This window comes from Salvelinus alpinus, chromosome 23 (assembly GCF_045679555.1).
Source record: "Salvelinus alpinus chromosome 23, SLU_Salpinus.1, whole genome shotgun sequence".
Classification (NCBI taxonomy): Eukaryota; Metazoa; Chordata; class Actinopteri; order Salmoniformes; family Salmonidae; genus Salvelinus; species Salvelinus alpinus.
Genome location: NC_092108.1, coordinates 48,140,095 through 48,201,132, shown reverse-complemented (window position 1 = coordinate 48,201,132; position 61,038 = coordinate 48,140,095). Strand labels below are relative to the sequence as shown.

At 41.7% G+C, this 61,038-nt stretch overlaps 3 protein-coding genes across 3 annotated transcripts; 1 reads left to right on the top strand and 2 right to left on the bottom strand.

Moving 5' to 3' along the window:
- Positions 1 to 10,771: 10,771 nt before the first annotated feature.
- epdr1 (ependymin related 1) lies at positions 10,772 to 17,107 on the bottom strand. Its single transcript, XM_071362602.1, has 3 exons — positions 16,702 to 17,107; positions 15,789 to 15,997; positions 10,772 to 11,868 (listed from the first exon to the last, which is right to left on the bottom strand). Exons 1-3 carry the CDS (start codon positions 17,001 to 17,003, stop codon positions 11,678 to 11,680), a joined length of 702 nt encoding a protein of 233 aa, XP_071218703.1. The 5' UTR covers positions 17,004 to 17,107; the 3' UTR covers positions 10,772 to 11,677.
- Positions 17,108 to 24,210: 7,103 nt separating this feature from the next.
- Positions 24,211 to 31,603, top strand: nol7 (nucleolar protein 7). The gene is made up of 8 exons (XM_071362600.1): positions 24,211 to 24,483; positions 26,388 to 26,448; positions 28,235 to 28,290; positions 28,392 to 28,417; positions 28,538 to 28,646; positions 29,057 to 29,178; positions 30,493 to 30,570; positions 30,798 to 31,603. The coding sequence occupies exons 1-8, from the start codon at positions 24,296 to 24,298 to the stop codon at positions 30,869 to 30,871; spliced, it is 714 nt and encodes a 237-aa protein (XP_071218701.1). The 5' UTR covers positions 24,211 to 24,295; the 3' UTR covers positions 30,872 to 31,603.
- Positions 31,604 to 35,198: 3,595 nt separating this feature from the next.
- Positions 35,199 to 59,517, bottom strand: ranbp9 (RAN binding protein 9). Its single transcript, XM_071362599.1, has 14 exons — positions 58,965 to 59,517; positions 53,408 to 53,519; positions 52,855 to 52,907; positions 51,137 to 51,304; positions 50,583 to 50,605; positions 42,123 to 42,307; positions 41,753 to 41,865; positions 41,330 to 41,438; positions 40,885 to 41,039; positions 39,345 to 39,501; positions 38,640 to 38,761; positions 38,131 to 38,282; positions 36,893 to 37,004; positions 35,199 to 36,284 (listed from the first exon to the last, which is right to left on the bottom strand). Exons 1-14 carry the CDS (start codon positions 59,179 to 59,181, stop codon positions 36,154 to 36,156), a joined length of 1,809 nt encoding a protein of 602 aa, XP_071218700.1. The 5' UTR covers positions 59,182 to 59,517; the 3' UTR covers positions 35,199 to 36,153.
- Between the last annotated feature and the right edge of the window lie 1,521 nt (positions 59,518 to 61,038).

The window sequence follows — 61,038 nt, the reverse complement described above, 5'->3', positions numbered from 1 at the left end:
GAATGGGTCAAAAGGTTAAAAAAAATATATTTCACCCATACGGTCATAGGAAAATAGACTTAAGACAGCCTACTCTCATTCAAACGCTCTCTCCTTCTTCCTGTTGGTCCAAATCACAAATAGGGATATGAACTATAAACTTCATCATAATTATCAGTATTGCAAATGACCTTAAATTCCTCATCTGAATGGCTTTCCCTTGAGGGCGATCAAACCACACTGGAAAGTCAGGGCAGAGGTCAGAGGTCATATAAACCCTTCAAAGAAGTGTTTCTTACTATATTAGACTAATTAATGAAAAACAGTCAAACATTTCATACATATCGTATCCCAGGTGTACAGTAAGTTTCCAGTACATTTCCTATCCAAAGAATTTACATGTGTTCAATTAAAAGATTTAAAAAATCCATGTGTGTGTCCCTTTAAGATACCTCGGCACTAACCCATATTCATAACCGGTAATCTAATCATTGCAACCTGCTGTTGCATTAATATAGTCAAAATATAAACCTGTTGTTTAACAAATGTAGAACCTTCAAAAAGTTGGTGCTGTCTCATCAGCGTAATAGTCAATAATTATTGGAAACAGATTATAATGTTAGAATACATTAACTTCCTGCTCAAATTCACTGGTGTTACCTAAACTATAAAACCGAGCAACAGTAATCAGAAACTGTCAAAGAACGTTTCCGATTCAACTATTCGGATCTCTGCTGCAAAATGTCCCACTGCGTCCTTACAGCCCGCTCGAGGTCAACCGCAGCTAATCTATTTTACAACCTCAAGGCTCAATCATTAAACATTGTATTGAAACCTCAGCTTCTTCAAATTACTAAAATATTGCATAATTAGAGTTTTAGCCCCCAAAAAACACTAACATATTAGATACACATACTGTCAGCACTCATTAAATTTACATCAACCCTCTTTATCAATGTCATCGTCACTTTCACGCATTGTAAGGTTTTAGGAAAGAAAAGAAACCAAACCATGATTATTCTCTCCTTACTAGAAGGCAATGTTTTCATTGTAGTCCACCCTAACAATATTACTCTATATTTTTAATACCAACCTCTGCTTCACACTTATTAAACGTTTAATATTTTCAGATGAACCTGTAATGCGCCAAATTTATAAAATACATCAGCCAATTCCCTAGGGAAATGGCACGATCATGGTCACAGCTCTATCTATCGCAATTGCCTATCTGCTATTATTAGAATTCATTAGATTTAGGTAAATGTCCCATCTGATTAGACTACAGGTAATAAAACAAACACAACTCTCACACCCTTAAACTCGATCTAAACTGCCCAACGGAGACAAGCAAGTCTAATTTCAAGATGGCCTGAAGGCTATTCCATGAGCTGTGGGCATACAAACTAAAAGCATTTTCCCCCAGGTCAGTGGCGACCCGCGGGACCTCCAGAACCAGCCAGACCAGAGAGCGGGTCTAAAAATAGCTGGATCGCCAGTTAATAAGTGAGCTGAAGTAGTCTCTGAAGAACTGCTTTATTTACAAAAAGTTGGCAATGCTGGGCCCTTCTGGTAGTCCGAGACTCCCAGCCAACAGAACTATTGTAAACAAAATGCAGTGATGTGTACGAAAATTTTCCCCAGTGATTAAAAAAACAGTGCTGTCTACCATGCTGGTAATCAGAACCTTTATATAGATTCTAAAGGTTTTAAAGCAGAGGCTGTTGCAGGCATTTAGATTATATCACCGTAATCAAGTACTGAGAGAAGCGTTGCTTGAAAAATCTTCCTTCTACTTTCCAAAGCGAGACGACAGTTTTTTTAAAATATAAAAAACGATCTTAATGTGTGTTTTAAAAAGAGAGGTTATCATCAATCCAAATACCCAAGTGCTTATAATGGGGAACTTGCACCATTTGGGATCCCTTCAATGAGGAAATATGCAGGTCCTCAGGGGTCAATATTATGAGACCTAGAGAACAACAAACTTGGTTTATTAGCATTTAGCAGTAGTTTTGGATCAATATGAGATTTTTGAATTAAGTCAAAACCATGCTGAAGGTCATGAATGGCCTGCTGTACTGAGGGGGCACAGGACTAAATGACTGTATCATCTGCATAGAGATGAATGTTACAGATTTTAACAGATACACTAATATTATTTATATAAATAGTGACGAGAACAGGGCCCAAAATCGACGCCTGCGGCACACCCTTCGTAACATTAAGGAAACTAGATTTGATACCGTCAGTAAGCAGACACTGTGTCCTTTCCGTTAGATAGTTCTTGAACCAATTGCAAGATGCCTGATCTAGGCCTATTTCAGACAACCTTTGAACAAGTAAGAAATGGTCAACTGTACCAAATGCCTTCGACAGGTCACTAAATAAGGCAGCACAATGATTTGTATGGCCTAAACTAAACAATATAGCACATCATCTAAGTGTAGCCGCTGACACAGTGTCATGTGTAGGTCTAAAAGCAGATTGGTGCTCATTTAAGAATAGAATGAAAAGTTCTAAGATGAGAGTTGGCTAGGGACTCTAAAACTGTAGCAAGGCAAGATAGCTTGGAAATTGGACTGTAGTTATCCAAGTCAGAAGGATCTCCACCTTTGTGTAGGGGGAGGACATGAGCAGTTTTCCAGATCTTAGGGGTAACCCCAGAAATAACCTCAATTGTCAAGTTAAAAATATAGGTTAATGATTCTGCAATAAGTGGGGCAGAAAGCTGCAGCCAAAAGGGATCAAGTGAGTCAGCCCCAGTGGATTTTTTGGATCTTTAATAAGGTACAGCATAGACATCAAATGGTTGAAATGAAAATCAGGATGTGTATCTGGGAATGTATTGTTCTCTGCAACCTGGCTTGAGGTGAGTAAATAACTCCCTCTGCTGGAATTAAAGTTTTATCAAATAAATGTCCTCTCACTGTCAACTGCGTTTATTTTCAGCAAACTTAACATGTGTGAAAATTTGAATGAACATAACAAGATTCAACAACTGAGACATAAACTGAACAAGTTCCACGGACATGTGACTAACAGAAATGGACTAATGTGTCCCTGAACAAAGGGGGGGGGGGGGTCAAAATCAAAAGTAACAGTCAGTATCTGGTGTGGCCACCAGCTGCATTAAGTACTGCAGTGCATCTCCTCCTCATGGACTGCACCAGATTTGACAGTTCTTGCTGTGAGATGTTACCCCACTCTTCCACCAAGGCACCTGCAAGTTCCCGGACATTTCTGGGGGGAATCGCCCTAGCGCTCAGCCTCCGATCCAACAGGTCCCAGACGTGCTCAATGGGATTGAGGTCTGGGCTCTTCGCTGGCCATGGCAGAACACTGACATTCCTGTCTTGTATAAAATCATGCACAGAACGAGCAGTATGGCTGGTGGCATTGTCATATTGGAGGGTCATGTCAGGATGAGCCTGCAGGAAGGGTACCATATGAAGGAGGAGGATGTCTTCCCTGTAATGCACAGCGTTGAGGATTGCCTGCAATGACAACAAGCTCAGTCCGATGATGCTGTGACACACCGCCCCAGACCATGACGGATCCTCCACCTCCAAATCGTTCCCGCTCCAGAGTACAGACCTCGGTGTAACGCTCATTCCTTCGACGATAAACACGAATCCGACCATCACCTCTGGTGAGACAAAACTGCGACTTGTCAGTGAAGAGCACTTTTTGCCAGTCCTGTCTGGTCCAGCGACGGTGGGATTGTGCCCATAGGCGACGTTGTTGCCGGTGATGTCTGGTGAGGATCTGCCTTACAACAGGCCTACAAGCCCTCAGTCCAGCCTCTCTCAGCCTATTGCAGACAGTCTGAGCACTGATGGAGGGATTGTGCGTTCCTGGTGTAACTCGGGCAGTTGTTGTTGCCAACCTTATCCATGCCCCGCAGGTGTGATGTTCGGATGTACCGATCCTGTGCAGGTGTTGTTACACGTGGTCTGCCACTGCGAAGATGATCAGCTGTCCGGCCTGTCTCCCTATAGCGCTGTCTTAGGCATCTCACAGTACGGACATTGCAATTTCTTGCCCTGGCCACATCTGCATTCCTCATGCCTCCTTGCAGCATGTCTAAGGCACATTCACGCAGATGAGCAGGGACCCTGGGCATCTTTCTTTTGCTGTTTTTCCAAAGTCAGTAGAAAGGCCTCTTTAGTGTCCTAAGTTTTCATATCTTTCACCTTAATTGCCTACCGTCTATAAGCTGTTAGTGTCTTAACCGTTCCACAGGTGCATGTTTATTAATTGTTTATGGTTTATTGAACAAGCATTGGAAACGGTGTTTAAACCCTTTCAAATTAAGATCTATGAAGTTATTTGGATTTTTACGAATTATCTTTGAAAGACAGGGTCCTGAAAAAGAGACGTTTCTTTTTTTGCTGAGTTTAGTTGGCATGCTGAGGCAGTGGTTATTAAAAGCACCACACATGCCCATCTGATCTGTTATGGGATCAGAGACTGTCATAACCTGTTGGGGTAATGAGGGGATGGAGTTTTGTTTGAGACTGGACTACCTTCCAGAAGGCAGCTGGATTCCCACCATTTTCGGATGCACAGTTCAAGAAGTATGTCTATTTAGCTTTTCTAACCAGGGATCGACATCTATTTCTAAAGGACTGTCAGTGTGACTTAAAATCAGTCAGCCTTAGCCCAAGCTAAATTTCTGTCCTTAAGTTTCTCTGATACTTCATGAGTTGGTTCAGTTATCATCTGAGTTAGATTTAGCTCAATGTAGATATTTTTCAGCATATCAGAAGCTGCCATCAACCAATCAGGATTAAGATCACCCAAAATTAATAATTCCGATTTAGCATAGTTAGATAGCCAAATGTCTGACTTGCTAAGAGCACATGTTGAGGCAGAGGGAGGGCGATAAATTCCCACTAGTGTAAATTGGACATTATTACCAAGGCCCAGATTTAGGACTAGACATTCAAATTGCTACAGAAACATTTAAATTGTCGTTTGTAAATATGGCAACACCTCCACCTCTGCCAACTCTGTCACATCTATAAACATTATAACCAGTCAGAGATACATCAGTTTTCAGCACAGTCTTATTTAGCCAGATATTACAAGAATGTCCATGTTGGTTTAAGAGGCCAGAATTATAATAAAATCAATTTTCGATATCAAACTTCTGGCATTTACATTAATTAGTCCAATGCCGTGGGATTTCAGATCAGACAGAGTCTCTAATACAAGCATACCATGCTCAGTTGGTAACCCCTTATTTGAAAATACCATTGGGCTAGCTTGAATTGGTATAGATACAAGATTGTCTAGAATTGTACAATTGGGACTTTGCTTTGAATGAGGATGTGGATTAAAACAAGAGTCAAAGGTTACCTGTTGCGGGCCTGCAGAATGCTGATAATGCTGATCATTTATGGTTGGGATTACCTGCCCGAAACTTGGGTTGTGGAAAAGTCAATGTCTCAGTGCAGCCTTGAAATGTAAGGACAGGGTCTAGTTCAGTAGACTCATAGCCAGTTATGTAATGCCAGCAACCTACTGAATCTTTTGCTGCCACGACTCAGCGATGGCACTGGGCCTGAAATAATTGGACGCTTTTTAGAGTCTTTCAGAGTTCCAATCAGTTCTATAAAATACTGTTTCAGCCGTTCTGAGCTAGCCACCCTAATGTCATTAGATGCCACATGGACTACGACAGCAACATCCCCGTGTTCTGGCAAGAAACAGTAGGAAGCAGCCCAGTAATGTTCTGTACCCGAGCCCCAGGAGAGCACAAGGTTTTTGCCTGAAAACTGAGATGTTTGTCACCATAGAACTGCCAATGATAACGGTTGGTGAGATGGCAGAGGAGGTCCGGCAGTTTTTGTGACTCTTGCTGGAAGGAAAAACCCATTGTGGCTGACGAAGGAGCCGGTGCGTCAGACACCCTCGATGTCCGGTGAGAGGAGGAGTGTAGCAGATCCAAGTCCGGGGCAGAGTAGCCTAGCGGTTAAGAGCGTTGGGCCAGTAACCGAAAGGTTGCTGGTTCGAATCCCTGAGCTGACTAGGTGATAAATCTGTCTATGCGCTTGAACAAGGCACTTAACCCTAGTTCCTCCTGTAAGATGCTCTGGAAAAAAAGCAGCTGCTAAATTATTTAAATGTCTCTCAGCTACATGGGTGGAGTCCTTTCAATATGGGGCCTGGGCACACACATGCTCCTAGAGAGGAAGCATGTATTGATGGCAGTTCTAAAGTCTCCATCAGAGGCCCAGGCTTTTGGCATAGATGGCAAAGCTCTCATTTCTGGACTGTACGATTGTGCCCCCCACGGCACTGTTAGTAGTAAAGTTATTCATTTTAACCACCTAAATATACTCACATTCATTAAAAATGTAGTATTTGAAACTCAAACATTAATTTCTCAACTGTTTTTTTCTATAATCCTACAGGCTCTTTATCATTTTCTGTACTTTATATTCCAAAGCAACCACATTATGCATGCCCACCATGGTATTTGGCAGCTGCTATTTGAGAACTCATCTGGTTTACAAATCAAACTCTAGTTATCTTATTGCAGAGCACATTGTACAACTGTTTTTAGAAAATATTGTATTACAAGGTATGCTTTGTGTAGGCTATGCTTTATGTGTAGGCTAACCCTCATTCTAGCATACATGACACACACACACATCTTTCTATCTACATGCTTTTATTTGGGTTTCTATGCAAAGTATATGTTTCTTTAAGCCTGAAGCTAATTACTTGAATTGAGACATACTGTATCATGCCAAAACATGATTCAACAATTTAATTAACTGACAGAGAGATAGTTAATGAAACACAAGTTGGCATTTACAGTAGGCTAGTCTGTAACATTGGCTAGCTTTCAATAAATTGGCTAAATGGTCAACGGATTTACCTCTTCATATTGTCAAGACAATTCGTATTGCATGCTACATATTTCAAGTGCACTCAAAAACAGATATTTATCTTTTTTTCAGTCTGGGAGCTAGCTAGCTATGTATGTTCCTCTTCATCAGACAGCAGCTCACGTTTTCGCAAGAGGCTGTGTTTACATCATAGATAGAAGCATAGCCTTCATCACGAGGGGTATGTACGGGATTTCTGATTTGGTTTTAAGTTTAGTAGTTAAGCAAATGTTTCTTAGTGGCTGAGTGTTGGAATATATGTTTTAGGAGAAAATTTGTAAGAATTGAAGGGGCCAACAAATTTGTGTCACAAGAATGTTTTACTGTCATATACAAAAAAATCTGTTACTCCCTTAAGGGTTCGGCCAACCACCTATCTGTCCTCCACCTCAAAAACCGTAAATCTAATTTTACTGCTTGCATCAGTTACTTGATGTGGAATAGAGTTCCATATAGTCATGGCTCTATGTAGTACTGTACACCTCCCACAATCTGTTCTGGACTTGAGGACTGTGAAGAGACCAAATTATTATTATTTTTACTGTGAAATAGCAATGTATCTGGTCAAACACAATTTTTTTCAAAAGTTTACTAAGGGTTGGTAACGGGGTGATTGGTTGACTATTTGAGCCAGTAAATGGTGCACTACTATTCTTGGGTAGCGGAATGACTTTTGCTTTCCTCCAGACCTGAGGGCACACACTTTCCTGTAGGCTTAGATTGAAGAGATGGCAAATAGGAGTGGCAATATCGTCTGCTATCACCCTAAGTAATTTTCCATCCAAGTTGTCAGATCCAGGTGGCTTGTCATTGTTGATAGACAACAATAATTGTTTCACCTCTTCCACATTCAAGTCACGGAATTAAAAATTACAATGGTTGTCTTTCATAATTTGGTCAGTTATGCATGGATGTGTAGGTTCAGAATTTGATGTTGGCATGTCATGCCTAAGTTTGCTATCCTTGTCAATGAACAAATCATTGAAGTAGTTGGCAATATCAGTGGGTTTTGTGATGAATGAGCCATCTGATTCAATGAATGATGGAGCCAAGGTTGCCTTTTTGCCCCAAATTTCATTTAAGGTGCTCCAAAGCTTTTTAATATCATTCTTTATATTATTTATCTTTGTTTCAAAGTACAGTTTCGTCTTATTTTGTTCAGTTTAGTCACATGATTTCTTAATGTACAGTATTGTTTGCGAATCGGCTGTGCAGCCGGACTTATTTGCCATTCTTTTTTCCTCATCCCTCTCAACCATAACATTTTTCAATTCCTCATCAATCCACAGAGATTTAACAGTTTATACAGTTATTTTCTTAATGGGTGCATGCTTATTAGTAACTGGAACAAGCAAATAAATAAATATGTCAAATTCAGCATCTGGTTGCTCCTCATTACACACCAGAGACGAGCAAATATTATTTACATTTTCAACATAGGAATCACTACAAAACATCTGTTTACATGTTATAGGCTGATATTATTATGTTAGTATATGCTTATACAGTGGGGAGAACAAGTATTTGATACACTGCCGATTTTGCAGATTTTCCTACTTAAAAAGCATGTAGAGGTCTGTAATTTTTATCATAGGTACACTTCAACTGTGAGAGACGGAATCTAAAACAAAAATCCCGAAAATCACATTGTATGATTTTTAAGTAATTAATTAGCATTTTATTGCATGACATAAGTATTTGATACATCAGAAAAGCAGAACTTAATATTTGGTACAGAATCCTTTGTTTGCAATTACAGAGATCATACGTTTCCTGTAGTTCTTGACCAGGTTTGCACACACTGCAGCAGGGATTTTGGCCCACTCCTCCATACAGACCTTCTCCAGATCCTTCAGGTTTCGGGGCTGTCGCTGGGCAATACGGACTTTCAGCTCCCTCCAAAGATTTTCTATTGGGTTCAGGTCTGGAGACTGGCTAGGCCACTCCAGGACCTTGAGATACTTCTTACGGAGCCACTCCTTAGTTGCCCTGGCTGTGTGTTTCGGGTCGTTGTCATGCTGGAAGACCCAGCCACGACCCATCATCAATGCTCTTACTGAGGGAAGGAGGTTGTTGGCTAAGATCTCGCAATACATGGCCCCATCCATCCTCCCCTCAATACGGTGCAGTCGTCCTGTCCCCTTTGCAGAAAAGCATCCCCAAAGAATGATGTTTCCACCTCCATGCTTCACGGTTGGGATGGTGTTCTTGGGGTTGTACTCATCCTTCTTCTTCCTCCAAACACGGCGAGTGGAGTTTAGACCAAAAAGCTCTATTTTTGAATCATCAGACCACATGACCTTCTCCCATTCCTCCTCTGGATCATCCAGATGGTCATTGGCAAACTTCAGACGGGCCTGGACATGCGCCTGCTTGAGCAGGGGGACCTTGTGTGCGCTGCAGGATTTTAATCCATGACGGCGTAGTGTGTTACTAATGGTTTTCTTTGAGACTGTGGTCCCAGCTCTCTTCAGGTCATTGACCAGGTCCTGCCGTGTAGTTCTGGGCTGATCCCTCACCTTCCTCATGATCATTGATGCCCCACGAGGTGAGATCTTGCATGGAGCCCCAGACCGAGGGTGATTGACCATCATCTTGAACTTCTTCTATTTTCTTCTTTTTTCTAATAATTGCGCCAACAGTTGTTGCCTTCTCACCAAGCTGCTTGCCTATTGTCCTGTAGCCCATCCCAGCCTTGTGCAGGTCTACAATTTTATCCCTGATGTCCTTACACAGCTCTCTGGTCTTGGCCATTGTGGAGAGGTTGGAGTCTGTTTGATTGAGTGTGTGGACAGGTGTCTTTTATACAGGTAACGAGTTCAAACAGGTGCAGTTAATACAGGTAATGAGTGGAGAACAGGAGGGCTTCTTAAAGAAAAACTAACAGGTCTGTGAGAGCCGGAATTCTTACTGGTTGGTAGGTGATCAAATACTTATGTCATGCAATAAAATGCAAATGAATTACTTAAAAATCATACAATGTGATTTTCTGGATTTTTGTTTTAGATTCCGTCTCTCACAGTTGAAGTGTACCTATGATAAAAATTACAGACCTCTACATGCTTTGTAAGTAGGAAAACCTGCAAAATCGGCAGTGTATCAAATACTTGTTCTCCCCACTGTACATGTTTCATTAGTTGTTATATGTCAGGATTACTTCTGTCTGCAATCCCATGTAAAATAAAACAGGTTATCTACCCGCTTGGCATAGTTCTGGCTACAATACAGTATCCAGGCCATGATGAGTAATCCCTTCATTGTTGTTATGGAACCCAAGATGGCTACCAGTTAGTCCTTCTAGTTACTCACCTAAAATGGCCGACCGGTGACATCATAACATCCGGTCACTTCCTCATACGAATTGTAGCCTCTACCAAGATTGTCCATTGTTAGCCAAATCGCATGCTAACTCCTAGCTGCTAACCCTAATGCAAACTCATCCCTACTGTACATAGTGCTGTATGCTGTACATATAGCCTACTGGCCTAGTGTGCTAGCCTCCAATGTATATACTGTGTGCTACTACCCACAGCCTGTGGCCTGCTAGCCTAGCATGCTAGCTTTTCTTGTATATCTTATATATGCTAGCCACTAATTGTATCCTGTGTATACTATGCTATGCTAGCCCACCTGTATATACTGTCAGTAAGCCATACTGTTAGCCTAGCTGCTAATACATGCTAGTAGCTCTGTCCATAGTGTACTATTGTGCCCTACTGTGTACCACATTAGCCTATGCTAATACCTGACCATTATAGTACACGTGTCATTCTCATTGCTATTACATAGTCATTAGCCTGTAATGCCATTATGTAATACATGCTCTTCTCTTGTAGACAACCACTACAACACTTACACTACTAATAGTCTCCTCTTCCTGTTTGCCGTGTGTGTTTGCTGTTTGTAAATAAAGTGTGCCTCGTCTCCCTGTCTCCTGCTGGTCATTCTACATCCTCTAACCGGGATGCCGGGATAGTTGGACCTAAACCGGCACCTCTATCGGAGTCCACCACCAGTTGGTAGCACTCTTTTTCAATGGCTTTTATAAACCATGTTCAAGACATGTTATTAGTCAAGATACTTTGTCAATGGAAATGGAAATTGTGCTGATTTGGTGCCGATATGGTGGTCTTCCAGGACCAGCTACATCTAAATTGGCTCTACCATCACCGTGTAGCTTTATGCTGAGAGAACAGGGGTGTATTTCAATAGTCCAAAGAGGCTTCTTCTCCTCAGCTCTTCTCCTTCATCTCTTGCATTGGTCTAAAAAGACAAGATGGGTGTAAATGAAGGAAAAGAGTCAAGGAGACCACATATCAAAATTGGATATGTAGCTAAATCTGGTGCAACATTTGTTGTGCATGGTCCCTGACAAATGAATTAATAAAATAAGGCAAGGAGAGGAAGCCATTTTAGACTATGGACATTCCCCTTAGATGATGTAGTCTTCCGGGGTGAAGTTTCCCCTGAGTACAGATCTAGGATCAGCTTCTCCTCCCCGATTTATGGCTCCCGAGTGGCGCAGCGGTCTAAAGCGCTGCATCACAGTGAAGCCTGCATCACAGGCTTCACTACACACCCTGGTTCAATCCCGGACTGTATCACAACCGGCTGTGATCGGGAGTCCCATAGGTCGGTGCACAAATGGCCCAGCGTCATCCGGGTTAGGGGTGGGTTTGGCCGGGGTAGGCCATCATTGTAAAATAAGAATTAGTTCTTAACTGACTTGCCTAACAAAACAAAAAGTGGGGGAAATGTGAAAACTGAGCGCATGGGGTCAAAGGGGAAAGGTGAAGGCCTCAGCAGTCGGAGTCCATCATCTCTGGGTGGGCCGACTGGCAGCTGCTGGGCGGTGTGAAGACTTCCGGGTCGCTGATGCCCAGCTGGAGGTCAAAGAAGCGGATAGAGGTAGTGACGCTGCTGTTCCTGGTGTAGGTCTCCTGGACAGGGTAGCAGTCCTTCACTGTGTAGACGCCCACCCACGCCTCATCTGGTGTAGCAGGGAGAGGTAGGATTAGGATTTACTTTATTGTCCCTGAGGGGAAATTTGTACATTAAAATGTGCTGTTGCGTCTACATAGAATAGCATAGGTTAAAAACATGAGTCCCCCCCCCCCCCCCACACACACACACAAAGGTTAATCAGTCCATGGCAAGGCTGTGACTCGGTGGTCAGTTCCACATGATTTAATAAGTCAAACATTAGTCACATAAAGTGGCCTAGTTGGTCTAGCAGTACTGGCACAGCATTTGACACATATCTACAGTGTCTGCATATGTTTGAATCTGGCCAACTGCCCTTTGACAACCTCTATCACTATATTTTCAATAAAATCTGAAAATCCCTTAAAATGTATACTTGAATAAACACTATGCACATGGTAATCTTCCACAATAATGCACAATTATGAGTTAGACATCACAACATACAAATAGGATACTTTGCAAGGGCCTGTATTCTCAGAGTGGTGAAAATGATCCCATTTCACCAAGAGCCAATTTGCAGCAAGACAACTAGGAAATCGCCACCAAGGGTCAAGTGGACAAAATCTGTGTTAACTGTTGTGACTCACATGATTCCCTTGACCTTTTGAAATAAGTTGCTTGTCATCTCCTGACAAGCACTTTGCACTGAACACCCTTAAAACGTTTTGGGGATAGGGGGCAGCATTTTCACTTTTGGATGAATAGCGTGCCCAGAGTGAACTGCCTCCTACTCTGTCCCAGATGCTAATATATGCATATTATTATTAGTATTGGATAGAAAACACTCTGAAGTTTCTAAAACTGTTTGAATGATGTCTGTGAGTATAACAGAACTCATATGGCAGGCAAAAACCTGAGAGAAATCCAACCAGGAAGTGGGATATCTGAGGTTGGTCGATTTTCAACTCAGTCCCTATTGAATGCACAGTAGGATATGGATCTGTTTGCACTTCCTACGGCTTCCACTAGATGTCAACAGTCTGTAGAACCTTCAATGAGGCTTCTACTGTGATGTAGAGACGGATGGGAGCTGTTTGAGTCAGTGGTCTGGCAGAGAGCCAGGTCCCGGTCACGCGCATTTCACATGATAGCGACCTGCGTTCCATTGCTTCTCTACACACAAAGGAATTCTCCGGTTGGAACGTTATTGAATATTTATGATAACAACATCCTAAAGATTGATTCTATACTTAGTTTGACAAGTTCTTCGACCTGTAATATAACTTTTTGAAGTTTTCGTCCGACGTTCGGCTGTACCTGCACGAGCGTTTGGATATGTGTACTAAACGTGCTAACAAAAGTAGCTACTTGGACATAAATAATTATCGAACAAAACAACAATTTATTGTGGAACTAGGATTCCTGGGAGTGCATTCTGATGAAGATCATCAAAGGTAAGGAAATATTTATAATGTAATTTCTGATTTCTGTTGATTCCAACATGGCAGAATTTTTTTTTTTTTTCTGAGCGCAGTCTCAGATTATTGCATGGTTAGCTTTTTCCGTAAAGTTTTTTTGAAATCTGACACAGCGCTTGCATTAAGAATAAGTGTTCCTTAATTCTATCTAAAACATGTATCTTTCATCAAAGTTTATGATGAGTATTTATGTTATTTGACGTGGCTCTCTCGCTTGCATTAAGAATAAGTGTTCCTTAATTCTATCTAAAACATGTATCTTTCATCAAAGTTTATGATGAGTATTTATGTTATTTGACGTGGCTCTCTGCAATTTCTCCAGATATTTTGGAGGCATTTCTAAACATGGCGCCAATGTAAACTGAGATTTTTGGATATAAATATTAACTTTATCGAACAAAACATATATGTATTGTGTAACATGAAGTCCTATGAGTGTCATCTGATGAAGATCATCAAAGGTTAGTGATGAATTTGATCTCTATTTCTGCTTTTTGTGACTCCTCTCTTTGGCTGGAAAAATGGCTGTGTTTTTCTGTGACTTGGCTCTGACCTAACATAATCGTTTGGTGTGCTTTCGTCGTAAAGCCTTTTTGAAATCGGACACTGTGGCTGGATTTACAACAAGTGTATCTTTAAAATGGTGTATAATACATGTATGTTTGAGGAATTTTAATTATGAGATTTCTGTTGTTTGAATTTCGCACCCTGCACTTTCACTGGATGTTGGTCAGGTGGGACATTAGCGTCCCACGTACCCTAGAGAGGTTAACAGACTTCCCCAGAGGAAGTTGCCGCCACTATTTCATTGTAATTTCCTGTCCTAGAGAGGAAATGCATGTTTAGGTTCAACCGAAGAATGATGAAGGCTACTTATACATATTCACAAATTGGGTATGAGAATTTCCACGTGGAGTTGATAAACATTAACAAATAGGGCACTGAAAGCCGTCAGTGAAGCTAGCTTGAATGCTAACCTTATCTAGCTAGCTATCTTGCTAACATTATCTAGCTAGCTAATGTTATCGGTTGTTGTTGTTGTTTTTTACTACACCGTATTCAAAATATTAGCCAACTGGCTCTATGGCTGGTTCTGGAGCTGGATATGTCATAAGCATTGATTTAGGGAAAACTTTGCCACACTGGCCTATTGTTATATCCAAAGTTTTGGCATCTTCTATAAATTGCAGTGGAGCACATAGTGAAACAAAACTTTAATGATCAAAACCATTCATCTCTGGGCTATGGGTGGAGCATATCACACATATATACCATTTATAAAATTGTAATATTATTTTTTTTAAACAGACTAGCTAAAAAATTATTGAACATTTATAAATTATCCAATGGATTATGATAATGTTTCTGGTTTAAAAAAATGATGCAAAAACATATGTTTGCACCCTCTATTTTAAATTTGCTCCATTACTCAGGTGGCCAAGTGAAACACAAGTCTGTTTGGTTCATCTGAGTCGATAAGAAGAATAACTTTACAGGTGTTTCTGATTGATAATAATTGGGGCGGCAGGTAGCCTAGTGGTTAGAGCGTTGGGCCAGTAGCCGAAAGGTTTCTAGATCGAATCCCCGAGCTGACAAGGTAAAACAATACGTCGTTCTGCCCCTGTTCTTAGGCCGTCATTGTAAATAAGAATTTGTTCTTATCTGACTTGCCTAGTTAAATAAAAGGTAAAAAAAAAAATTAAACAATGCCATGCTGGTGGGTGGTAACATTCAAATAAAACCCAGCCCTGAAACGAAATGTAGGCCTAAAATGATTTGTATATCATAGGAAAAGACACCACATTCACACGGATTTGCAGTGGGCAGTTTGGATTTGTCACTCAAGCCCAAATATATCATACTTTGACTAAAACAATGACTTAAATGTTTGTCGTTGACTTAAATCGTTGTGCAACATTATGGGTAAGCTCTGGCCATTGTCTTTCATCTCGAAAAAGTTGATTTCTACTGGTGTGGGCATTTAACATTGCTCTATATATATGAACATTAGAAGATAAAAGTAAACATTGAAGCATTTCCTGTTTCTTCTAAATAAGATGGCGTTTGCCAGCCCACTGGTGCTTCCAAACATTTATAAACCAACTTTTATTAATTCATTTGTCAGGGACCAACTTTTTTGTCTTCAATGGACCTTCATCAGGGGCCTTCACTTCCTTCTAAGTATAACGTTTTTCTACAAGCACCTGGTAACACAATGGAGTGAGTGTAGGAACTACTTCCTAATCTTGAGTTGCACCCCCTTTTGCCCTCAGAACAGCCTCAATTCGACGGGACATGGACTCTACAAGGCGTCGAAAGCGTTCTACAGGGATACTGGCCCATGTTGACTCCAATGCTTCCCACAGTTGTGTCAAGTTGGCTGGTGGACCATTTTTGAGTCACGCGGGAAACTGTTGAGTGTGAAAAGCACAGCAGCATTGCAGTTCTTGACGCACAAACCAGTGCGCCTGGAACCAACTACCATACCCTGTTTAAAGGCACTTACTTTTGCGGGCTGGTTTCCTATCTGACCACTCCTGCACCTCGATCATGTCTCCAGGTCCACCGATAAAGTACTGGTCCTCATAGGTGGAGTTCATAGGGATGTCAAAGGGGTCCCAGGCCTGGGTCAAGGGGATCTTAGAACACTGCTTCGTCTTCTGCTCGATCTGGAACAGCAGGCCACTGTTGTACAGGTAGATAAACTCAAAGTATCTGGAGAGTGAGTGGAAAACAAAGGAAATATTAAAATGTCAAGTTTGTAATAATAGCAGAAAATGCATGTGATTTGAATCAATCATACTGTAGCTAGGTAAATAGTAGCTATTCAACATAAGAACCACAGGGTTGGTCCTTTTAACATTAGGCCTATTATAATGCCTTTTGCATTACTGATTGATCATTGATAATAACCAAGTAATTAGATTATTGTTCAAGGTCTATCTATGCTGTGAGAAAAACACTTCTCCTCTTTTGGCTCTGGCTGTTGTCATTTGTTTTACTTGGGCCTATTAGGGGTACGGAGAGCTTATCCAAAAACAGGGCACTGGATCAACTACTTTCATGAAGGTCAGCAACAATGCTGACTCATAGGTCTGAACATAAAACAGTTCTAGTTCATAAAGAACACATATGCTTATTATTTAAAATATGAATATAAAAACATTTATAGTCTTATTATGTTGGTAAAGGTTCAATATCACACAATGTATTTTTGTTTCAGAATTTTGCTGTTATTGTCTATTTAGGTCTGCAATCACGATGGTAGAGGGACAGCTCAAGCCATATTGACGCTTTGTAGCGGCCATCATCGGTATAGCATCAGTATCCACAATACCTAAGCTTTGTTTATTTGACCTCAGCAGTTGGACAAACGCTATTCATGAATAAAAACGAATGTTTCAAAGTAGCCTCCTTACTTCTGGCATGGTGTATGTCTTTTATTCTGTTGAAGAAGCCTTATTCTGTGGTTCTGTGCATCATACGACACCGAGGCCCGTGCATTTCGCCCAGTGTCGTGGTTGTATTCGACGGATCTGCCCTCCCATTGCAAGGGCGCAAGACAGGGCTGAGCCGGTGGTGCGAAAGCTGTCTCCGGGTAGCTCAGAGCAGGTACCACCGCTCCCAAGCAAAATGCAAACACAAGAGGTACAAAATGAGTCATCCTGGAGATATGGAATTCATTCAAGTGAAGGTAAAAACCATGAACTGTTGATTCCATTTGATATGTGGCAGCAGGTTGATAACACCACTGAGTCTTTGATACCGTTACACTCAAATAAAAAGCCCTTTGGTTTTTTTCATAGCAGCTCACGCAGTCGCAAATCCGTCATATGATAATAAACATGTTTGTATAAAAAGGATACATTTAAGGTAATATTATGTTATATTAATTATTGTAAACATATATAGCATGATATGCAGTCGTACCTTTAGAATTTAACAAGCACAGGAACATTTAGCATTTTGAAATGTACATGTTTAAAATGGATATTTGCCACTTATCTTTATTTCTTTACAACGTATTTATATAAATGATATAAACATAAATAATAGCCAACAAATAATAGCCCATACATAGTATGGAACGCCGTTTGGGTCTTTACGTGTCAAAAAATATACACTTCAAATAACACTATTTGACGTGTCAAATAAGCTTGTTGACCAATCAGGACCTGAATATGACTGCAGTCACATAACAATTTATCGCGTTCATTCATTTTTTACGTAGTTATTACACATTGATTACACTATCACTCGTATTTCATATGTCAAAACGATTCATCGATACGTATGATATGATGCTGGTAAACTTGTCTCGCGCACCTGCCCTTCCCCAAGCTCTGGACAGTGCTTGTCATAAAAAAGCTAGCTAGCTGATGGATGCAAACAATGTTCTTCCCCAAAAACACAGCAAAAAGACATAATCTGTTTCAATAGCTATAATTAGCTAGCTAAGGGGGACAGATCAAGTAGCTAGGTGTCATCATCTAAAATAACCCTAATTTGTAAGACAGTTCTTACTTGATTAATGGTGGTCGGAGCCATCCATGTGAAGCTAGCCATAATAAGGATTAGCCACAATAGTGGACTTTGCGGTTAGCCTTCAAAATAAAATTTCATTGAGAGTAATGCAAATGAATACAAATAGTAGAATTATGCCATACTTGAATAGATCGTGCTAAACGAGGTTGGAATGTTGTTATATAAAATCAACAAAATACAATAATTTCTTAATTTCACAAAAATCTGCTGAAATCACACTGGATGTATTAGACTTTAGAATTGCATTGGGGGCATACTTATTTCACTGTACAACCTACCTATGGATTGTGGATCAATGACATGGGGTATCAGTCTACTCAGTGACACCCAGAGAACATTAGCGTCGTAGCTCTTATTGCGTGACTCTGAAACAACTGTGAATTGAGCCTCATGTATTGTACAACACTGATCCAGAGGAAAACCAATAGAACGTGGATGTTCTGGAGCCTGATAACTCTTGAGGAGGACTTTGGGGGAAAAGCACTTGGGTACTGAGTAGGCTGATACCCCATTTCATTGATCCCCAATCGTTAGGTAAGGCTGTACAGTGCAATATGAATGTCAAAACGCACAATAGGCTGACTGGGGAGGTGATTTCCCACAGTCAAAGTCCCGCAATATGAGCTACGACGCTAATATTTCTGTAAACTCTTCAAAGTTGTCTTCTCTGGTTGTCTCCAAGTAGACTGATACCCCATTTCATTGCTCCACATTCCAACACTCCAACCATGTTTAACATTATCAAGTCTAAATATGGCATGATTTCAACAATTGTAACCTTCTGCATCACTTTCAAATAGGGACTTTTATTTTAAAGGCGAACCACAATTTCCACTATTGTGGCTAACCCTTATTGTGGCTATCTTCACAACACATAACCCGGTACGGTCAAGCCATAGTATAGTAGTTAGATACAGCTAGCTAGATGCTTATAACGTTAGTTTTGGGCAACAGGGTTAAGTAGCAGGCTAGCTATTTTTTTCAATAGCAGAACAAGAAGTGGCTACCTAGCTAATACTTACTCACATGGATTCCCAAATCATTGCTAAGAATATTGAAAATGACTCCAGTTTCTACTGTTCATTGTTTTCAGGCTGGTTGTATTGGTGCTAGCTAGGTACCAAGCTAAAGCTAGCTAGTTACCCCATAAGTTGCTGATAACATCTGTATCAAAGATATTTGCAAACATTTTTGATCCTGCTCGTTTGATCCTGATCTAATATCAAATAATATCGAATGCTTACACAGACGTTTTCACATTCGGTCGAACAAATAATGCCTTATTACCAACGCGGTATTGTATAGTTTTGACAGTGATCGTAATGGTTGCGCTTGGCTTGCACGTGCAAATTCAGCACACACAACATTCTATAATAGAATTGTGTTATTTGACGTCAGGTATCTTTAACGCGCAAAGACCCAAACGGCGTTCCGTACAATAGTGCGTAGGCTAAATTACATTATGTTTTTATTTCTATCTTACTGTTATCTAGATCTGTTCATGTGCATGTTTTTTTTTATCAAACTTGTAACGAGAGGGCGGGCTTGTAAAAGTTTTGGTTCCATCAATCAGTTGATCGCTAGTTTCGCCAGAGATAAAACAATAGCACAATTTCTAAACCATACTGTACTGTCTTTGACAATAGAGCTCGCCAGCTTGTAGTCCTAAAACCCGGACATTAGTTAGCCTACCTCTGGTTTGTTCAGCCATTGCTATAGGGAAAGAATAGGGTTTTGGCACATATAGCGAAAATAAGGTCTGAGATTAACACAGGTTTGGGAGTTTTTATACGTTTTGTTCTATGAGATAATATCAGTTGGTTAACATGACCTTTATGATTGATGAAGGCTTTGTGCTTTATGTGCCTTTTTAAATTACATAAATTGCTTCATAATTCACAAAAAGTGACGTTAGCTGATTAAGATGATCTAATTGAACAAAACGTATAATATCTCCTAAACTTGTGTTTACCACATACTTTATTTTGGGCATTTATCCAAAACCCTACAAAAACTCTATTTCCCAATAGGCTTAATTCCACGAACCATTGCGGGGTTGGTGCCTACAAAAAGACGCCATTACCTATTGCCAGAGATGAAGCGAGGCCCAACTCAGCGGAAAATCTGTCTCCCTCCAGTAGGTGGCGTTTTTTTTTTCTTCGTCCACTAACCAATTCGTTTTTGTATGGAGGTAAATGAGAGTGTCGAATTTGGTAAACAAAAAACATGTATGGCTTGTTGCTACATGAGGTTTATTGATAAAATAGAAGTTTCGTAATGCTTAAGTTGTTACTAGTGTACTGATATAAGTACGACACGTAACATCCCAGCAACTTTGAGAAAACACGCTATAACGGAATTATCTCAAGATTGCTATGCATATTCATAGTAGCATTGGGTCTCTTTCCATGGAATACAGGTTGTTGACGTCAACAACCCTCATGAAATATTCAAAATAATATCACTATAATGAGATGTATCCACCAATCAAAATACATGATAGGCGGGAGCTAGACAGCCGGCTGGGCCACTTTGTGGACAACGACTCATATTGTTAGGGTGAAGAGACATGTATCTAGTATCTAGTTTCAATGTACAGTGAAATGCCTTTCTTGCAAACTCAAAACCCAAGAATGCAATATTCAATAACAATGAATTACTAGAAAAAAAGACACGAGAAATAAGAATAGGAAATATGAAATACACAATAAAGTAAGTAAGTAAGTACCTATACTATATACAGGAAATATTTTAAAAGTCAGTTCCAATACAATATTTACATGTGCAGGGATATTGGAGTGATGGAGGTAGATATGTATAGTAGTAAGGGGACTAGGCAACAGGGTATAAGATAAACAGAGTAGCAGTAGCTTGCATCTTGTCAGTATATCCATAATCTTTGCTATTGATATCTATGTGGGAGGGTTAGGTTATAATGCCGCATTTAAAACAACTGGGAACTCGGAAATATGCCGACTTCCGAGTGTTCATGACAGTGGAGGCTCCTCAGAGGAGGAAGGGGAGGACCATCCTCCTCAGTGAATTTCATAAAAATAAAAATTGTAAAACATTCAAAAAGTTATACATTTGGGATAAAACTATACTAAATATAATCACGTCACCAAATAAGTGATTAAAACACACTATTTTGCAAAGAAGGTCTACAGTAGCCTCAACAGCACCATGGTGTAGCCGGAGGACAGCTAGCTTCCGTCTTTCTCTGGGTACATTGACTTCAATACAAAACCTAGTAGGCTCATGGTTCTCACCCCGTTCCATAGACTTACACAGTAATTATGACAACTTCCAGAGGACGTCCTCCGTCTTTCAGAGCTCTTGCAGCTTGAACTTACATGTTGTCCACCCAATCAAAGATCAGAGAATGAATCTAGTACTGAAAGCATAAGCTCCAGCTAACTAGCACTGCAATGTATGAAATGTGGCGAGTAGTTGACTCAAAGAGAGAGAAAGACAAAAGTTTAACACTTTTGAACAAATTCATTTCTTCCAAAATTAAGGAGAAGCAAGAGAGAAAGAGAGAGATTGTCATTCTTTTTCACTTTCAGTTTCACTTACTTAGCTAGCAAATGCAGCTAGCTAGTTTAGCCTGCTGAAACAGAGGGATGCTATGTTAGCTAGCTGGCTATGACTTTCCAACACAACACTGGAACTCTTCCAAGTCAAGGTAAGCTTTTGGTATTACTAATTTATTGCCACTGGGGCCTGCCGGTGTAACTGCTTACTGACTGTACACTAACGTTGCTGCATGATTGTAGTGGGTTTACTAACGCGTTAGTTCTATTAGCTATGTTGACTATAATGTTACTTTAGCTAATATGGGGACTAATAGGGTAACAACGATGTAGGCTGTGTGCAGCGGTTTGGCTTGAAAAGTTTTTTTCACCTGGTCACATATAGTTGATGTGTTGGGCATTGAAGTCCACAAGCGAAGGGAAGAGGTGAGAGGAGGAGAGCCATAGATGTGAGAATGAATACAACGTGGCTGCAATGAAAGTGAACTGTGTTTACGCGTGATCAGGGGTGTATTCATTCTGCCGAAAAACATTTCTTAAACGGAAGCAAACGGAACAAAAACGGGGATAAACTTACCTGAAATTGTCCAATAGAAACTGTTGAACTAATGATTACATCCTATATCAACTAGATGCAGGCAAGAGTGTGCAAGGCTTTATTGAATGTCACTGTCTGTCCATGTGTCACTCTCTGTCACCTCAAATTTGCCTCTCGACCTGTGTGCACCTACGTTGTAAACTTTCATTCATAGGCTAGGTTGTTGCAAACTCATGATGGGTATAGGGAAAATGTTTGTATCATGTTGTAGCCTAAACCTATCGCTGTTACATTGAACTGGGTGAATGGAATATGAATGAGAGTCATGTAATATGCTGTAATAGAAATAAGGCCATGCTCATTTAAAAAAATGGTCCTTCCACCTCTTTAACGACACTGACCTTCTGACCTGACATCATGATTTGACCTCTTTTTTTCCAGAGTTCAAGACATCTGGGACCTGGGAAATACCAGATCAAATAATGACTTCAGTGATCTTCAGGTTGGAAAGTCGGAGCTCTAGAAAGAAGCCTGAGTTACTAAGTTGGAATTCCGAGTTTAATGACTGTTAGAAAATATTTTCCACAGTCGGAACTCGTTTTTTCCGCAGTGTCTTGAACAAACTGAAATCAGAAGTCCGAGTTCCCAGTTGTTTTGAATGCGGCACCAGTTGTCTTGAAAATCTTTGGTTTCGCCACGACGTGGACTAATGAGGAGACGGTGGATGTGGTTGGAAGAGCGCGCTTGTTTGAATTGGAAAAGCGTTGCGGTGGCTATTGATAAAGAAGAACATCAAGACGAAGCAGCTGCTTTACAAGTGGGAGCGCTACGGAGATTGTGACAGACGGTTAAATGTCGTCCCTTGAGAAGGCAAGAACAAAATGTATGTCAGGAGAAGTGCAGTATTATCATAAGGAGACGTATACTTGGAATACGGAGGGGAAATGGAGTGAAAAAGAGAGGCAGAGGAGATCTAAGAGAGAGAGGGAGGAAGAGGGTGAGCTTGAGTATTCAAATTGTCAGGAAAAGGGGAGATGGTTTGTTAAAGAAGAATGGTAGAAAGTGTAAGCAGAGTGAGCTGAAGACAGGAGGTGAAATTAAAGTGAATGAGGGCGAAGTATCGGAGGTGGTAGGTATGGTGAAGTTCTCGGAGCTCGAGGCTTGCACCGAGGGTCAGGATGAAGATGAGTCTGACAGTAGGAGTGAAGTTTTTGGAAAAAGTGGACCCTTGCCTTTTGGCTGATCCATTTGTGGTTTCAGGGTGGGTGATAACAGAGTTGGATGCTGTGGAATCGGTGAGGGTAACCAGAAGTGGTCTTGTGGTAATTGTTTGTGTTTCTGCTGGTCAGAGGGAGAAGGCGCTCCGCATTAAACGAATGGGGGCAAGAGATGTGAATTGTTTTTCTCTCAAGAAAAGGGTGCCATTGAAAGGAGTGATTACTGGGGTAGCAGTAAATGTAAAAGTTGACCAACTGAAGGGGAAGATTCCCGGTGTTTGTGATTCTCGTCGTTTGGTGCGACGCAGACAGGGTGGCGTGAGTGGTGAAACAGAAGATTATTGTCTGTTCTTTTGAAAGTTAATGTTGAGTCTTTGCCCGACAAAGTGATATTAGGCTATATAAGTTATCCTGTACGTGCTTTTGTGCCGAATACATTACGTTGTTACAGGTGTCAAGCTTATGAGCATGTGGCAGCAGTGTGTAGGAGGGAGGTTTCTAGGCGTGAGAAATGTGCAGAAGGGCATGAGACAAAGGAATGTGTAGCATTGGGGAAAGTAGTGGTATGTGTTAATTGTAGGGGTGCCCATGGGGCTAGGGATCAGAAATGTCAGGTGTGAGAGAGGCAGGTTGAGGTTTCCAGGGTTAGAGTAGTGCAGAAGTTGTCATATGCTGAGGCAGTGAAGAAAGTAGAGGAACATGGGTCAAAGGGGAGGGATCCTGAGAGGAGAGGTGTGAGTAGTAGAGCTGTACCATTTAGAGTGATAAACCAACAAGTGATATATGTTTCAGTAAGATTGGATTTTTAGCATTTATAGCAATGGCTATAAATCAACTGTACTGCAGGGATTGAGGTTTTGGTGGCAGCTCCAGAGAGGTATTTGGGTGTGCGAGACTTGACATCATAAGAGTTACAGGGTGTGTTAAGTCCCATCCTTTCAGGTTTTTGGCCTGAAACTAAATAATTTTAAATAGTGGTGTTCTTGTTTATTATGTGAGATTTTTTTGGGTGAGTGTTGTGTTAGATGGCAGGGTATTTGTTTATTTATTTATTTTTTCAAGCAAAGTAGAAGGGAGTTGTACTCCAGTCTAGTAGGTGGCGGTAATGCAAACAATTTTGGTTGAAGAAGAAGTTAAACCTCATCGAAGAAGCAGTGGACTGATGACGTATTGACCTAAGATGGCGAAAAAACTGCTTCGGAAATCTCCTTCGTCCTCAAATAAATTAAATAGTGCAAACATGACGGATGATTTTCAATTACATCTCGACTCAAGCGACGACGACGCTGCCCCAGAAGAGCTGACCTTCGAAGAGTCAAAGGCTTCTGCTCTACGGAGCATGAAAAATGCGTTGGAGACATCCAAAAGGTACAGGCTAGCTACCTGCTAATGCTAACTATCGCCTCATGGTACAGTAGTATTTTGTTTAGTTAGAGTAACGTTGATGAAATCACGTTTTTTAAAATCGAAAACCAGATGTGTTAGGCTTATTTCTAGTAAAACACATCAATTCTGGTCTTCATTTTTACAGTACATTGCAAAAGTGATATTTTGGTATTTTAGTAGTAAATAGTTAATTTTGCCCACGTAGCGGTTCAACTCTACTCTTAAAATCGTGATGTAGAGAAGGTGCCTCTAAATTAGGGTTCCCCAATTTGGCCCCCATGTTTTCTGAGCAAAAAACATTGTTGTTAAATTTTTATTGTTGGGCATAAAATACTTCCAAATGTAAATCACTTGGAGTTGATTTCCTGCTGTTTTTACAATATGTTCCCAAGTATTCCCACGCGTAAGAGACGTGATCTAATACTAATAATAATTGATTGGATTTATATAGCCCTTACATTATTGTGCCAGAACTCTCAACACACATCAGCTGTCAGGAGGAGAGGTGAGGAGTTATATGCCAATTAGGAATGAAGGGAATGATTAGGTGGCCAGGTTGGGAATTGGGGCAAACGCCCCTACTCTCACAATAAGCGCCATGGAATTTTAAATGACCAGAGTCAAGACACCCATTTTTACCTCCCATCCGATAGACGGCACCCTACGCAGGACAATGTATCCAAATGTAATCAAGGTTTGAAATGATTGTTTTCGTCAAATATTATCTGTTTAGGCTTCTTACTGTCAATTTGCAGTCGAAAAATATTTTTTTATTATGTTCTGGCACCCTGACCATCCGCTCAATAAAGAAAATTGTCTCGTGGCTGAAGCTAGTTGATGATCCCTGCTCTAAGTCTTATTCATCTCAGGGGAGGTGTTCGGTATGAAATACACTTCCATCTATATATGCTGAGTGGTACTGCCTCAAGGCTTGCTATAAAAGCAGGTGACAGCGTGCCTTATTTGGTAATGGTCTTGGTAAATGAAGTGTGCAAATATATTCTGCATGATGCTTCCTTGACTAAACCACTGACCTTACACAAAATTCAAAAGGCATTAAGGCACATTTCTGTCTGACCAAATTCAATGTTTTTGCTTACCGTTTCATACTATGAGGTTGAGGATATGTTTGTTTTCATATTTGTAGCTACATCCATCATAAGAAATTGATGTCAGTGGTGGTCATGTCAACTCATATTTTTCCAAACCGCTATGACTGATTGGTCTGCTCAAACAGTTGGCTCATGGTTCAATGGTTGAGTTCTAATCCGACATGGGGAAGATCTTTTTTTCAAATCTTTTTACTATATCCCGTGCCCACACACTTCTAATTCTGAAAAGTGATCGCATACCTGTGAGGGGTCACCCTGGTAGTAGTTTTAGGTTTTTACACAGTACCCAAGACCAATCGGAGTAAATTTAACCATTGAAAAAAGCGCTAGTGCGTAAATACTGCAGTCCGGGTTGGATTGAATTGAGCCCTTAATTTAAGCTATGATTGCATTTTCTTTCCAACTCGATACCGCGATAAATGTGAGTCCACATTTCAAAGATTTATTGCACCCCATGGGGGATTTGAATTTACACCGCAAGTGGCAGTAGATGTCTAGGAACTCGGCACCTTACCACTGTGAGCTAACTGTCCAGAGCCGCCATATTTCCTCACAATGCACATAATTTTATTATCAGAGCGTGCCAGTGGACTTCTGGTAAGTATGCTTTAGTGAGAGAGTATTGGGATATTTATGAGCAATTCCCCCTCCACCCACAACTTCTCACCTGAATTCGTTTTTGGGAAATGTTAAGGGGTTGGGCAAAGGCTGAAATTGGGGTTGAGAGTTACCCTTCAATGGCCGGCCTGAGGTAACGCATTCATTTGTTCACAGAGAAAAGGATTTTCTCAAAGAAAAGCGAAGGAAGAGACAGGAGCTGTTTCAAGAACAGAAGGTAGGTCCATGTCGTCAATATTATTAGCACAGTAACGGCGACGTTACGTCTGTCACAATTGAATCATAATAATTTGGTGGGCGCTTACCAAGGTTTCCGTTCTGAGAATGTGGCCGCGGTCCGGCAGCATTTTAATTTACCGGACCCATATGCATTGGGTGTGTAACCCGATTAGGGAGTCCGCCCACGGTGTTCAGAATGACGGTAATTCACCTCAACAGAACATGCAAGTGGAGGATGCGGTGGCGCGTGTCCTCACCGCACACTTTGAAGATGCTCGAAGGACTGTCCTCGTGTACTTTTCCTCGGCCAACAAGACGAGTAACGAACAGCGGAATCACTAGCCTATGCATAGTCGGCTCGTGCGTTTAGAGTTTGGGGAAGCACATTTTCAGCAGCAAAAATGCACCTTTTCTGATAAAGCATTCCATGGATCATTGGATTTGCAGACTTATGTAATGTGAGGAGTAGATTGTATAGTCATCATTTAGGCTAATATAACTCAATCACTGTGCAAAAAAAAACAGTTAATGCGTGGCTGAGCACGGATAGCGTAGAGGCCTGTGTTATAGGTTATATCAGAAATTCTTCTCTGCATGGCAAAATAAAAACACATTTCATGCAATTCTACTATACTTTATGACCGGACACATTGGCTTGCATTTTTTTACCTATTATTTCTTAACATTAGCGTAGCAATGCACACAAGGCAGTAGTCTACGCGCTAATGTGCATTTGTCTACCGGACAAAGAAAGAAAGTTTAAAAACCAATAGAACGTTTGAGAAATAGACTACTTGTTTCAGTGGCACATGGCGGTCTTTATAAAGTAATTGCCTCCACAGATATGTCCGGCTATTGCCTAGGCTACATTAAAGCAAGGTAAAGCATGCCTCATACTGTATGTAGTAAAACGTTCAGGTTTCAAACAAGTAGACATGTTTTCAAAATGCATACTGCCTCCAGCTAATTGCAAAGTGGTGTGTGACGCATTAATGAAGCCCCCTCCCTTACGTTGCTTATGCATTTGAATGGGAAATGTGCTTTAGTTACCAGTTGAGAAATAAAAATAGTATCTTTTTAAATTGTGGCCAAAACTTATTGGGCTTAAAATAGCTGTCTGCCAGATATTCATGCTGTGTGCATGTAATAAGCAAGATGCATAACAAATATACACGGGTGCCAATTTTATTCCACTAAATTATACAAATGAACCTATAGAACGATAAGTATGACCGGTCAAATGTATTTACATCAACTGGTATTTCCATAAATAATAGGCTAAAAAGCAGAATTTCGCAATGTTTTTTTCTTCTTTTTTTTTCTTCTCCCGGACAATTGTGTTTAACCAGCTTTTCTATTTTGTTACAGCCAAAAGCCGGCTATTACCCTGTTGCTTATACATGTCCTATTTCACACATGTACAAGTTTGTACTATACTCATGTGTGAACTAGATATTTGTTTTTTTTGCATATCCCAACTCCCGCTGTGACCAGCCATTATCCACGGCAACCCTGGAGCAATTAGGGTTAAGTGCCTTGCTCAAGGGCACAAACAGATTTAACCTTGTTGGCTCTGGGATTCGAACAAGCGACCTTTCGGGTACTGGCCCAACACTCTAACCGCTAGGCTACCTGCCGCCCATTTGTGTCAGAAGTTATAGCAAATAAGTTCACTTGCATTAAGGCAGTGTTTTGAGATGTTCTATTTCTCTCAACTTTCAGTTGCCAAGGGCTCAAAGGGTTATAATTTTGAGTGAATTTCTCTTCCATGTTGTTCTGTACAGAAAAGAAGACTTCTCCCTGCACATATTCTAGAAGAAATTGACACAGCTCCATCAAAGTAAGCCTATATTCCAATAAGCCTATATCCCAATATGCAACAATTATGATATACCTTTATATTGGCATATGAAACTAACTCTTCCTAACCCATCTCTTTAGAAAACAGAAGCTACCTGGAGATCAAGGTAGATATGTTAATCACCTCAGATTATTAAAGTAGCCGTCTCATTTACCTTTCGACAAATTGTTAAATGGCAATTGCTTCAGTTTGTAAAACTAAATTGGCTTTTTATCCTTAATCCCAGCTGAAAGCAACAATGAAGAGGCAAGCTGTTTAAGGGAGGAGGGGAGCGAAGGATCGAAAGAAGGGTATGAGAAAGAGACGAAGAAACGACTCAAGGGAAATATCCGGAGGTAAAACTGAATCCTGGTCCCATAGGCTGCATTTACACAGGCAGCCCAAATTTGATCTTTTGACAATAATTGGGCAAAATGTCATATTTGGGCTGCCTGTGTAAATGCAGCCATAAAGGCATGTCTAACATGCTACACTGGATGTGTAACATTTGCCCTGCGTGAGATGAGGCCATTTATTTAATTGAAACCTGGACATAAGAAGCGTAGCTCCGTAAGAAGCTTGTGGTGGTTCTATTATCAAGAATTTTGACACGTGGCTCACGCTCTGCAAAAGTTACTAATCCAGTGTAGAAGCTAAGAGCCTACTGTTTTTCACACCTCCCCTGTAAAGGTTCACCACTAGGCAAGCATCCTTTTGGAAAACTCCATTCTACTGCTTCTTTACTGACTCGCGCCTCTTGTTTCAGTCTGAAGGGGAACTACAGGGTAATGAGGGTGGCGGACCAATCTTCAAACAACTCCCAACAGCAGACAGCCATGGATTTCATACAGGCCAGACTGTATGGCCCGGGAAGTCGGAGGACGACAAGTATGAGTACTCACCAGAGTTTGCATTTGGAAAAATGTGGCGCTGGACATTTGACCCATAGCATTTTAATTTAACGGACATTTGAGAAATTTTACGGACCTGGGTGCGTAACCTGATTAGAGCGCCCATCCAGAGGGCTCACAATGACAGATTACATTTCGACGATGGGTATTCATCTTAACAGCTGATGCAACAGATCAGAATGTTTAGCTTAAAAAAATTGAATAACAATTTCTTCACGATAAGTGAATGTTCGTTCCATAGGCAAATGCAATTAGTGGGAAAACCGTTGTCAAAAGCGCACCGCACATGCGAGCGGTTTCATGTGACAGATGAAAATATCTGTTTAAAATTTAGAGAGGGGAGATCTGGTTGACGAAAGAGTTGATTTGTGTGCCTCCCGAGTGGCGCAGTGGTCTAAGGCTGTGCTGTGCCTCTAGAGATCCTGGTTCGAGTCTAGGCTCTGTCGCAGCTGGCCGAGACCCATGGGGGGAAAAATCCCAGAAATGTACGCACGAAAAGCTTGTGTGCAAATTTGTTTCATCCCTGTTAGTGAGCATTTCACCTTTGCCAAGATAATCCATCCATCTGACAGGTGTGGCATATCAAGAAGCACATCTGTGTGCGGAGTATTTCTATCTGTAATAAAGCCCTTTCGTGGGGGAAAAACTTATTCTGATTAGCCTGGCTCCCCAGTGGGTGGGCCTATACCCTTCAAGGCCCACCCATGGCCGCACCCCTGCCCAGACATGTGAAATCCATACACTAGGGCCTAATGAATTCATTTCAATTGACTGATTTCCTTATATGAACTGTAACTCAGTCAAATCTTAGAAATCGTTACGTTTATATTTTTCAGTTGTAATGTTAATACCTATCACATTACACATTTAGTAATGACAGAATGCATTTGAAACTTCACACAGTAAAGCTTGACTTAATACAATTATTTTATTGATAGGAGTGTGGGGAAAAGTGCTGGTGCACTTATAAAAGCCTATTTCACACCATAGCCTGCTGAATTTGAGTTTTTTCCCATTTAGATTTTGGCACAAATGAAAATGTGGCACTGACTCGCCCATGGATTAAGGTTTCAGCATTGTCACAATGAAGAGTTCGGCGTTCGACCAACCACCTGCGCTAGCACGCGCAGTTACAAGCCTGCTTCAGTTAGCGGCAGGCAGACGAGCAATATCCACTTTTGTAGTGCGGAGGAAGCCTGAGCTGGCTAGCTTTAGAAAATTGTGAGTACATCTAGCTTCCACTGTAGTATACTCCTGTTCTAATATCAGCATTTGTCTCTCTTTGCTGCAGACAATGAACTTCTCTCCCTTCAAAATAAGAGGGGCCCAAATAAAAGTGCGGCCATGCAGTTTGTGAATAAGAAATGGGGTGAGTTTCCTACATCCTTCAACAAGCTGTGGTTGGCTCAGTTCTTCCACAGTCAATACACAATTTTTACATAGCTGCCAGGACTTAAAATGCATCTGTAGTAATGTGATTTATGGAATTGCATCTGGCTCTCTTTGGGTCACACTGCTACTCAGTTTACTAAATGGTTTTGTATAAAGTATGTTATCTGGGAAGGATTACTTACCCACGATGTCATATCCTTACAGGCACAGAGAAGAAAGCAAAGGCGGAGAAGTTGAAGAAGCAATGGATTCACAAACAGAAGGTTCCATCAAGCTGAGCAAATGGGGAAATATGGGGTGGACACCTATCGGGTAATCGCCCTTTCACTCTGCCCTGATCTGAAAGCGCTGGATAGGTTGAATAATTATGGTTATAGATCAAACTAGCCTTCTGATTTGGGTCAAAGTGCTTTCACCTATCCAGGCCATTGAGGAGCTGGATCAAGCATCTCAGAGTAGGAGTGCTGATTATGTAATTTGTCATTGTGATGTAAAATGGAAACCGAACCTGAATCAGAACTACTACTCTGATACAATTGATAAATATGACCGCCAATCTGAGTTAAGTAGACCAGCTTTAATGATTTTTTAAATAGTTGCACCTTATGTGGAATGATCTCAAACTCCTTGAAGTTGTAGCCTCTAGGGCAATACATGTGGATGTTAGAGGGCCTTTTTACTGAAGAATGCTATTTTTCCCATATAGTGTAATTGGTGTGAGACACACTGAATAAAAATGTAAACGCAACATGTAAAGTGTTGGTCACATGTTTCATGAGCTGAAATAAAATATCCCAGAAATTCACACAAAAAGCTTCTCATTGTGTGCACATCCCTGTTAGTGAGCATATCTGACAGGTGTGGCATATCAAGAAGCATGATCATTACTAGGGCTGTCCCATACTAAAAAACATCTTGGTCGATCGAGAGTCGTTCTGTCAATGTTTAAATGTATTGTTCCACAGTCACACACCCTATGTTTGAATAAAATCAACTACATATGCACTGAACTGGGCTGATGCTTTAAGCACACTGTTTGATTAAATAAGACAAATGACGATGGTCAGTTTTTAAGAAATGACTGACCGGCGCATGTTGTCTCCATCTTCTCTACTGCAGCAAAAGGGCAACACAGCAAGTGTTTATTGCGCTGAAGCTACAATTTCAGCCATTTAGTTTTGTTTGAAAGGTTGTTACCAAAAAACTTCCCTATTCCCTCAACTCTTGCTCATTTTACGTGAAACATGACAGCATCGCATGCAACCAATAGGGCCTAACCTATCATAATCATATCAATAAATGATTATAAATGGATGCAGAGGATGTGAAAATCGAAATGGGTGAATATTTACTGGTTGCTCAGGAGGGAAGTCAGATCTGTGGAAGACATTTGACTTACTTATGGAAACTACTGGAAATCAATAAAAAAGAGGGTATAAGAGCAAGCGTTGCATGAGTATTGTGTCCCAAACAGTTGCTGTTAGATTACAATATATAAGATACTTTATTACAGCAGACTAAACAGTTGCATGCATTTGTAAATTGTGGCTCGTTTAGGCTGTTTAATTTTAAAACAAAAAATGGTTGATTGCATTTCAAAGCATGAATGTATCGTATGCTGTGTGTTGGCATGAACTATTGATACTTCCGATGTATTCAAATAGAGGCCTAAGTAAGTTACAATATTAAGACTAAACAGGACACATTCTTAGGCCTACAGCTCCATGGTGGTTATACAAGACTACTATACAAAGCCTACTAATGATGACATTACTTTATTATAATAATATCAAGAAAAATGTGCCGTTAGATTACAATATAGTTTTTCTGCCTCTTTGGAAAAGTGTAAACACTAAGTAATACCAGTCTGTTCTAAGGGGGGGAAAAATTGTAATGCCTTTTACAGCATAGCAAAGATTAAAAACAGCCGAATCTGTGAAATCGCTTTATCCGACATTTTGCCATGGCATGAGACTTGGTGCTCGCGGAATCAGTAGGCTATGACACTCAACAGAAGCCAGATCTGTCTTATGTCAGATATATGGATGATTTATAAAGCCAGGCACATTTAAGTTAGGCTATTGATTATAGACCTCAACCTAATTAAGTTGGTTTCCTCTCTCCTCAATCTGCTTCGTCAAATTGCCTAAAGGGCTGGTTCCTCATCTCTGCTGCTGCTCCCTCCACCGCATTGTTCTCAATCCAGATATGCTGGTTCATTTTGCTATTATGCACATAGTAACATAGGGAAAGGCGCCAATTCTACAGCGAACTGAAGATTGTCCGCCGGTTCTGAAACAGTGACCGTATCCAATGCGGGAGAAAGCGCATCTGTTTTAAAATGTGTTGCACCATTATTTTTTACATAATATAACTATCAATATCTGAAATTGTAATGTTTATTTCTATACCATAAGCCACCTGTGTCATTTTAGAGAATTTGTCCGAACAACCAACTGGCATCACAACCACAAACCATGCCAGCCCAGGGCCTCCACATCTGGCTTCTTTGCCTGTAGGATCGTCTGAGACCAGCCACCCGGACAACTGATGAAACAGGAGTATTTTGGTCTGTAATAAAGCCCTTTGTGGGGAAAAACTCATTCTGATTGTCTGGGCCTGCACCTCTTCCCAGTCATTTGCAATCCATTAGGGCCTATTTGACTGATTTCCTTATATGAACTGTTGCATGTTGTTTCTTTTTGTTCAGTATAGATATGTATAGTGCAATTGTTTGCTGTTCAAGCAGCGCTCCGCTGCAAAAGAGACTTGTGGTCTCTATGTCTCCCTAGCTAAAAAAAAAATGCCAGGGAGAAATTTCAGATTTAATCCAAAGGAGGATGTAATCTGTAACGGCAGCCTGCATTGGAAATGTATCTTCAGCGGCAACCAGGCGAATCTGAATCAACTGAGACCAGACTGAAGCATGTGATGAAACTGCAGCCCAAGTGGATGTGTCAAAGCTGAGTCCCAGATATGGTTGTGCCATCTTGGATCTGCCCCAAATGGCACCCTATTCCCCATTTAGTGCACTACTTTGACCTGGGCCCATAGGGCTCTGGTAAAAAAAGTAGTGCACTATATAGGGGGAAAAATGTACCATTTGGGACAGACTTATCTATGTAAGATCGATCTTCTGAAGGTAATTGGCCCAAAGTCCCAAATGTTACTGTATATCATGCAAAATGATTTCTAAACTGAAAGATGTGCTAAAGGAAAGAATGGTGTGATGGTCAGACACTGAGGGACGGTTTCCAAGACAGATTATAAATACCCAATGCGTTAGCATTTACTTTTAGCCATAATACATAAACCCTGAGAAAGTTCTGTGGATTAGATCCCCCATGTCCATGTGATATTATTCATTGTGATCTGAAAAGCAAAACCGATCCTAAATCACAACTACTGTGAGATGCTCTATATGGCCCCTGCTTGTGGTTTCTCTGCGGCCGCAAGCACTAAAACACAGTTGCAATGTCGCCTTCCTAGGTACGTTTTTTTTTATTGTAAACGTGGTAACCACAGTGCAGTTGACAATACTATTTTATTTTCCATTTTGCTGTTGAGAGTACTGAAGGAGATCCGGTAAACAAAAACTAGGAAAGAGTAAGGCCGGGATTCAATCAAAGGCGCGTTGTAGGAAAGCTCATTGCAAGGGAACAATTTGCCTGTTAAAAGGCAAAGTCTCAGACGCTGCGGATGTTGGCTCAAGTGCTATGCTGTCGCCTTTGATTCCCGGCCCAAGTCTTTGTTGGGTTGATGTTGTTGACAAGTGTTCTGACAAAAGCAGCCTATAAGGGCTTTTCACACCTGAAAATGTGCATGTTTGATATACAGATTTTGCAGAGTATAGGATCATTATAGTAAATTTGTAGGTTAAAACCCTTCTCCAGGTATTGTGAAGATCTCTGCAGAATCTTGACGCTATCTCAAACATGCCATTATCCCAACATTTGCTTCCCTGGGATGTGGTTAGCTATGAAAAGGCTAATGGGGGGGGGGGGGGGGGGCAAGGTTAACCTTAAACAAGCCTGCTCTTGACCAAGTTAGCCATCACAAGCTGCTATGGTTAGCCCCAAACCAGGACAATGCCTATTCTGGGAGGCTAACATTCATCAAGAGAGCTTAGGCGCTAGCTCGCTACCGGTTCAACACAAGGCTAATCTGCTAAACATTTTGAGGGATTTAAAAGTCTGAAAAGCCCTTCATTACAGACACACGTTCATTTAGAACTTATTAACTGAGACAATCTCAGCAGTCAAATCAAGAAAGGGCTTATGGCTCATGAGTTCTTCGTGGCTAAAGGATATGTAATGCCATGAATGAATACATTAGGAAATAAAATGTCATAACTTATCAGACCTGCTGTGCAGTTGGGGGAGGGGGGTGGGTACTGGGGTAGCCATGGAAAGGGTTAATTAAACTTCAACCACAGTATAACAACGTTTCAGAGACTAACACCACAAAGGATTCTAAACACTCAGTGTGAAGATTTGAGGGTATATATATTTTTTTCCTTTCTTTTGGTAGCTAAATATTTCATTATTGATATTTTACTCATAGAAATGTTCACATGTACACACGCTGACACTTGTCACTAGTAAGGAGTGGTGGGATTGGGACCTTTATTATTTGGTGGAATTCACTCTTGCCGGCGCGCAACAAATATACTGTGTATGCAAGTAAGAATATAATTAGCTAGAATAATAAATCACCATGCCTTGTAAACCAGGAAGTGTTAACAGAGCCTACCCACCCTCCCCAAAATAAACAAGATTTTTTTAATTATTTTTTTAAAGACAAAAGTTAAGACTAGATTCTCTCACTGGCTTCTTCAGTCTTCAATCCACATGTGTCACCAGTCACTGATGCCATGGGGTTTGGGTGTGTCTTTCGCGCCACCAAGGAGTTGGTTTCTCGAGGTGGGATCGGCTAGCGTACTCCAAACCCAGGTGCAAATGCACTAGAATGGGTCGGAATATTCACGTCTTCTGTGGGCCTGGCTTGTCTGGTTGGTATAGTTGGTCAGGGGTTTAAACGGACCACGTTTTGGGTTGGCAAATGGAGTGTCAACATATGTTGACTGGGTTGGTGTTATGCGGTCACTGGAAAGCCATTCCTTGTTCTTCAGACCAGGGTGCTCCACCTTCGCACAGTAGTTTGGGCATATGAAAATCCTGCATGGTTTGCCACAGTCACACAGATCAGAGGTGAATTTACTAGTTGGCTAGTCTTTGCAATTTTCCCCTTCTCCCTATCAACCAAAATTACGTGGGCAAACTTGTGTGACTGCATCAGGGTTCCTGTGAGACTTGGGCGACGTCTCGATTCTCCACCCTATCCCAAAGAGTGCACTCGTACACTCCCCCTCATGGATTTCAAAGGAATGGACTGCTGTGAGGAATATGGTGGAAACTCCTTCCAGGCATTCTTGCACCAATCCAATGCATGAGTGAACACTTCAGGAGGTTGGAGAATCTGAAAGTAGCCTTGGCTAGCCCGGGGAGTGGAGGGATCCAGATTGAGTTTGTGTGAAGGTGGGGGACCTGTGTGTGGGGGGCTAGTGCAGGTAATCGTCCACAGCAGCGAAGGCGCAGGAGCCACTTCCAGAGTGTGCCATGATGGACAGGCACTGGGCGGCCTGTCCCACAGCCTGGGCCAGAGGGGGCTGCTTGGGCAGGTTATGAGTCTCTGTGGGGGAGGGTGGGTAGAAAACAGCCATGTAAGGACTACATATCACTCCCATAGGCAATGCATAACACTCACAAAATAATTTTTTAAAAAGGTAGCTAAGGACACAGCTGAATGAGTAACTTGGGGGGGGGGGGGGGGGCACCCATAGGCAACGCATAACACCTCCACATACACAAAACAGTAGCTATGGACACCGCCAAATGACTAACTTCTTTACCATGACTCAAATCAAAAAATTATAACTTTCCATTTATGACCACGTTGGTAATTAACCGCTCCCTCATTCGTTGGCATTTTCAAAAGGAAAACGATAACGCCCCGGTCAACGCAAAGCTATACAGAATTAGCATTATTCTAATCAAAATGCTAAATTTACAGGGCCAGTTTCCCAGACAGAGATTGAGCCAAGTTCTAGACTAAAAAGCATGTTCAATATAGATTTTCCATCGAAAGTGCTTCTTAGTCCAAGACTAGTCTTTAAATCGGTGTCTGGGAAACCACCCAAGAGTGTATGCCCCAATGATGTACAACACTTGACTGCTGGCCTAGGAATTGGTTGAGGAGAGGCTCTGACAACCAGTGACAACCAGAGGTGGTGTAGCTACCTAGAATTGCACTGTTGAGTGTGGAACACACCGGTTCCCTCTGGATAGAGTCCAGCTGGTAGCCCACTGGGCTAGTCCACGGGTCCGAGTAGGCCAGCAGACTGAATGCATCCTACAGGAGGGAGATGGGACGTGATAAGGGACATACAAATAGAGGAAAAAGACAGCCAAGAAGAACAGGAATTTGGAAGAATGTAAAAATCGTCGCAGGGTAGAGGCAGGGTAGCAGAAACAGCTGTTAATGAGAGATGGAAACAGTGAGTCATGGTACAGTAACCTCAAATTGTACACTAAGTTCAAAGTTGACAACAGATCATACACTGAACAAAAATGTAAATGCAACATGTAAAGTACTGGTCCTATGTTTCATGAAATAAAAAATTAGGTCCATATGCACAAAAAGCTTATTTTGCTCAAATTTGTTAAATTAAACCACCCACCTGACAGACATATCAAGAAGCTAATTAAACCGCATGATCATTACACAGGTGCAATGAAAGGTCACTAAAATATGCAGTTTTGTCACAGATGTCTCAAGTTGAGGGAGCGTGCAATTGGCATGCTGACTGCAGGAATGTCCACCAGAGCTGTTACCAGATAATTTAAATGTTAATTTCTCTATCATAAACTGCCTCCAACGTTGTTTGAGAATGTGGCTGCATGTGGTGTGAGGCCGGTTAGACATGTACCCACGCCAGCCCAGGACCTCCACATATGGCTTCTTCACCTTCACCTGTCTGAGGGTGGGGGGAGTATTTCTGTCTGTAATAAAATCCCTTTTGTGGGGAGAAACTCATTCGGATTGGCTGTAAAACCTTGGATGCAGCCATGGGTGGGCATATCCCTACCCACTGGAGAGCCAGGCCCACCCATGGCTGCACCCTGCCCAGTCATGTGAAATCCATCGATTAGGGCCTAATGAATTCATTCCAATTGACTGACTTCCTTATAGGAACTATAATTTAGTAAAATCTTTGAAATTGTTCAGTGTGGTAGTGTACTGCTAGAGAAATACTGTTTTGAGATATTGGATGTAGTTGTAGACTATGTGCAGTGCTGCAATGTTAGACGCAATGTGGTGCGACGTACACGCAATACATTGAGCCATTTATCTGAAGTCGTTTGAACATAATTGATGGAGTACCTGGAGCCATTGATCTGAAGTCATTTGAACATAATTGATGGAGAGTACCTGGAGCCATTGATCTGAAGTCATTTGAACATAATTGATAGAGTACCTTGAGCATCTTCTTGTTGACCGAGTTCTTGCCGCATTCTCGGCGTAGGTGCTCACTCATGCTCTGGAGCTCCCGGCCAAAGTGGATCATCCTCTCTATGGCTGCCTGGCTTCCCCCGCACAGCTGCCTCTTGGACTGGGCTGACTCCACCTCTGTGGACACAGAACCAATCAAATCGTGCACGTCACACGAGGACATCGCATTCAGCCACTCAGAGGGTTGCTTTGAAAGATGCAATCATGTCAGTTGTACAGCCTCTGTTTTTGTAAAAAATTACATCAGAATATAAAAAAAGTGCAATCTGGGAATCTACGCAATGATCATTTAAATTTTGGCTATATACACCCATTGGTATCTTGAATAATAAGTTATGCCCTGTGAGTTTAGCACAACTGTCTTATCGTAACCCCCAAAAGATGCATTACTCCATTGTTGACATTCGTTTGTAAGCAATGTATAGCTTCAAAATGTTAAAAACTATCATGTGCATGTCATGGACTGTCACTCACCCATGTCTGCGTCACAGTCCTCTGTCTGGGCTCCGTGTTTGGAAGTGCCATTGAAGAAGCCATTGGAGGAGGACTCGGTCACTCCGTTGGTGAAGTGGTCAACCTCCATGTCCACATCAGTACTGGGGGGGGGAACAGTAGGTGTGTTTGAGTGGATCCGTTTTAAAGATTAGAAATTCTATTTTATTTGACAGACAAATAGACAACTTAACATTCATACATTTCAACACACATTGACATCACACTTCCTCAGATCCACATTTCCAAGTCTCTGCCCCATAAGACTTCAGTTGTTTGTCTTTAGCTCCCCCCAAAAATAATTTATATTTCAATGAAGCATTTGATTCTTCCATTCTCGTAACATTGGAGTATCATTTGAGTTCTAGTACTTATAATCTTGATAACTAATTTGTTATTAGGAATGCAAGCCGATTTGTAAATTCTAAGTTTTGCGCAGTCCCACTGCAATGTAGGTCAATCTTAAACTTGCGTTTTTTGGGTTGTGTGATACGTTGTGTCAATACCTTGTTTTGCAGGTAAAGGTTAAGCAGGCTGTGCAAGACTGTTGGTGTTTACCGTTGTTTATTTTATCTAGTGTTGGATGCATGTTGAGGCGTTTACAAGCTACCTAGTATTGAGTAGGGTGTTCAGTACATAGTCTTATGCTCATGTTCAGTACATTATAGCCTTGTGCATGTTCAGTACCTGGCGTTGGGCTGCTGCAGGCTGTGGCTGCCATTGAGGGAGCTGAGCTCAGCAGCGGGTGCAAGGAGGGCTGGGCCCGGGGGGCAGGGCTTGTGACTGTGGGGGGAGGGGTGGGTCTTACTGGACATCACCCCATTACAACAGCCACCGTCAAATCCTGGGAAGCAACCAGGACAGTCAGATGAAAAACACCATACAAGACACAAAAAGATGAATGGCAAGCTAAATAAAGTGCACCTTAAGTATTTGACTAAATTCATTTGATCCAGGACTGGGTCATGTTCATGGATAAGGTTTAGAAATGTTTTGCAACAAAACAAGAAATGCAATCCTTTTGGACAAGTGCAGGTAGTCCCTCCCTGTTTGTTAGTGTTCTTCCGTTTGGTACCTATTGAACACGCCCCAGGGTCATAGTTATAACGGCACACTGTAGCAAAACATGAAACGGGACAATTTCAAAAATAACCTTCCTGTTTCAGCCTGTTAAGTGCCTAATGAACACAATTAGGTGTGAATATAAACTGAACAAAAACATAAAATGCAACATGTAAAGTGTTCGTCCCATGGTTCATGAGCTGAATGTCCACCAGAGCTGTAGCCAGAATTTCATGTTAATTTCTCTCCCATAAACTGCCTCCAACGTTGTTTTAGAGAATTTGGCTGTATGTCCAACCGGCCTCACAACCACACCAGCCCAGGACCTCCACATCCGGCTTCTTCACCTGTGGGATCGCCTGAGACCAGTCACCCGGACAGCTGATGAAACTCGGCTTGCACAACCAAAGAATTTCTGCATAAACCCTCTGAAGCTCATCTGCGTGCTCGTCCTCACCAGGGTCTTGACCTGACTGCAGTTTGGCGTCGTAACTGACTTCAGTGAGTAAATGCTCACCTTCGATGGCCACTGGCACGCTGGAGAAGTGTGCTCTTCATGGATGAATCCCAGTTTCAACTGTACTGGGCAGATGACGACAGCGTATGGCACCGTGTGGGAGAGTGGTTTGCTGACGTCAACGTTGTGGCGAGTGCCTCATGGTGGCAGAGGGGTATGGTATGGGCAGGCATAAACACTACGGACAATGAACACCATAGAATTTTATCGATGGCAGTTTGAACGCAGAGATACCGGGAAGAGGCGCATTGTCGCGCTGTTCATCCACCTCCATCACCTCATGATAATACATGGCCCCATATCGCAAGGATCTGTACACAAGTCGTAGAAGCTGAAGATGTCCCAGCTCATCCATGGCCTGAATACTCAGACATGTCACCCATTGATCATGTTTGGGATGCTCTGGATCGAAGTGTACAACAGCGTGTTCCAGTTCCCACCAATATCCAGCAACTTCGCACAGCCATTGAAGAGTGGGACAACATTCCACAGGCCACAATCAACAGCCTGAGCAACTATGTGAAGGAGATGTCGCGCAGCATGAGGTGAATGTTATCACACCAGATAGATTTTTTTTTTTTACGGTATCTGTGACTAACCAATGCATACCTGTCATGGGAAATCCACAGATTGTTCAGTGTATCATACCTGTGAGGTAGGCCTGGGAGCCACTTGCTTTCTGTCTGGGGCTGCTGAAGGGGCGGGGCGAGCCCGTGTAGCTGTCCTGGGACTTGGGGCTACGGCCTCCCAGGCAGCGCACCTCGCTGTCCGTCCCATTCACCATCTCGATGAACTGTCTCACCCTGAGAGACAGTGGGATTAAGTGGACAGGGGGAGGGTTACAAAGATTAGGCCTATCCAATACAACCGTCAACCACCACATTAAAAATACAGCATCAATTAAGTACAGAAATACCAACAGACAAGGCTGCACATCAATGTACAGTCTTGCCATTAAAGGGTAAGTTCAGGAATTTACAACCACTTCCAGGGTGAGGAACCATCTAACAACAAGTTGTAATATCCTGAGCTTCCCCTTAGAAGGTACAGTTCCTAAATGTGGCAAAATTGCCTATCCCTCGCCATTACTCACTTCAGCATAAATAAGAGGTTGGGGTTACTCTCCAGTAGGCTGGGGTACAGCTGTTGGGTGGTCTCAATGGCCTCTCCCATTCTGCCTGACAACACCAGCTTCTGGATCTCTGCAAGCACATCCCATTTACATATTGGGAGGAGACTTAGTGTGACATGGCATTTCCCCATTCGTCTCCAAGGGTACGAGAGCGGCAACATTTTAAAGTGTTACGGACAATAATTTATTCTAGGCCCATTCCATTTTGGCCCCTAGGCAGACGTGTCCTTAAGAAATATTGTAATGGCTCCACCTATACCAACTACCCATCAAGTACTTTTACATTTTGTGAATATAGCATATAATTCTAATATACTCAAAGCAAATACACAAGTCAATGACAGGACACACCCTAAACACATCTTTCACACAAGCATGACTCACTCTGTCGGTTTTTAATGGAGGCCAGTTCCTCATGCACAGCCTGGTCTGTGGATTTGGCAAAGGCTTCGGCTGTGGCACAGTAACTATGGTGGACCAGGTAGGATGCCACCATTCTGTGGAGACAAAGAGGTGGGAGAAACAGAACAGCTCAGAGAGAGAAAATACAGATTACAAATAATGATATGCTGCCTTCAAATGCTGTTGGGAATTTGGAAATACGAGGTTCAGACTCAGAAATAACCACTTAAAAACAAGTTGGGAAATTTGAGATTTAAAAAAAGGTGGCAATAATACAAGTCAAACCAGTTGCAAAGGCAGATGGGAAATGTAGTTTCCATTGGTGTGTACAGCTACAAGGGAAGGTACTTACTTCTGGATCATGGACTGCCACTCTCCCTCCCTGTCCCCTATGGGGAACCTGTCGATCTGGGCCTGGATCTTAGTCCGCCACTCGCGCATGTAGTCCTCGATGTCGAACACAAATGGGTGCTGGCCAAAGTTGGCATCCACCACTTCCCCAGGGGTCTGCAGCCCCACTGTGGGGTACAGGTTGGGCTGGGGGCACAAATATACTACGATGATTTGTTAAATCACAAACAAATGCTCTTAAAATGTTGGATGCATGGTTCAAACATATGATCTTATTTTCATCAAACCACTCGAGGGGAAAAGTTCCATATAGCCTCAACCACAAATGAGTGAGTGAGTGTATATAATACAATTTCACAAGCAAGATAGGTCAAGGAGCCGAGTTGATACCAGGTGTGCATTCACTAGGAACCAAACGAAACTGGGAGGGACCTACCTGAATTTGTCCGCTTAAGAAACGTTTTTGTTCTCCGTTGCAAAACATTTCACTACAGTGCGCAATAATGAACACACTCCAGGACGGGTTATTTTATAAAGGAGCAGATAAACAAAACCACAGCGACATGGTTCAGGATCCTCATCTAACTGACTGATATATATATATATATACACACTGTATCTTAGTTTAGCTGGGAAAGTTGGAGTCAAAAGAACTTTACGTCGTCAGCTGTGTTTGAGCATTCAACAAACGCTTCAGACCAGGTAGCTATTGCTCTTTCCAAAGTCAAGACAATATACCGTTAAAAAAGAGCAGAACTTGCCATCCATCAAGAAAGACTCAACCATTACTTGCATGGGGGGGGGGGGGGGGGGGGTGCAACTCGATATTAGGACGGTGTTCCTAATGTTTTGTAGACTCAGTGTATATGGCAAGGTAAACGATCCCGGATAACATTTACAAAGGGGGAAAGACATAGGACTATCCGTACCAAACTTTAAGATGGGACAAAATGTGCCTGGAAATACAATTTTAAACTGGTTTAGACATGATTCTTCTCCCCCATGGCTGAGTAGTGACAAATATGGTGTCTCATATTGGCCTGGAAGAGGTGGTCTTCACTGATATGACCCTTAAAACGCTTTGGTGCTACTATTGCTCACAATTTCTATTTGCCGCCAAGCTTTTTAAATTAACGATTAAAAAAAGAACGATGATTGTCCACTTAACTAACTGAATATGAACCCCCACATTATTAACTGGAACAGATTATGGAAAAATATGACCTTGACATCCCATAATCCAAACCACCAACTTATTCATTTTAAATTTGTTCAGACAGTATAACATTTTACAATGAAATTTGCCTCTGGCAGAGGGGGGGGGGTTATGTATGCATTTATTTGATTGTTTTTGTACCTGTAACCCCCCTCTGAAAAATGACGACTGAATAAAAGGTTGGTCACAACAACAAAAAAAGCAGTTCAGGAAATTAAGTGGAAGTTATGGAATGCGAGTTTTACATTGGCATATTCAAGAAATAAAAACAATCCCATGACGACTTGGGTTGCATTCTCATTCGGCATACTCTGGTAGTTCCCGCCGCGTTTCATGCCTAATGAACATGACCCTGGAGTTAGCAGCGGAGGGATTTCTCAAAGCCCGTTTCATGGTCTAACAGAGAAAGGTCAGCTCCAGTGGAGTTGACGCACATCACCGTAGAGCCCAGAGAAACATGAATGCTGGCTTGTGGCCAACAGTTTCTGCTCAATGGATTATTGTTTTGGCTAAAGCAGTCGTATTTTATCCTCAAACAAGTGGTCATTCTGCTGGTAGGGGGACGGCGCAGCCAGCGCTCACCCCCCACCTCAGTGCAGCGAAAAAAAGCAGACATGTAAATTACACATTTTTTGGGAACTTTCAAATGGCATAAATTATTCAATCTTCACATATTTGTTTTATATTTCAGATCCTCCAGGCAGCAAACACCATTCAAAATATGCATTGTTAACATTAAAGCTACAGTCTGGGATTTGGGAAGCTGTACAATGTTCAATTAAAATTATTGACATTTACCCATTGATTCTTTAAGAATTGAATGCATAAAAGTCCAAATGAAATTAGAACAACTGTCCATCATAAGCCAAACTATCACGTTTTATTACTCCACCCATTGTTTACTTTGTTGTTTGTAAACAATGTTCATCTTCAAATAGGGTTCAAACTGGTAGGCCTGATCAACAACAACGAGACAGCCTATAGGGAGGTCAGAGACCTGGCCGTGTGGTGCCAGGACAACAACCTCTCCCTCAACATGATCAAGACTAAGGAGATGATTGTGGACTACAGGAAAAGGAGAACCGATCACACCCCCATTCTCATCGACAGGGCTGTAGTGGAGCAGGTTGAGAGCGTCAAGTTCCTTGGTGTCCACATCAACAAACTAACATGGTCCAAACACACCAAGACAGCTGTGAAGAGGGCACAAAAAAATAACTATTTCCCCCCCAGGAGACTAAAAAGATTTGGCATGCGTCCTCAGATCCTCAAAAACGTTCTACAGCTGCACCATCGAGACCATCCTGACTGGTTGCATCACTGCCTGGTATGGCAACTGCTCGGCCTCCGACCGCAAGGCACTATAGAGGATAGTGCGTATGGCCCACTACATCACTGGGGCCATGTTTCCTGCCATCCAGGACCTCTATACCAGGCAGTGTCAGAGGAAGGCCCTAAAAATGGTCAAAGACTCCAGCCACCCTAGTCATACGGCCAAAGGGGGCGGTGTTGCAATCTATTGCAAAGATTGCCTGCAGAGTTCTGTTTTACTATCCAGGTCTGTTCCCAAACAATTTGAACTTCTACTTTTAAAAATCCACCTCTCTAAAAACAAGTCTCTCACCGTTGCCGCCTGCTATAGACCACCCTCTGCCCCCAGCTGTGCTCTGGACACTATATGCGAACTGATTGCCCCCCATCTATCTTCAGAGCTCGTGCTGCTAGGCGACCTAAATTTTAACATGCTTAACACCCCAGCCACCCTACAATCTAAGCTTGATGCCCTCAATCTCACACAAATTATCAATGAACCTACCAGGTACCACCCCAATTCCGTAAACACGGGTACCCTCATAGATATCATCCTAACAAACTTGCCCTCCAAATACACCTCTGCTGTTTTCAACCAAGATCTCAGCGATCACTGCCTCATTGCCTGCATCCGTAATGGGTCAGCGGTCAAACGACCTCCACTCATCACTGTCAAACGCTCCCTGAAACACTTCAGCGAGCAGGCCTTTCTAATCGACCTGGCCGAGGTATCCTGGAAGGATATTGATCTCATCCCGTCAGTAGAGGATGCCTGGACATTTTTTTTAAATGCCTTCCTCACCATCTTGAATAAGCATGCCCCATTCAAGAAATTTAGAACCAGGAACAGATATAGCCCTTGGTTCTCTCCTGACCTGACTGCCCTTAACCAACAGAAAAACATCCTATGGCGTTCTGCATTAGCATCGAACAGCCCCCGTGATATGCAACTTTTCAGGGAAGCTAGAAACCAGTATACACAGGCAGTTAGAAAAGCCAAGGCTAGCTTTTTCAAGCAGAAATTTGCTTCCTGCAACACAAATTCAAAAAGGTTCTGGGACACTGTAAAGTCCATGGAGAATAAGAACACCTCCTCCCAGCTTCCAACTGCTCTGAAGATAGGAAACACTGTCACCACCGACAAATCCACTATAATTGAGAATTTCAATAAGCATTTTTCTACGGATGGCCATGCTTTCCACCTGGCTACCCCTACCCCGGACAACAGCACTGCCCTCCCCTCTGCTACTCGCCCAAGCCTTCCCCATTTCTCTTTCTCCCAAATACAGTCAGCTGATGTTCTAAAAGAGCTGCAAAATCTGGACCCTTACAAATCAGCCGGGCTAGATAATCTGGACCCTTTCTTTCTAAAACTATCTGCTGAAATTGTTGCCACCCCTATTACTAGCCTTTTCAACCTCTCTTTCGTGTCGTCTGAGATTCCCAAAGATTGGAAAGCAGCTGCGGTTATCCCCCTCTTCAAAGGGGGGGACACTCTTGACCCTAACAGCTACAGACCTATATCTATCCTACCCTGCCTTTCTAAGGTCTTCGAAAGCCAAGTCAACAAACAGATTACCGACCATTTCGAATCCCACCATACCTTCTCCGCTATGCAATCTGGTTTCAGAGCTGGTCATGGGTGCACCTCAGCCACGCTCAAGGTCATAAACGATATCTTAACCGCCATCGATAGGAAACAATACTGTGCAGCCGTATTCATTGACCTGGCCAAGGCTTTTGACTCTGTCAATCACCACATCCTCATCGGCAGACTCGACAGCCTTGGTTTCTCTAATGATTGCCTCGCCTGGTTCACCAACTACTTCTCTGATCGAGTTCAGTGTGTCAAATCGGAGGGTCTGTTGTCCGGGCCTCTGGCAGTCTCCATGGGGGTGCCACAGGGTTCAATTCTTGGACCGACTCTCTTCTCTGTATACATCAATGATGTCGCTCTTGCTGCTGGTGATTCTCTGATCCACCTCTACGCAGACGACACTATTCTGTATACTTCTGGCCCTTCTTTTGACACTGTGTTAACAACCCTCCAGGCGAGCTTCAATGCCATACAACTCTCCTTCCGTGGCCTCCAATTGCTCTTAAATACAAGTAAAACTAAATGCATGCTCTTCAACCGATCGCTGCCTGCACCTGCCCGCCTGTCCAACATCACTACTCTGGACGGCTCTGACTTAGAATATGTGGACAACTACAAATACCTAGGTGTCTGGTTAGACTGTAAACTCTCCTTCGACTCACATCAAACATCTCCAATCCAAAGTTAAATCTAGAATTGGCTTCCTATTCCGCAACAAAGCATCCTTCACTCATGCTGCCAAACATACCCTTGTAAAACTGACCATCCTACCAATCCTCGACTTCGATGATGTCATTTACAAAATAGCCTCCAAAACCCTACTCAATAAATTGGATGCAGTCTATCACAGTGCCATCCGTTTTGTCACCAAAGCCCCATATACTACCCACCACTGCGACCTGTACACTCTCGTTGGCTGGCCCTCGCTTCATACTCGTCGCCAAACCCACTGGTTCCAGGTCATCTACAAGACCCTGCTAGGTAAAGTCCCCGCTTATCTCAGCTCGCTGGTCACCATAGCAACACCTACCTGTAGCACGCGCTCCAGCAGGTTTATCTCTCTGGTCACCCCCAAAACCAATTCTTCCTTTGGCCGCCTCTCCTTCCAGTTCTCTGCTGCCAATGACTGGAACGAACTACAAAAATCTCTGAAACTGGAAACACTTATCTCCCTCACTAGCTTTAAGCACCAGCTGTCAGAGCAGCTCATAGATTACTGCACCTGTACATAGCCCATCTATAATTTAGCCCAAACAACTACCTCTTTACCTACTGTATTTATTTATTTATTTTGCTCCTTTGCACCCCATTATTTCTGTCTCTACTTTGCGCTTTCTTCCACTGCAAACCAACCATTCCAGTGTTTTTAGTTTTTATTTTACTTGCTGTGTTGTATTTACTTCGCCACCATGGCCTTTTTATATTTTTATTTATTTATACATATATTTGTTTGCCTTCACCTCCCTTATCTCACCTCACTTGCTCACATTGTATATAGACTTATTTTATTTCACTGTATCATTGACTATATGTTTGTTTTACTCCATGTGTAACTATGTGTTGTTGTATGTGTCGAACTGCTTTGCTTTATCTTGGCCAGGTCGCAATTGTAAATGAGAACGTGTTCTCAATTTGCCTACCTGGTTAAATAAAGGTTAAATAAAATAAATAAATAAAAATACACTGTTCGCACGGCAAGCGGTACCAGAGCACCAAGTCTAGGTCCAAGAGGCTTCTAAACAACTTCTACCCCCAAGCCATAAGACTAGTGAACATCAAATGGCTACCAGACTACTTGCATTCCCCCCCTCTTTTACACTGCTGATACTGTTATTATCTATGCATAAGTCACTTTAATATTTCTACCCACATGTACATTCAAACGTTTGGGTTCACTTAGAAATGTCCTGGTTTTTGAAAGAAAAGCACACTGAAGACCTGGTACAACGCTGGGTACTACTCCCTTCACAGAACAGCCCAAACGGGCTCTAACCAGAATAGAAAGAGGTGCACCGGGGCCTTCCACTCCTCTTTGTATTCTGGTTAGAGCCAGTTTGCGCTGTTCTGTGAAGGGAGTACACAGCTTTGTACCAGATCTTCAGTTTCTTGGCAATTTCTCGCATGGAATAGCATTCATTTCTCAGAACAAGAATAGACTGACGGGTTTCAGAAGAAAGGTCTTTGTTTCTGGCCATTTTGAGCCTGTAAATCGAACCCACAAATGCTGATGCTCCAGATACTCAACTAGTCTAAAGAAGGTCAGTTTTATTGTGTCTTTAAAATCAGCACAACAGTTGTCAGCTGTGCTAACATAATTGCAAAAGGGTTTTCTAATGATCAATTAGCCTTCTAAAATTATAAACCTTTTAAAATTATAAACAACGTGCCATTGGAACACAGGAGTGATGGTTGCTGATAATGGGCCTCTTTAAACATTTATTATTGAATATCTACAAAGACGTTTCCAGCTACAATAGTAATTTACAACATTGTCTACACTGTATTCCTGATCAATTTGATGTTTTTTATTTAAAAAGTGCTTGTCTTTCAAAAACAAGGACATTTCTAAGTGAACCCAAACGTTTGAACGGTAAATTGCATGTATTACTTCAATTACCTCGACTAATCGGTACCCCCTGCATATAGCCTCGCTATTGTCGTTTAACTGCTGCCCTTTAATTACTTGTTTTTGTAGGTATTTTTCTTAAAACTGTATTGTCGGTTAACCTGTTGGGGACAAGGGGTGATATTTTCACTTTTGGTGAAAATCGTATGATTTTTAAACGGCCTCGTACTCAATTCTTGCTAGTACAATATGCATATTTTTAGTACCATTGGATAGAAAACAACCTCTAGTTTCTGAGTGGAAACTGACTTGGAACACAAGTCATTTGGCAGCACTTTCCCTGAGCAGGAAGTAGAATGCAAGATCTATGCTCGCTTCAACGCTCTGCCTATACATGGTCATGCCACCTATGACCCGAAACACACCTCATACGCCTTCCTCTGGGTGTCAAGAGGACGTCAGAGGAGAAATTTTGTGTTTATCTTGTTCTGACGTGAAATAAGACCTATTTCTTTGACGTGACCGTCCATTTCCGGAAGTCTGAAGTGCGCGACTTTGAAGAGAGATTGTGTTTTGTTTTGCTGCCGTTTCGGATGTCAACTATCTCCGGCTCGGATTTGATTTGATAAATGAGACCATATCATCGTAATGTATGTTTTTTCAATATAGTTTAATCAGATTTGAATTTTTTCGGGAGTTTTGCCGTGTTCCGTCGTGTGACTTTGTTTACTTGGAGAGATCCGTGCCACGCGACTAGTACCCATGCTAAATGAAGTGGGAAAGGTACCATTCTGAATGGAATGAACGACTCATCTGGACTAAGGACATCTTGATCAACATTCTGATGAAATTTCAGCAAAAGTAAGATCCAATTTATAATGCTATTTCATATATCGGTCGTGCATGTGAACTGGTCGTGGGCGCCCAGCTGGTTCTGGCTGGCGTGGCTATGCTAATTTAGCGCTACATTTTGTTTTCGCTATAAAACATTTAATAAATCTGAAATATTGTCTGGAATCACAAGAATCCTGTCTTTCAATTGCTGCACAGTATGTATTTCTCAGATATGTTTTATGATGAGTAATTAGTTATTTGACGTTGGTGTCTGTAAATGTTATGGCTGCTTTCGGTGCAATTTCTGATTGTAGCTGAAATGTAATTTATGATTTATACCATAAATATGCACATTTTTCAAAAAAAACATATGCTATACAATAAATATGTTATCAGACTGTCATCTTATGAAGTTGTTTCTTGGTTAGTGGCTATATATATCTTTATTTGGTCGAATTAGTGATAGCTGGTGATGGAGTAAAACACTGATGGAGGTAGAAAAGTGGTGTAATAGATTTACATATTTTGTCTTCCCTGTAAAACATTTTAAAAATCGGACATGTTGGCTTGATTCACAAGATGTGTACCTTTCATATGCTGTATTGGACTTGTTAATGTGTGAAAGTTAAATATTTTTAAAAAATGTTTTTTTTTGAATTTGCCGCTCTGCCTTTTCAGTGGAATGTGGGAGGAGTGCCGCTAGCGGCACCCGTGGCCTAGACAGGTTAATAAAATGTGATACCATCTCTTGGATATCGTGAAATGTTAGTCCATGCAGCGGGAGTGTGATCAATGAACGAGGGGGATTACATTGCCCTAACCCCATCCCTCAGCTCAGCTATGGACCAAAACAAGTGGCAGGGGTGTCGTTTAGTTTTTTTTTCAAATCCCAGAATGTAGCTTTTAAAGACAAAATGGCCGGTGGGATAATACTTACCGGTAGATCGGTAAAGGCTATTCCTAGAGTACAGGAGAGAAGATAAAAACATGAACATACATTTCTTCATCTCTGACTGAATATCCTATGTTGGGTACAGGAATGCATGATGCAGCATATCAATTCAAACCATGGATGTTCAATTGGACAAAATGTTGCCTCTAAAATACATTAAAGGGTGGGATGAAATGTGATATGCTAAGAAAAGTATAGAAATGTGCCTTTACGAGTCAAATTATTCAGACCAGGATGAGACAGAACAATATTGTGTGTCATGTGTTTACATGTGGCGTGTTGTTTGATATGTTGTAAATAAATAATTGTTAATAAAAATTAAAAGGTGGGGCAGGCATTATGTGTTAGCTCAGAGTGTGTACATTTTCGTTTTCCGGTTCCAAACTCCAGAACTAGCCTAAGAGACCGTTGTCCAATTTAGGGAACCCCCCCCAATAACTCCACAAAAAGTTCAACTGAATGACACGGCTTGAGTTACATAATGAATTATTACATTAATTCAATTAATTTTTATGTTCTAGAGCAGGTGTGTTCCATACCTAAGCTGTGGCCATTCTTTGTGTAGAAACAGGTGTTGTTGATGAGGTTGACGCAGCAGCCAATCACGTCGCCTGTAGTGAACGTGGGGCCGTAGGGCTGCCCCGTGCCGGAGGAGCAGAATGAGTGGCCGTCATCTCCGTGGTAACCATACGAGTGTTTGTCCCAACCTGAGAAAAACCGCACAGACATTGTCGTCACTCTGAAAGACGCCTCGACTTACAATATAAACTGAACAAAAATGTAAGCACAACATAGAAAGTGTTGGTCCCATGTTTCATGAGCTGAGAAAAAAAATAAAAAAATACCCAAATGTTCCATATGCACAAAAAGCATATTCCTCACCTGTGCTGGGAACAATAAAACACCACTTTAAAAATTTGCATTTTTGTCAAAACACAACGCCTCCAACATCGTTTTAGAGAATTTGGCAGTACGTCCAACTGGCCTCACAACCACATGTAACCACGCAGGGGGGGGGGGGGGGTTGCTGAGGAGTATTTCTGTCTGTATTAAAGCTCTTTTGTGGCAAAAAACATATTCTAATTGGATGGGCCTATGCACTAAAGGCCCACCCATGCCCAGTCATGTCAAATCCATAGATTAGGGCCTAATTAATTTTTATTTTATTTTTTAAACTGACTGATTCTTATATGAACAGTAACTCAGTAAAATCTTAGAAATTGTTGCGTTTATATATTTTCAGTACAAGTACCTCTTCTCTATAAGATAGTACTTTATTAAACCCCAAAGAGGAAATGTGTTTGCACTAACCATCACACACTAGAAGCAACACTTCACCAATGCATCTTAAACTAAATGTTCAGATTAAAAAGGCTCACAGCAGACGATAAGGAGTATCCGTTTTACACCTGGGTAAAATATAGGCCTATCGATCTGCCATGGCACTGGTTAGATTAGAAGCTCACATTTATTTCAGTATAGGTTTTTAAAAGCTATGACCTAACATGTGTATTGGAGTGTTACGCTAATTAGGTCTTCTGCTATAAATGTCAAAATAATTTAATAATGTTCTCATTTGAAAACTCATACATGTATTAGGTTTCCTAAGAATTAGCCACATTACATTTGACACTTATGTGGGTAACAGTTTTGTTTTTTTAGCAAGTTAGCAACTAGCCATTAGTGATTACTTAGCAGTGCCAGATCATGGCTGTCTGCTGTTTTATACGACTGCGCTGCATTGCTATGCCGTGGCCCTTTGCTGGGCCCGCCCTGTGTCCTGAAGTGTTACAGGATGCATCTCAAATTGCACCCTATATAGTGCACAAGTTTTGACCAGAGCATGTGGGGCACTATATAGGAAATAGTCTACCATTTGGGCTGCAGGCCAGTGTCAGAGAGAGACACCCTGCACTGCCAGATAAACAACCCCCCCCCTCCAACATGTGACCCTGTCCCAATGGTGTCATGTCAGGCCAGATAATAAGCAGCCTGTCTGGCTTCTAAGGCCACACCCACACGACTTTCAGACAATACATACTCAAAGAAAATAGACAATCCACTGAAACACACACAAGAGTATGTTCATCACCAGCACGTCTTCCAGACAATACACACACACACAAAAACGAATTCACATAACGCCCCATCGCAGACAGGGACAATTCACAAACCAAACCGTCTTCCAACACACCCGAAGACCAAGGCAGAGTCAACCTTGACACAGAAGCTATAGCTTTCAACATAGTCGCCTTACCAGGGAGTCTGTTCATGTTGACACCTTGAGCCGAGAGACCGATACCCATGTACCTGATAAACAGAAAGATAGCAGGGTCAAAATGTGTGATGATCCAGGCATGTTAACAGTTATAAGGTATTGGTTCCGCTGGCTACGGATATCTAAACTGCCTCAAGGGAATTTCATGAATCACACCAACATGATGACACCCTCATGCAAAGGTCAATTCCTAACTGTCCAGAGACGTGATAAGCAATGGAAATCAGGGGTGTGTTCATTAGTGCACACCATAGCAAAAGTTGAATTGCAAATGAAAAAGTGTGTTTTAGGCAAATTCAATTTACTCCCTCCCTGTTTTTGTTCCGTTTGGTTCCTAGTGAATACACCCTAGGAAAGAGTTGATAGGCCGATTAGTTGGGGGGGGGGGGGGGGGTCTAATCTCAGAATCGTTAACCATTACAGGGAACTGATGAGACGTCCTCGATTGAACAAAATATTAACTGTAGACTATGATTAGTGAAGTCAAAAGGGGTTTGCGTGGGTAGAGCCCAATTCTGTGCATCAATCTTACCCATCTCGGCCTTTACTGATGATTTTCACCTCAAAGTAGTAGACCCCGCAGGCAGCTGGGATGGGATGAGTGGCTCGTACGGATGCCGCATCTTTAGGGGTCTTTCCATGACCTGTGGGTGGATGGAAGCGATGGCATGAATGAAACAAGACACCCTGTAATCAATTCAACCCCTAGCTCTTACCCGTAGGCACCGCTTTAGATCTGAAACCATTGGATAGGCGTAAGTAGTATGGCAGAAATTCCCTCTGGCCAATCAGACGGCAGCAATTACAACTAACATATTGCTTAAACCTATCAGATCTACTAGAACGCGGAGAAATTGGAATTCAGCATTAGGTGAACAGGGGGAAAAAATGCTTTTTCCCCCTAGCGCTGAGCGATTAGTTCCTTTTGAGGTCGATTATATATTTTTTAAATCCCTTTGGAATAATTTTTTCAACATTAATTGCACGATGCGGGTTGAATGCTGTAACGGAACAATTAATAAAGAGTCCCATGATGGTAGTGAATGCTTATCACTTAACCATCATTTATTCACATGACTTTAATAAAATATTTACATTTGTTTTTTTATTATTATTATTATTATTATTTAATTCCAAGTCATCTATAGAACTGTTGCCTATGCCCTAACAAAATGTCTTTCATGAATGCTGAATACCAACTATCAAAATCACTTAGATCGTGCATTTCAGGTAGATACCTTGAAGCAACTGCTCTATCCCTCTCAATTGGGCATTCTGGCTTCCTTCGTCTGCCTAACAAAGCAGGTGTGAAAGAAACAAAATCAGACAAGTAGGCGCGCAATGGATTACGGTCATTGTAGTTCATAACCATTTCTTCTGCACTAAACTACTGTATGTCGACTATTTGGCCTGTTGTGAACTACAACTCCCTCCGTCACACAGTTAAGGTTCGATCTAATTCCTGTAGAGAAATTGCATGATGTGCGCATTGAGCTCACAGGAAAAAAATACAAATAGAACGAGATGTTCAAGTAGTAGCTAAAAAAAATTCAGTTCATTCAAAACCACTATTTTTTATTGCGTGGGGGGAGGGGGAATTCTAATCCACAACAATGGTTAGCCCACATTAGTTGACCACTAATGAGGTGTGGGAGAATATTATTATTTATACATCTTTCCTACATGTGACAGCAGAGTTTTTATTAACACCCACCCGATTGATACTGTGCAACTCATCAGAACATTCTGCCAGCTCGACCTACTTCGATTTCAACAACATTCATTTGGGAAGGTTGTTTTGGGAAAGCCGTTAGAATTGTTCATTCAAAACAGCGCAAGATGACCAAATTACGCTTTGGAAAGATTGCGGACCAAAAAGTAGATTTCTGGTTTAAATATCCATTGTTAACTTAGCATTTAGCGGTAGATATACTTTTGGTCATGTAGTGTGTGGACACCTGCTTATCGAACATCTCATTCCAAAATCATGAACATTAATATTGGGTTGGTCCCCCTTTGCTGCTATAACCGCCTCCACTCTTCTGGGAATGTTTTCCACTAGATGTTGGAACATTGCTGCGGGGACTTGCTTCCATTCAGCCACAAGAGCGTTAGTGAGGTCGGGCACTGATGTTGGGCAATTAGGCCTGGCTCGCAGTCGTTGCTCCAATTCATCCCAAAGGTGTTCGATGGGGTTGAGGTCAGACCTCTGTGCAGGCCAGTCAAGTTCTTCCACACTGATCGACAAATCATTTCTGTATGGACCTCGCTTTGTGCATGTGGGCATTGTCATGCTGAAACAGGAAAGGTCCTTCCCCAAACTGTTGCCACAAAGTTGAAAGCACAGAACATCATTGTATGCTGGAGCAATAAGATTTCACTTAACAAACCATAAAAACAACCCCAGAATTCCTCCTCCACTAAACTTTAGTTTGCACTATGCATTGGGTCAGGAAGCGTTCTCTTGGCATTCACCAAACTCAGATTAGTCTGTCAGACTGCCAGATGAAGTGTGATTAATCACTCCAGAGAAAGCAATGCCATTGCACCAGACTCCAATGGCGGAGAGCTTTACACCACACCAGCCGACGCTTAGCATGGTGTTCTTAGGCTTGTGTGCGGCTGCTCGGCCATGGAAACCCATGAAGTTCCTGACGATCAGTTTTGAAAAGTGATTGACATTAACCTGTTTATCCACTTGTCCTTCAGACAAGGTGACTGAAAATGTGTTGTTTGATGCAAAAAGACACTTTATAAAAACACAATTATTCCATTATCATTATTACAGAGAATCAGACCATGTATGCTACCCTCTGCCTATTGGCTACTTAGCTTATGCAAAATTCAACTGGCCCTTTCAGACAAAAAAAAAATTGTACAGATCCATATATGGCAATGGTCTATTTGCATATTGGCCTACTGCAGCACCGATTGGTTATGGCGCACGGGCCCCGAGTGGTGCCTGTCAATGCAATAGAATCCAACGCCGATGCGTTCTGGCTACTCCAAAATCTCTCGCATAGTTTGTTTTGTTGCATTGAAAGTGGCTAATATTATGTTGACTCGACCACAATTGCCACAGTTAAGGGAAACGTTGATAGTGTTAACGGGGGAGGGATGTAGAAAGTTGAATGAAGTTCAATCTCTTGCTTCTCTGCGTGGGCTGATATTTCTTCTGCGTGGAAGTCCCAGTGGAGCTTTGCGCACGTGCACAGCTTAGAGGTAACATTGTACATAACCTAACAGCTTTGGGAACAGACTTTTCTCATCAATCATATAGCCTAGATTGAAAATAGCATTATGGATGATTGACTTGCCCAGATGGTTTCCAAAACCTACCTGGGCCAGCAGCCCATGTCAAGCCCTGCATGATCCATAGGTAAGGCTATATAGTGCATAGTCTACAGGTATGCCCGTAATGTAATTCTGAAGTCTAATACATCCACAGTACGATTTCAGATGTCAAATTAACTACATTGTCTTTTGTTGAATTTATATAACATGCAAACCTTACTTGGACTAGATGATGCTAAACACTATGTATCCATCAGTTTCAATGGGGGAATTTACATTTGAAGGCATACCGCAAATTCCACTATTGTGGCTAACTTCACCAGAGAGGAAGAGGGCCAACTCTGCGAAAATCTCTCCCTCCTGCAGGTGGTGTTTTGTATGGAGGCCAATGAGTGTTGAATTTGGCCAACAACAAAGAATGTATGGCTTATTTCCTACATGAGGTTTATTTGATCTAATAGAAGTTTCATATTGCTTAAGTGGTTACTAGTGTACTACTAAGTAGGACACGTGACATCCCGGCAACACTGAGAAAACTTTATCGGAGTTGTCTTGAGATGACTATTCATGGCATGAGGCTAGTAGTATAGCATCCCTCGCCATTGAATACAGGTGGTTGAAATCAACAACCCTCATCGAATAATAAAAAAAGTATTTCAATAATGAGATGTATCCACCAACACAAAGAAAGGATAGGCGGGAGCTAGACAACCCGCCATGCCGCTTTGTGGTCAACGACTCCCATTGTTTGGGCGAAGAGACATGCATCTTGTCAGTATATCTATAATCTTTGGCCCACCCATCCCTGTGAACATAATGACATGCCCTAAAGTGTCAGTCTCAAGTGACCCGTTGTCATCCAAGTGTGTTCGTTTAAAGTTTGCGCTATGCCTGCCTGATGCATCAAGGAGCCAGGGTTCCAGTTGACTGCTCCTACAGTTTTGCGTCAGTACTTGCCCAGAAAGACAATTTCCATAGAAGTCCGATTTGAACATTCCTAATAAGGACAGTCATCACCTTGGTGCACAAAACATTCATTGAATTATTCAAATTGTCACAGAGGCTTATTTCCCCCCAGCCATTTCCTGGTTGTTAAATTCTAATAATTAGCCTAATTTCAGTTTGTGACAAAACAAGCTAGTGTAGAGAATCATTGTACCATCTAAACCACTGAAATATATTTTCCATAACCAAAAATATTGTATTTTCAGCTGTTTGAAGCTGTTGCACAAAACAGAAAGAAGCAAAAATTAAACTTAATGTGAAGCATATAAATAGAGCACAGAACAGAGATACGGCTTTTTAGCCATGCTTTCAATGAGAATGACAGATCTATAAGTCATTCCTATGTGAATTTAGTCAGGTGACCGCAAAAAAACATATCGCAGCTTTATCATTTTATATTCATCCAATATCTGCCAATGTTTTTGGATCGTGGCTGCTCCCCTGTGCGCACCGAGTTCAAGTGCGCATGTCAAGTTAGGCTGTGTAAACCGGATATAAAAACGGTCCATGAATCGGCATATGCAAACGCGAATAGATTACTTTGAAAACAAAAGGTCAGGCATTGTCTAGTTCTTATTATAACCTCAGTGGTATGTATAAACACAAGAGGATGTGTAAAGCCACGATGTTCTCTAGACACATCACATACTATGAAGAGATTGTTTAAAGGGTAAAATGCATGGCCTACACACCCAGAAAGGAAATACACTGTTACACCTTGATGTAGTAGGCCTACATCAAACACGGGGAAAAATACACTTCAGATACCTTTAGTTGGTTGAGGTACAAAGCAAGAGTCTTGATTTTCACTCCAGCCATTGACTTACAGTTGCTACTTCCTAAAAATCCACCATGACATAGCAACCGATTGAATATAGTACCTAATATAGGGCATACAGATCCGAAATGGGTAATGCTGAAGAAGCACATCTAGGCTAGCTAACTATAGGCCTATAGCTAGACGACAGCCTACACAGGATAAGGGCTTTGCTTTTAGGTGTCGTTTTTTGTTTTGTCAGCTTGACAAAGCTAGCTTGCTGATTTATGTGCCAATTTAACTAGTAGGTTAAGTAGTAGATTAATTAATTTGTGAACCCTGGGCCCTTGATAAATAAAATAAAAAAACAAGCTAGCAGTGGGCCCTGGTATTATAAATCAGTTAGCCTAATCAGCTAGGGTTACGGGAGGTTTTGGCCGGGGTAGGCCGCCATTGTAAAATAAGAACTAGTTCTTAACTGACTTGCCTAATTAAATGAATGTTAAATAAAATAAAAATTACAAATCAGCGGTTGTGACATGTTTATTTACGGACCTGGTCGAGTCCATCTATGCTAAACAGCTGAAAAACAAATAAGCTAGCCAGTTAGGTAGCAAGGTACAACTGACATGTCAATTATGTTTAAAAAATATATATTTTTAAATCAACTTTTGCTAGTTTTGACAAACAGTTAGCTAGGACTGCAGTTCGTCCAACTGGAAAGCTCGCTGGCGTAACGTTGCTACTTAACGTTCTTGTTTTGGCTGGGGATTTCGCCAGCTGGTTTACAAGATAGCGTATTGTTGTTGATCATTACCAACCTAACTTAGTTAACATTAGCTTGACTGTTTTTAGCCAACTAGTGCTGTCAATTCGTTTTGAGAACGATAACTGCTAAGATTAACTGCGAACGTTGGCTAGCTAAGAGTACGGCTAGTTAGCCACTGACATGTAACCTTAGCAAAGTAAGCGGATGACGCTAGCTAACGTTAGCACTCATATTTAATTTAATTCACGCGTCATAGATAGTTACCTTTATAGTGCACTCGAAGATTGTTCTGAGAGAGGCCAATGTAACTGAACTTGTCCTTCGGGCTCCAGGATCGAGGAAGCGGGGTTTCAAGTTCGTTTACCGCTGGATAGAGCCGTCTGAGTTGCTGGTTGAGCTCATTTTCCTGCTCGTTCAGAGCCGAGTCTCCGTGAACAACAACCGACATAAGAAACCCACAGCCCGATGACTGTCCAGACATGGCGAACAAACGGGTTTATTTAAGTTAGAAAGACGTGTCAGCCACCGATTCAAATAACGTGACTAAGTCAAACGCCTCCACAAACTGTCAAGTATTTTAAAAGCTAACCCTGCTAGCTAATGCTAGCCACAAAACAAGCTAGCAAACTAAATACGCGTATTGCAAAAATGGCTCAATATCTGACATTCGCTAAACACATACAACGACAAATTTAACGAAGAAAACCCATCTCGCTAAAGCGTTTTTAGGACAAACTGAAAATATACGACACGATTTATCTCGCAGATATGATTAGAGCTGGTAGACATCGACACAGTATGGCTAACCTCGATCTTTTGTTTGTTGTCGGTGCTAATCCACACATTTGATTGGTTTAGAGGAGGTCCAGTCACATTTCCTTAAGGACTGGAAAGAACATGCTCAGACACATAACAAACATCAATGTATCCCTCAATGTTCTACCAGGGGTTCTATCCTCACAATGTTCAACAGTTTATTATCTTTAGGCTAATTGGTCTGCAGAAACCCCAACTCTAAATGAAGTAGTTTTCTCTTGGAAAATGGTGAAGTAGTTCAATTGTAATTTCTTCATCAAATAGGGTAGCTAATGCAATGCCAGCAATGACTGTAGGAAGTGGGGTAATTTGAGGTCTAGTCCTACATTTCCATCACTGTGGAAAATGAAAAAGTTATATAAATGAATAAAGAATCGAACGAACATCATTCGTACATTTTATTTACTATTAACACTGTGGTCACACAAATGAAATAAAAATCTATATAATAGTCACCTAATAATGCAAATCCAAGTTGAACCTAGCTCACCTACTACATTTTTTCAAATGCTGTCATCCCCCAGGATGATTAGGCCAACTCTTCCTACACAACAGAGATACTTTCACAATTTGCAGCTCGTTTACAGTTTGTTTACAATGAATATGTTTGAAGCTAGTATTAACTGTGGCTTAATGTAGTCTGTCCTGAGTCTGACTAAATGAAACCTGGATGCAGGGGCGTCATGACCCCATTATTTTAGAGGTGGTACACGACGTACATGAGGATGGACGGGAGGTGGTCCACACGACCCCCCCCCCCCCCCACTCAAATCAAATGTATTTATATAGCCCTTCTTACATCAGCTGATATATCAAAGTACTGTACAGAAACCCAGCCTAAAACCCCAAACAGCAAGCAATGCAGGTGTAGAAGCACGGTGGCTAGGAAAAACTCCCTAGAAAGGCCAAAACCTAGGAAGAAACCTAGAAAGGAACCAGGCTATGATGGGTGGCCAGTCCTCTTCTGGCTGTGCCGGGTGGAGATTATAACAGAACATGGCCAAGATGTTCAAATGTTCATAAATGACCAGCATGGTCAAATAATAATAATCACATTAGTGGTCTAGGGTGCAACAGGTCAGCACCTCAGGAGTAAATGTCAGTTGGCTTTTCATAGCCGATCTTTGAGAGTATTTCTACCACTTCTGCTGTCTCTAGAGAGTTGAAAACAGCAGGTCTGGGACAGGTAGCACATCCGGTGAACAGGTCAGGGTTCCATAGCCGCAGGAAGAACAGTTGAAACTGGAGCAGCAGCACGGCCAGGTGGACTGGGGACAGCAAGGAGTCATCATGCCAGGTAGTCCTGAGGCATGGTCCTAGGGCTCAGGTCCTCCGAGAGAGAGAAAGAAAGAAAGAAAGATAGAAAGAAAGAGAGAGAATTAGAGAGAGCATACTTAAATTCACACAGGACACCGGATAAGACAGGAGAAATACTCCAAATATAACAGACTGACCCTAGCCCCACGACACATAAACTACTGCAGCATAAATACTGGAGGCTGAGACAGGAGGGGTCAGGAGA

What these genes read in the sequence shown, in the direction of transcription:
- epdr1 (XM_071362602.1), bottom strand. Translation starts at nt 17,003, where the DNA reads ATGGAATCAACAGTTCATGGTTTTTACCTTCACTTGAATGAATTCCAT. An exon ending in AGACATACACCATGCCAGAA is followed by an intron (nt 15,998 to 16,701) that starts GTAAGGAGGCTA and finishes CTCACTCTCCAG; the next exon opens with ATACTTTGAGTTTATCTACC. An exon ending in TAGGAAACCAGCCCGCAAAA is followed by an intron (nt 11,869 to 15,788) that starts GTAAGTGCCTTT and finishes CTGCTACACCAG; the next exon opens with ATGAGGCGTGGGTGGGCGTC.
- nol7 (XM_071362600.1), top strand. Translation starts at nt 24,296, where the DNA reads ATGGCGAAAAAACTGCTTCGGAAATCTCCTTCGTCCTCAAATAAATTA. An exon ending in ATTGACACAGCTCCATCAAA is followed by an intron (nt 28,291 to 28,391) that starts GTAAGCCTATAT and finishes CCATCTCTTTAG; the next exon opens with AAAACAGAAGCTACCTGGAG. An exon ending in CTCAAGGGAAATATCCGGAG is followed by an intron (nt 28,647 to 29,056) that starts GTAAAACTGAAT and finishes CTCTTGTTTCAG; the next exon opens with TCTGAAGGGGAACTACAGGG.
- ranbp9 (XM_071362599.1), bottom strand. Translation starts at nt 59,181, where the DNA reads ATGTCTGGACAGTCATCGGGCTGTGGGTTTCTTATGTCGGTTGTTGTT. An exon ending in CTCCATTAAAAACCGACAGA is followed by an intron (nt 41,439 to 41,752) that starts GTGAGTCATGCT and finishes ATGTGCTTGCAG; the next exon opens with AGATCCAGAAGCTGGTGTTG. An exon ending in ACTCAACAGTGCAATTCTAG is followed by an intron (nt 36,285 to 36,892) that starts GTAGCTACACCA and finishes CCTCCCCCACAG; the next exon opens with AGACTCATAACCTGCCCAAG.